The sequence below is a fragment of the Quercus lobata genome, chromosome 6, assembly GCF_001633185.2.
Source record: "Quercus lobata isolate SW786 chromosome 6, ValleyOak3.0 Primary Assembly, whole genome shotgun sequence".
Taxonomy (NCBI): Eukaryota; Viridiplantae; Streptophyta; class Magnoliopsida; order Fagales; family Fagaceae; genus Quercus; species Quercus lobata.
Genome location: NC_044909.1, coordinates 41,006,830 through 41,078,918, shown reverse-complemented (window position 1 = coordinate 41,078,918; position 72,089 = coordinate 41,006,830). Strand labels below are relative to the sequence as shown.

Sequence of the window (72,089 nt, the reverse complement as noted above, 5' to 3'; positions counted from 1 at the left end):
AAAATTTAAAAGAGACCGCTTGAAAATTCCCTTAAATAGGTGCTTCATTTTGGTCTTTTTCCCTATGGTGAACTGTTTTAGTTTTCTATGCTGCATAATTGGTTTTCTTTTTTTTATCAGTATGCCGCATGATTGTTGAAACATTCTAGAAATGGGTCCAGTCTTGTGATATAGATGTACATTTTTTTTTCTCATAATTACATACAGATTTAGTGGGTCTTGAACTCACAAATTCACTCCCAACCTTGCTCTTACGAGGGAAGGGGGTGTCATTTGAGCTAGAGGCATAATTTATTTTTTTTTTGAATTTCAAAGTTGAGTTGTAGGTTTTTGAGTCATTGTTTCTTTAAATTATAAACTTCCTGGTTGACTTACATTTTGTTAGAATTATGGTCAAATGATTAAATTCACCATTTCTTAGCAGCTTAAACTTTTGGGAGAATTTGTAATTTAAATTCACTCTACCTCCCATTTAATATGTGAAAAATCACACATGTTGGGCTCCACTTATTAAGGGGAAGGCTGGGCCCATGCGTGAGAGGGAGTGTTTAGAATTATGTTCAAGTTAAATTCACCATTTTTTAATCGCTTTAGTTTCTAGGAGAATCGGTAATTTAACACATTTTCTTTCAATTCAGGGAAAACTAAAAGGGGGGAGCTAAGTATTTTTCCAAGATCGTTTATAGTCTTAACCCCTTGTCTCCGTATGATACCAAGGCAAAAGCCTAAGGCTGGTTCTGTGTCTAACAATGCCAATTTGAAGGTGAACATGGTTTCTCCCTGAATGATTTAATGCTGGTTACAGTCTCATCCTGACTTCATTACTTTCTTATTGTTGCAGGAAGAGGAGGCTTGGGTCCCAGGACGTGCCAGGAATCCTGAAACATATATTTTGAAAGACCAGGTATTGATTAATATCCTAAAATTCCACTGAATTCCTATTGCACTGTTTTAAACTATATTCTTTAGCACACCCAAAATAAAAATTTAAGTACATATGATCTGGTACTGATTAATATCCTGAAGTTCAGTGAAAATGAATTGCAAACATTCATTTTTGGGCTTGTGATAATATGTTCGGAATACTTGTGTGGTAATCTTTGGTTGTTTTTATTTTATATAATTTATTTCTTTGTATTATAAGGACCCATTCAGAGAAATACATCAGTTTAATTGTCAGCCGGAAATAGTTTCTGTTCCCTTTCGCTTGAACCTGAATGGTAAATGAATTAATTTTTTGGGTAAATGTGATTCTTTGAACAAGGTTTCTTTAGGCTTAATAAACTGAATCTTGCAAACCATTTCTTTGAAAGTAATTTGAAGCTTATATCCTGGGGCTCATACTATCTTAAAGGGGCTGGAGTTTTGTAACAAAGCTCTCGTTACACAATTTCTAAAAGCTGATTATGTTTTGAATTATTCCGCTTAGTGCTTTTTTGGTTTTGATTTTTTTTCTTTTATTAGAAATTATCCTTTTCTACATAGTTGTGGTGTTGCATTATTTTGAATTCAAGTAGCTAGGAGACTTACATGACCTGTATTGCTGAGGAATATTTTTCTAGTTTCTTTTATTTTTGATAGGTAAGAAAAAATATTATTGAAAAATGAATAGCATGAAAAATACACAAGGTTCACGACAGTGAACTAAGAGAAAAAAGAGGAAAAAGAAACAAATAGACACTAAGCTATTCTAAGAGACAAAAGAAAATCCATTAGTGTAGAACAATCCGAGAGACCCCAACATCGAGACCAATCAAAGAGGGTTCGTTGGCATAAATCTAACAACTAAGCCAATGATTTCCCAGTATCCTCAAAAGAACAGAGATTCCACATTAAACAGCCCGGAACCAGATTCCAAATATTAGAATTATGTTTCCCAAGCCAATGATATCAACAAAACAAAAGCCAATGATACCAACAAAACAATAAGTCTGCAGCGAAACGCATGACCCAATCAATCCCAAACAACCGAAGCATATACATCCACAAAGAATGAGCAACTGGACAAGAAATCAGTAGGTGATCCACAGATTCCTCATTACAACAACGATATGCCAAAGTGCGACCATGGAGTATTAGATTATCCAAAGTTAGGATTTGGCCATGAGCAGTTGTCCACATAAAGAATGCTACCCCTTTAGGAACCTTTACTTTCCAAATGCCTTTCCAAGGGAAAGTAGAAAGAGTTACATTTCGAATCTTATGATAAAAAGACGGAACGTCAAACTTCCCACTTCCATTGAGATGCCAACAAAGTCTTTCACTACCTCCACCCTTAGGAACCCGAGTTTGAATGAAGTGAAGAAGGGAATAGGAAGCTGCTAACTCCCAATCATTAAATTTCCTATAAAATCTTGAACTCCATACTCTATCATCATCACCAACTGGAGGACTTAACACTTCAGAAATACAAGCTTTCTTGTTGGCTGAACACAAATAACTGAGGATAAAGAGTTTTAAGAGAATTATCCGCTGTCCACTTATCATGCCAAAGAAGAATACTAGAACCATCCCCCACCACAAAAGACAAATGCTTAGAAAAACCTTCCCACCTTTCACTAATATTTTTCTAGTTTCTTACCCTTTAATGCAAACATTTTCTCTTCACAAGTTTGTGTGATGGGCGGTTGTCATCCTACTTAATAATGGGCTAAGGACCTAAGCTTTTCTGCCCACCAGTATGGGTCATTTAATCCTAGATGGCTTAGTAAAGAAATTTGCTAGTTTCATTCACATGCTTTTGGATGGTTGCAGATTTGGGTTGGAATATAACTAGGAGCAGGAAGAGAGAGAATAAGCTCTTCACAATGCATTTTTAGACCATTAACCCGGAATACAGTTACACATTTTACTTTCTATGCTAATTGTGAATGACATTTCTAGTCCTTTAGGAGCTCTTCGATAGTGTATTTTCAACAACAGTTTATTTTCAACAACAGTTTTCATTGTTTAAAAAACATTACACGTATTTTCACACTTTTTCACGCACACGTATTTTTAAAAAATACAAACAACGTTACTATAATAACATTACCAAACGGGCCCTAATTTCTATCTTGGGTTTGTGATGTGGTAGAAGTGGCAAGTCCTTGAATTGAAAGGGGGAAACTATGGAAGACATCAGAATAATAGATAGCTATCCAAAATATTTTATTGAAGAAAGTGAGTTCTTGTTTCACATGTACTATTCACAGCCTATTTATAAGCTCAATAAAACTAAAACCGCTAATAGTTCCATCTTAAAATTGATTCTGAACCCCAGTTTCCTTTCAGGACCTAATTTTGACAAACAAAATCCTAAAAATTACTTAAGGATAGAAATAAAAGCTCCCTAGACCACTGAACCTTTTTTGGTAGTCCTTGGGTTGTAGGCCCTGCATTCACCATGAGTGGATGGCTAGAAAACTGCATGCAACACTTTTGTGTTGGAGTCTTTGACGACCTTCATGGATACCAGGCAAGAGAAGTGGCTTCAAGATTGGTACTTATTACCAACTTCTAGGTGCCCCTTCAAGTACCATTATTCTTTCCCTTGGGAAATCATTTGGAGATCAAAGGCCCTGATGAGAGTAGCCTTTTTTGTATGGACTGTTGCTTTGGGTTAAATCTTGACAATTGACAACTTAAGGTCGAGGAAGGTAAGGATTACAGATTGGTGTTATATGTGCAAATGCAATGGTGAATCTGTTGATCACCTTTTGCTACATTGCTCTATTGCTTCAGACTTATGGTCCATGATATTGGGTTTGTTTGGAGAGTTGTTGAGCTTTTAGCCTGCTGGCAAGGGCAGTTTGGTAATCATCAGAATAGTCATATTTGGATAGTTATCCCCCATTGCCTGATGGGTTGCTTTTGGAGGGAAAAGAATAGCAGGAGTTTTGAAGACACTGAAAGTTCTATGCCTGATCTAAAGTTGTTCTTTTTCAGAACTTTATTGGATTGGTTATCAGCCATGAGGAACCTTTCTTTATTTTCTATTGTTGATTTATTAGATTTATGTAACTTTTGTAAATGATAGTTTACCCTAGTATACTTCCTGTATACTTGAGTGATTCATTTTTTATGATTTATATAATATTATTACTTTATAAAAAAAACTTAAATATAAGAAACTAATAAAAAAAAACTAAATTGAATAAAAATACAAAAATATGCGACAAAACTTTCAGACAATAATGGTTGATATCTTGTTTCACATCAGTTTGGGTAGGTTTATGGTTGAACTATGCACAAGTGAATCATACTACGAGAAGATTTTGTTGCAGCACAGATGCTATGTTTTATTTATAAACCCAGTTAGTTAATTCAAATGCGCCACTATACTCCCGTCATTGTCCACAAGAAATTTTGGAGATTGTAGTCATAAGTCTGCCCTTGTGATCCATATAAATGTTAGGTTCATCTTTTGAATTGGGAACACTTTGATCCTTTTTTTTAATTAAATGATTCCTTTAATCTACGTCTTATTGGTTGCTATTGATGTTGTGGGGGGTGATTTGAACATGATGAATTGGATTATTTTTTCCTGATGCAAATAAAAGTGAGATGGGTCCATTTATTTTATTTTCTTTCAGTTTGGACTGTGTTTTCACTTCTCCTCTTCTGGTGTTTTATTTTATTGTCTTTAATGCTAGGAAACTCGTTATCGACAACGCTATTTAGATTTGATGTTGAATATGGAGGTTCGACAAATTTTTAAGACAAGAACTAGGATCATTAAATATATTGAGCGCTTTCTTGACAATCGTGATTTCTGGGAGGTTAGTTGTTTGTCTTGATTTTTTATTTATTCAATTCATTCAGGTGGTTTCTACATATGGCACTTGACTTTACTTTCTTTTCATTACCTTCAATGTTCTTTTCACTGTCAGGTTGAAACACCAATGATGAATACGATTGCTGGTGGAGCAGCTGCCCGTCCATTTGTGACCCATCACAATGACCTGAACACGAATCTATTCATGCGCATTGCGCCTGAGCTCTCTCTGAAGCAGCTTCTTGTTGGTGAATTTGGCCGTGTTTATGAGATTGGAAAGCAGTTCAGAAATGAGGGCATCGATTTGACACATAATCCTGAGTTCACCACCTGTGAGTTCTATATGGCTTATGCTGACTACAATGACTTGATGGAACTCACCGAGACAATGTTGAGTGGTAAGGGTCATTTGGATCATGTTGCAAACAACTGCTTCATTCCACTTGGGTAGTGAAGATATTTTTATCCTCCAAAATACTTGGATTTTTCCTGACACAGTAATGTGTAACAGGGATGGTAAAGGAACTTACAGGTGGATATAAAATTAAATATCATGCAAATGGGCTGGATGAGGATCCGATTGAGATTGACTTCACTCCACCTTTCAGGTTTGTCATCGATATAGTATCTCTCACAAATTGTATAACATTAACATGAATATGAAAATCTATGAAATTGGTTGTTTTAACTCTGGCAGAAGGATTGACATGATAGAAGAATTAGAGAAGATGGCGAACCTCAATATTCCCAAGGACTTTTCCAGTGATGAGGCCAACAAATATTTGAAAGATGCATGCACAAAGTATGAGATCAAATGTGCCCCTCCTGAAACAACAGCGCGTTTGTTGGACAAAGTCAGTTCTCTGCTTTTTCCTTTTTTTTTTTAATTTTTTTTATTACTTTATTGAACATAAATTAGGTAGTTACTGGCATTGTGATCCTGTGTTATGTACTAAGTAGATACAATATCTGTCATGAAGGTTCTGAGCTTTATGCTTAAGGAGGTGAATGAGAGGCCAGGTACCGTATGAGCAAGGGCTTAGGTTTTTTATTTGTGAGAGAGGGGGGGGGGGGGTGCGTGTTGTGGAGGAAAAGCAATGGATTGGATAGCTCTTGCTGGAATACTGGTTTTTCCTTAGATGGCTCTCTGCTATTTGGAGTAATGGTTCAATAAGATTGCTTACACTGATAAGCTGTAGCAGTTGGATAAAGTAGAAATTGTAGCATTTATCAGTGGGAGAGATAATTGGAGGTTGGGAACAGTGAAAAGTGGTTGATTGGAAATGCCATTAAAAGAACAATATGATGGGGTCCCCAATATTTTACAATAATTAAGTAATTCTGCATTGGAAAAAGTGTATAGTTTCTTTTGTTCTGACAATGATGTTTTCTGACTTGATCTGATTTTGTTCCTTACCTTTTAGTTCTATTGTTTGCTTGGTGGGTTGTGAACCAGCAAGGTCTAGTAGAATGTTTCAACTGAATTCTTTTATGTAATATTTTAGATTTAAATTGTTTCATCATTAGTGTTGAGGTAGACTATTCTTGCTTGCATGCTCAGACAATTTATGAGAATTGGTTATATATATATATATATATATATTTCTGTTACTGCAGCTTGTAGGACACTTCTTGGAAGAGACTTGTACAGATCCTGCTTTCATCATTAACCACCCTGAGTTAATGAGTCCTTTGGCAAAGTGGCATAGAACGAAGAAAGGCCTAACCGAGCGTTTTGAGTTATTTATTAACAAGCATGAAGTATGCTTTTCAGGATATCTTGTTTTCTTTTTCATTCTATGTTTCATTTAATTTTCAGCTTTATAATTCATGATTCTGACTTAATTTTTCTGTAACCGCTCAGCTCTGCAATGCATACACTGAATTGAATGACCCTGTGGTACAACGCCAGCAATTTGCTGAGCAGCTCAAGGTTCACGCATCAGTTTTTAAGTGTGCAATGGATTTATCCTTAAATAAATTCCTCTGGAACTTTTCTGAATGATATGTGGTCTGCATGCAGGATCGGCAATCTGGTGATGATGAAGCAATGGCTTTGGATGAAACCTTCTGTATGGCTCTTGAGTATGGGTTGCCTCCAACAGGTGGTTGGGGATTGGGAATTGATCGGCTAACAATGTTGTTAACTGATTCACAAAACATTAAGGTTCTCTTCTCTTCTCTCTCTCTCTCTCTCTCTCTCTCTCTCTCATGTCTGTGCCTGTTTGCATTTGTCTCATTTATACATATATGTGTACACTCTCTGTTCTCAATGGGCTCTCAACATATGCTATTTGGTAACAGGAGGTTATTCTCTTCCCTGCCATGAAACCTCAAGATGAGCCATCTGCTAAAGGTACTCTTCCCAGCCATGAAAGTGATAATGGTTACTCTTTTCATAACTATAAACAAAAATTATGATCTTGTTTTATAATCTGTGTGTCTTGCCTTTGATAATGGGGCCTTTAAATTAACGGGTTTTTGTATTGGTGAATTTTAGTGAAGTTTGGCCTTCAATGGCCTAGATGTTATGAGGGTTTTGTTTTGAGTCTGAAGCTTAAGCCCTCTGTTTTTGTTATATAGTGTGTTTGTGCAAAAAAAAATTTGGCTTACGACTCAAAAATGTGGTTTATGGCTAGAGATTTGGCTTGAAAATGTGATTTATTCTGTGTAGAGGGCGATGCTGGAACCAGCAATGCAAGGGCCGTGATACGAACTTGCAAATTGCTTCTGAAGATTTGTATGGTACTTTGGTTACTTACAGATTGTTACAGATTTCTCCGTAAACATTTTTGATGTGTTTGGTTCGTAGAAAAGTAAAGAAATTGTGATCTTGATATTAAAATTTTTCTTTTCAAAATTCATATTTCAGATTTTATTTGGGTTTTTTTGAGAAACCGAGAGAGAAAGATCTAGATTTTTTTTTTTGATGGGAAGATCTGGATGTTTTGTTCATGTTTAGATCAGAGTTTTAATTTAATTAATTTAATTTCTTTTTAAATAATTTGTTTTTAATTTTTTTATTAAGTTAAAATTAATAAATTAATTTTTTTTAATGATGTGGCTTTTTTTAATATTAAAATGCTGATGTGGCATTACTTAAATGCAAAATTAAAATTTTTTATTATTATTTTAATAGCCATGTAAGCATTATAGCATTCTCATCAGCTCTCTCATAAAAAATGTCATTTTAACACACCAAAAGCCTACTTTAATATTTTACCACATCATTTTACAATACATCATTTATCAGATATTCTATTATTTCATTCTAAACATTAAAATAATATATACAACAAATTAAAATAATATATTTACTCAAAACCTAATAATATACAAACACACAACCCCGACAGTCACCACCAACCAAGAACCACCACTACAACCATCGCCACAAACTACAACCACAATCACCGATCCTCCAACAAATTTCAAATCCAAAAACCTCATCAAAAGAGAGAAAAAAAATTCAAAACCTTCAACAAAATCCCACCATACACAGCACAGTTCGCCACCACCATACCCAAGCACAGCCCGCCACCACCACCCACAGGTAAAACCTGCCACCACCAACAAAAATCCACCAGCCGCCACCCAGTACTACTTTTAAAAAAATCCCCAAAATCAACACAAAACTATCCCCAAAAAAAGAGCTTGAAAAAGAACCAATTCACCCATAATCACAATCACATGGAATCCACAACCGAAAAAAAAAAAAAAAAAAAAAAAAAAAAAAAGAGGGAGATCAGAATCAGTGATCTCCATGGCGACGGCCTCATTGACGAGGTTGAACTCCACGACGAGGCCAAACTCCACAGTGATGACCGATCTCAATGGCAACGGCCTAGGCGGAGGGAAAAAAAAAAAGGCAGAGAGGGAGAGTGACAGGGAAAAAAAAAAGATAAAGAAGGCGCAGAGAAAGTGACAACAAAGAAAAAAAGCAAGAAAAAGGGAGAGGTGGAGGTTCTAGAGAAAGAAAGAAGAAGAAGAAGATAAAAAAAAAGGAAGAGAGGTGAGATCTGAGAAGATGAAGTGAGGCGGAGAAAGAAAGAAGAAAAAGAAAGAGAGAGAAGAAAGAGTCATAAATGAAGAGAGAGAAATGGAATAAAAAAGTAATTTTTTTTATAGCACATCTGTCCATATCTTTCCAAAAATAGAACGGTACTGTTCACGTGTCAAAATTTATAGGATATAGAACACCTCATGAGAAGGGTTTTTTGATGTTTGGTGTGCCAAATGCCAAATATTTGGCATTTGGCACACCTGATGAGCATGCTCTTATGAGTGCAAACTGTGTATTCCATTTGCCACATAGGTAATTTCTGTTAAGTGAGTAATAGTAGGGACCAAAATGGAATGCGTTAATTGATTTAGGGACTAAAAGTAATGAAATGAAAATGTAGAAACCAAAATGGAAAAGATGCGAAATGTAAGGACTAAAAGTGCATTTACGCCTATGCTATATTATATGACAAAATTATGTTCTACAATTTAAGTTTTATAGTGCGGGTATATGTGTGAAATACTTAGGGGGTGTTTGATTCATCAATTTCCATAACTCATATCTCTGTTTCCATAACTCATAACTAAAAAATGGTGGGACCCATAGCTAAAAGTCCGTTTGGCACCACTATCATTCTGTTTCCATCACTCAATTCTCTGATTTTTGAGTGATGAGTTATGGAAACTGAAAACATAGTTTAGCTGTTTTCAGTTTCCATAACTCATAACTCAATGGCATTTCCGTAAATAACAATACATACCTAGTCCCATAGTCAGAACAATTCACGTGAAGCGCTCCTTTTAATGCTCTCTTCAACGGCTCTCTTCAGCTCTCTCATCTCGGACTTCTCTCTTCAGTAAAGCAAAGCTCTCTCGTCTCAAACTTCTCTCTTTAGCGTTTTTCGGTACCACCACAAGCTAAAAGAAGCTCTCACTGCCCTCACCTCCTCACACATTATTTCACCGATCCGGGCTCAGCCAACCTGCGCCGTTGTGTCTCGGTAATGCAGTGCTTCATGCGCCAACCACTAACCTCTTTCTCAACTTTTTCCACAGAAATCTGAAGGTATTCTTTACATTTGAGTTATTTATATATCTGATTTGTTAGTAATAGCAAGGTATTTCGCATCTTTTACATTGAATCAAAGATTGGTGATAAGAAGTTTGCTTCTCTGCTTTTTTTTCTTTGTTTGATGTTTGGGTTTTCGCATCTAATTTAACTGTATCAACCCGTGGTGATGAAAGTTTGCTTCTCTGCTCTTTTTTTCTTTGTTTGATGTTTGGGTAAGCATCTGATTTGATTTATTGACAAAATAAAGTATGGGTTTTCAACCCATGGTGAACCTGTGCTTCTCTATTTTTCTTTTTTTTCTTTGTTTGATGTTTGGGTAAAGCATCTGATTTGATCTACTGGATTCTCGTGGTTATGGTTTTTTTTTTTCAAATAATTTATGGAACCAAGGTCTTCACAGTGTAAGAAATGTGTGATAAATGCTTCGACTTTTCTGGAATAATTGAAACTTGCCTCTACTCCACTTGTTCAGCAATGATATATCTCAATTAAGTAAAATATTTTGTAGTGTTTAGGTGGTATGAAAAGCTCTTTCCTTTTTTTGCATATAAAGTTTACAATTTGTCATATTGCCTGGCACAATGTTTTAATGCTTTCATCAGTTTGGCATATTTTAAGTATCGTTTTATTTTTTTGCTGGCACACTCTTTTTTGTTAATTCAAAATTTGTTTATTATGTTCTGTTTGATAAGAAGTTATGAGGTTGGTTCTTTTCATTTTTGTGATCATGGTATTTCTTTTTTACGATAATGGTTTCTAGTTTTGTTAGGGGTCGTATGTTTTTCTTTTGTTTTTGAACAGTGTGCATGGGGGGCTTTTGTGTTCTGTTTGTTGCATGCAATGTTGATCAGGGTTTGAACTTTTAAGAACTGAGCTTTGGAAAATTTGCATAAAAATTTTATGTTTTACTGATAAGTTTGATTAATGATATCGGTAAATTTGTCTTGTAAGTCATGCTATGATCAATGTTTTTCTTTGATATGTGAACTTATAAGCTAATCGGTGCTCTGTTTGCTACTTGTTTTTATGAAATTATGCATTTGCTAGCCAAGTGATCAATGGGTGAAGATTGTGGTTTATGTTTAAATTTGAGTGATTAATAGCAAGGACTTATTTTGTTGCTTATTGCTGATTGCAGTTATAGTGATAATTTCAGGTATATTTTAATAATTTGAGAAGTAAGGGTTAATGTATTTATCATTATTGATCAATCAGTGAGTCCTATTTATGATGTGTCTGTTAATGTTTGATCAATTTAGGAGGGAACTTGTTTGTTGGTGATGCGGAATGGTAGTTCTCTTTTGTCTTATTGATATTGTGAGTTTCATTAGTTCACATTCTTCTTTTGTATATTGTTTTTTTGCATTCATTGGATTTGGACCACCATGACAAATTGACAATGACAAGCACACATATGCACCTACTTCATTCCTCTCCGTTGATCTCTCTTGGATTTGTATACCACGGTATAAACCATGAAATGATATGATGATGCTCTTTATTAACAAATGAGTATAAGATGAAAAATTTTAGCACCATTAAACTTTTTAATTTTGTCATAACTCTTACACAATTCTGATGTAGAAAATTATAAATAGTAAAGAAAATCTAGCACCATGATATGATGATGCTCTTTATTAAAAAATGAGTATAAGATAAGAAAATCTAGCACCGTGTTTTTGTCGTAATTTTGGCACGAAGCAAGCTGTGAATATTAAAAAAATAATAATGAATTAATGTTACCGGCTGCTACATTAAAGTTGTGGCAAAAAAAAATTGTGATCAAAAGACCTCTTAGGACATGAAAGGGATAGGACCCACCAACTGTTTTCGAAAGTTGTTTCACTTGTTTGTAACTGCCATGCTTGGGTCCTCCACGTGACAGAATTGCAGCATACTGGCATTTTTCATCTTATTTATAGCCCAAGCATTACTACCCTTCCTTACACCTACACAGAAACACTTTTGGTGAAAGTGTGAAACAATGAAGCCACAAAATGTTCATGTCCCTATCATCTTTCCTTTTCTATTTTGCTCTTTCTTAGCATCTGCTCGTATCCTACCACCAAAACAAGGTAGCTAAAGCTTCTTTTCTAACTTGGCTTTCCTCTCTATTAGTTATATATACATCTTTTGATTTTTATTTTTGGCCTAATAGGTTATGAGGAGGTGAAGGCTAATATAAAAAAAAGTTGATAGTGTTTTGTTGGTCTTTTGAGATGTCTAACTTTAGTAAGTTCAGGCTTATTCATTTAATTTTATTTCAAACTTAATCCTTAAATTTTAAATAGAAGATTGAGAAGACAAATTGATAAGGGATGAAAAACGGCTACTTAAATTTCTAACAAATTTTCCTCTCCATTTTTTTCTCCAATATGAGATAGTAAAGTTTTGGTGTACCATAGAAAACACCCACATCCGCATTCACCATTTTCTATACACCCAAATTTGCATCCAACCAATCGATCAAGGACCAATAATAATATAAGATATCCCAAATTATGACAATTAGGACTATAAATAGTAACAGGAACTATGTGAATATCGGGGGGTCCACCTATAAATTTTGTACAAGAGTAAGCTAAAATGGAGGACAAAAACCATACACCTTTAGATGATATAGGGGACACCTCTCTAGTCTTGTATATCTAGTACTTCCCCTGGTTAAGGGAAGCAACTTTGAGGCAATCAAATCAAATTAGCTTTGTTTGAAAAATTAGAAGACTTGAAAGTTAGACATTTAATTTATTTCCTTTCCTCTTAGAAATTTGAATCTTCTGTAATTCATTTGTCATATTTAAAATAGTTTTTGGTTGCTATCTTTAGCTTCTGCATTCAGTTTCTATATAAATCAAGCTCATGTTAATAGAGGATGATATGATCGTGATGTGATTGTATATGAGATGTGTGTGTTGTTCTTTAAGATGGCTGCGGAGTTGATAACATGGGATGCCAATTGCGAGGATGTGTTGTGTGACTCCGTACTTGGACACTATGTTTGTGTGAATTCGCGTCCTTATCATGCCAATGCGCTAGTGTGGGAGGAGATCACAGACAATCTTAATGGCCGCATGGGGAAGGCCTTTACTGTGAGACGGGTACCTAGGAGATGGAAGCGTATTCATACAAATTATCGCAAAGCAATGGGGGTCCATACCAGATCTCTTTGGCCCAACGTTTCCCCCATGGCCTCTCTAAACCGATTGTCTGATGACCCGCCTCAGTAAGAGGCGGATGCGTAGTCGAAGCAATTTATTGCATGTCCCTTTTGATATACTGCTGACATATTTTGTTCCCACTATGTTCAGTAGCGTATTTTCTTATGGGTTACCATGTACTAACCTAGTTGAATTTGTGACCACTTATTCAGTTTACTAACTCATTGCTTCGATCTTCCATCTTTTGTATATCTGATCACATTGTATATGTGGTAAACCTCGATGAAGGATCTATATATTACCACTGTTTCTTATATATTACCACTGTTTCTTACATTCCGTTCATTCTTTTTCTTATCCGTGTTGATTTAACTGTGGAATATTTTTCATTTTTTGGACCCCTTAAACCTACCTACGTGGCACATGAATCCTATAGTCCTATTAATCAATTCATTTATTTATTATCTATGATGAGCTTACCATGTGAGATATTTCAAATAGATGGCACATGAATCACAAGAGACGAATGAGAAAAAATGGCCTCCCCATGTAGAATATATTTTTATTGAGATCATGTTGGAGGAACAACTTAAGGGTAACATGCCAAACAGTGTGTTCAAGGGTCCTACGTGGGCATCAATTACAGCTGAGCTTAACCAAAGGATCAGGAAAGACTTTCTCTCTAAGCAAGTTCAACAAAAGCACAATAGACTCCGACTCAAACAACGCAAGTGAAGCCAGTTACTAAGACACACAAGGTTGGGGTGGGACGAGCAGACCCAAACAGTGACTTGTCCTAACGAGGTGTGGCAGAATGTGATTGCGGTATGTTTACTGTTGTTTATTAATTATATAACTTATTGCAATTATTTATTTATGCAATTTGCCTCCAAGTTGGTAATATATGAATTGCTGCGTTTAGTCTGCTAATGTTTCCAAGGGCATTGCAGGGCAATTGTGGTGCAGCTAACTTAAGGAAACAGGGATGCCCAGACTACCCATCATTGCAGCAGTTGTTTGCCCTAGTACTGCTATTGGGAACCTGCAGATCTCCTGAAACACTCCTCCCCTGAATAGTGACGAGGAGCATGCCCTAGAGGAAGAGCTTGCCAATGCCAATGCCAATTCAAGTGCACCCACCCATCTGGACGATGACTGTTACACCCCTAACTTTGAGAGTTTCCCACAAACTGTGGAGGATGATAAGGTTGAGGAGGTAACCCAACATGCGTGAAAACATCCTATGCAAGATGCAAGTGGCAAGGGTAAGAAGGTCTCAAAGAAAGGGGATAGGGTAAGTGAAATGACTGTAGCCCTAAAAGAGTACACCGCAATGACGAAGGATAGATTCAGTGATAAACTCGGTAGGTCTAGCGATTCATCCAACCAATTCGCTCAATCCGCCGTAGGTGATGATCCTTGTTCACTTGGCAAGCCAATAGAGGTGCTGAATTCGTATGCGGATCTAAGTAACAAGGCCTATATCAAGATGTCAAAGGTTTTGCAACAAAAGGATAATAGGGTAGTGTTTATGTGTATGCCGGAGCATAGGAGGAAGTCTTGGATTGAGGACTTTCTAAACCCGGAGGAGAATTGAGGAATAGCAGTATTGCATTAAGTCTAAAGTATTTGGTTTTTATGTACTATGGATTCGAGTTGTTCTATTTACTTTCCACTATTTTTTTTTCGTATGGATAATATTCGGGTTTGTGTTATTTATGAACTTGGGATGTCTATATGGTTTGTGTTATATTATGTGACAGATTTGGATTTTGGGTTTGTTGATTTTTATACGTTTATTATGTTGACTATTGAATTAGGTGTTTATATTATACATTTATATTATGCGATGTACTTGTTTTAATTATTTTTTATAACAATTATAATCTATGGTTGATGTTATTAGTAGGACTATTTGATAGGTTTCTATTTCCTATGTTGATGGTCTCATCACTTTGTTGGATTACAGGCTGAGGTGTAGACTGTTAAGAATAACATATTTACTTTTATATCTCTCTTTACATAACCTACCTGAATATTGTGTTTGTGCTAATGTGTAGGTCACCTATGGCATCCAAAAATGACTGGTGGCGGGCGATCCAAGAGTATGACTTCAATGATGCATACTTCAACGACGTTAGTTTTAGCAATGACTGTAAAGATAATGATGATGACTAGACCGATTCAAAGTCCAAACGTGAAGAAGAAGCAGAGTTTAATTTAGTGAATCCTATAGTCGGGGAGATGTTTGCATACATGCAGTGGCATTATGATAAATAGCCAATGCAAACAAGTACGTTGACTGGCAAGGCGTATATGGATGAAGTCACTAAAGGTAATCCAATTAAGTGTTACGAGATGTTCCGCATGACACCTGAATTACTGTTACATTTAGTGGATGAGTTGGCTCAACATGGTTACTTGAGGGACGAACATGGTGAGGTGAATGCCACTCAGGCCGTCGCCAAGTTATTGTACATACTTGGACACAACACCCGCTTTAGACCTATTGCAGACAGGTTTCAACACTCAACAAAAACCGTGTGTCGGCATTTTTGTAAGGCATTGCGAGCTGTCCACTACTACACGAAGCATTTAATTAAACCTAATCAGAATGTCATAGGCCTTCCCAAACATCTTCAAGTGAACAAGTACTGGTCATGGTTTGAGATACAAAACATTCCCTTACTTAACTAACTTCGTATAACAGTAAAATAATATGATATTTGATATATGCTTGCTAAGATTAATAAAAACTTTCATGTGTAGAGATGTATAGGAGCAATTGATGGAACGCACATGAGTGCCCGACCTCCTACAAATGCGACTCAAGCACACAAGGACCGCAAGAGCCTTATAACAACTAATGTGTTGTGTGTGTGTAACATAGATTCCCATGGCCACCAACAGGTACTATACATTACTGTGACTTTAACTAAAGTTATTTTATCCCCCACGTCTAAGTAGTATGTTTATGAATAACTTAATTACGTGCTGGTTAGTTGTGTGTGTGTGTGTGTAGGGTCGTACTACTTGGTGGAATCAGGTCTACCAATTGGCACTAGTTTTCTCCCCCCCTCACAAGTCAACTAGGTACCATGCGTAGGAATTCCACTCAAGCAGTAGACGGATAACATCAAAGAAAGAGTTGTACAACTACAGGCACTCATCCTTGCAGAAGGTTATTGAGCGGTCTTTTAGAGTGCTGAAGGCCCATTTCCCCATTTTGAATTTAATGCCAAACTTCAAGCAAATTAGGCAGCATTACGTGGTTATTGTGTATTGTGCTCTACACAATTTCATACGTATGAACAATCGGAGTGATGAATTGTTCGGAACAATAGGGGAAAGTGTTGGCAAAGCTAGTGCGACCAATAGCGAAGGCAGTGGCAATGCTGGAGCATCAACAAGCTCAGCGACCCAAAGGCATATACTAGAAATGTCAAGTGCATCGAAGAGAGCAATGGGCCAATTTAGGAAAAATATCACTGACACAATGTGGGATGATTATGTTACCCGTGGCAATGTGAGATGATTATATGTTGAAAATGGTAATTGACCATTTACTTTGCTACATAAAAATGCTATGGCTTTGCAGCGTAATTGTTTTGGCACTATAATATGTGATGGAAATATTAATTTACGTAGGTGGATGTATAACTTAGTTTAACTTGTAACATTACTACATTATTTTGGAATGACATGACAACATGTAGATATGGTCTCGGCATAATTATGTAGCGTAATTCGAATGTATCAATTATTATAAGATATATTTTTGGAGCATGGTATACCCATAGCATGTGTTCACAAATATTTGATATGTGGTATGAGAAATATTGTGGACCATCAAACATAAAAATATATTGCCACTACTATAAGATGATATTGTATGGTGCTACGGAATTTGAAGAGTGTAAAAGGGGGATAGATGAGGTCTACAATGAGGCTCTTGCAATATATCACGTCACTTATGATTATGCTAATCACCGAAGAGATGCAAAATATTGTTTCTTTGTTTGGAGGATTGCAGGTTCAGCCCTCCTTAAATTTATGGGAGATGGATAATTAGTTGACGGAATATTGTACAATTCATCGTAGTTCATCATAGAGAAAATAAAGTCTTCGAGTGTAACATATTATTTAAAAGAGGTAGAGACTAGAGAACATATGTATAGTATATTTTTTGGTACATCGCCCAAAGAAAACTAGAACTGGTTAAAATTGTCTAGGTTCCACATAGTGGAAATGACAAATGCATAACATGTGAACATATGTATAGTATATTATGAAGAAGTACATATTATGTTATATCTAGCTCCTCAAACTACCGAAAAAAGAAATAAAGTAGTTCACCATAAAAAATAATAATAATAAATAAATAAATGCATAACACGTGACCAGTAATGTATATAACAGACAAATGCGTGTGTTACATCATCCTGCAAAATATATAGGAACTCAAAACAGGGCATGTGATCAGTAATGTACATTACACACGTGACCGTCAATGGGTCATGGCAACCGCAGTTGCGAATGGCCATGGCCCCCAAAACCAATAGAGAATACAAAATAAACCCCAAGTACAGTCCAAGACAAAAATAAAGCTAGCCTATACTTGTAGACCTTGCCTTCAACAATCCGAGGTGCAAGCTTAGGTTTTTCAGCCTTGCACTTTGCCATCCTTAGGAGCTCCCATGATTCTGCTTCCCTTGCATGAGCCTTATCCCTTTCATTTCTTGCAGCTACAGCCTCGGCCTTATATCTCATAAACCTTTCATGGACAAGCGGTGCTGTTGCACGGCCACGTGGGCATGTGTTCTTGTCCAACCATTTGCAGAACTTACATGCTTGATTGGAGTCCTGTATACAACATTGAAGGTATATATAAGATGGTCAGCAAAGATAGTAAGAAAATGACAAGTCAAATATGTAACGACAATAAAATCATGTAATACTAACCGATGACCACTGCTGACATCCATAGAACCTCCTACCGAAATTACCGATAGATAGGGAGGTCTTTTCCACACACCGATCTATATCGCACATATGTCCGCTAGAAGTGGACTCAAAAGTAGTGTTTGAAGACATTCCACTGCTAAGTAAATGAAACCGATGCAATAAGTCAAATAAGTAAAATGGAACTCATCCAAAAAGCAACCTAATATATCAAGAAAATCCAACTACTGAGAAATTTATAAACTCATTATGTAATACCCGGAAAAAAAAAATGAGTAAGGTTATTTAAGTAAATTTGTTTATGGGGTCAAATTTATAATTAATATTTTTAAGGGGTTTCTAGAAAATAAGGTTGAAACTCTAGCTATATATATAAGCTTATTATGTCAACGTATATGAAGAGATGTTTTGAGAGAGGAGACTACCGAAATTACTCTAGAAGAGAAGGTTTAACTGCACAATTGAGGTAAGAGCTTAAGAATTTCTTTCTTGTCAAATCTAAGTTTTATTTAGAACTAGCCGCAAACCCGCGCATTGCGCGTGATAATTAACTTTGTTTGATAGTGAAATGAAGGTTAGTTGGAACTTGGACTCACTTGGAGATTTTGTAATTATGAGGAGCAATGGGCAACCTGTTTACAATTTTTGTGTCACAGTTGATGATGCTACCATAGCTATATCACATGTTATAAGGTATTATGTCTAACCTCCTTAACATTAAGGGAAATTTGCTATTTACTTGTCTATAAACGTAGCAAGTTTACCATCTATAATTTTTAATTTTTCTTTACCCTGGTCGTGGTCCATGTTATGTTAAGACATCATATTCTTTCAAAACTTGCATTTTCTGGGTAGATGAACATTTACCAAATACTTTAAGGCAAGCACTAACATATAAGGTACTATTAAAAATCTAAACCTTTTTCCTGCTTTTCCTTGCTTTTGGGTATTTTTTTTAACAACAAAGAGAAAGTGATTGTGGTCTTTATACATTATTCTACTACAAGCTCTAGGATTCTCGATGCCTTCTTTTGCAGCAAAGTAAATTACATCAAGTGGGGCTTTAGCATCATTTAAGATAGGATGCAATTTACTCCGTAACTGATAAAAGAATTAAAATTTAGCTTTCATCTGAAAATTATAAAAAGATAATAGAACACTAAAAATTATACATCCTTATTCCCACTCGAAAATTGAACGACTTTTTCCCACTACTTTAGATTGAGTAGTTTTGCTAGTAAAGCAGGTGGATCTTTCAAAAGTGGTAGATGGACAATGCCATTAGAACAACATAGACTAAATTTTGGATTTTTAGTCTTCCTTGATTTTATAGTCCTCTCTTCATACCAAACTCATGCTCCACAATGTTCACATATATGAGTAGGAGGGCCAAAGTTCCAAGCTTCGGTGAATTTATCTAAAACAAACAAATATATTGAATGAAATAAAATTGATTTAAAATGAGAAATCCATTAAAACAAATAAAGCATGTTACCCATGTCATATATAACTTATGATGAGTTCCTCTAGATTCCCCTAAAGTGGCTTCACTTGATTGCATTACTGAGCTCCCACCATTAGTCATGCATGAACTTCCTGAAATTATAATTGAATAATAAGTTAATATTGCAATGTGGAATAATTTGGCATCCTAACAATTTTTTTATATATATAAATGCAACATGTCAGTATGACGTTTTATGTTTAATATGTTATTACTAAAATGACTATTACCTAGAGGAATTCAGTCTTCAGATACATTTGTGGTGACATCACCATTTTCATTTAAAGTAGTGTATATATAGATATTAGAATTTTTGTTCGCAATCTCACTATTATAATCATGTCGTCTCTATCGAGTGCTCCTCACAAATGGATCATCCTCCATATCTCTTGAATGGCCTAAAGAATAATCAAATATAAGTAAATCCATAATTTACACACACATATAATCAAATATTAGCACGTCTCAAATCAATCCTAATTCGACTGCTTAATTTTACTTCAGCTCAAGTGAGTCTGATTTTGTAACTTTGGATTTTTTTTTTCCCCTCCTCTCTAAAGCTAATGTAAGTTGCTGGGTATTCATATCTCCACAATGATTATAAAATAAAATAGTTTTTTTGGCTGCCAAGGATTATGCAGTAAAATTATGTAGAATTATGCAGAAAGCTTACCACAAAAATTGAAACACCAAAAACAATTTGCTTTGATTCTAATATCAATTTGCTTTGGCTGGTAAAGTGGGTCTTTATTCAAATATTGAGGAGCTTTATTTGCTCAATTCTAGAGCTCTCCTTCCTTGCTTTGTGGTAATATGCAAACCTTGAAGAAAGATAAAAGATGCTTTACATTATCACATTGAAGTTATGTGAATCTGTTTTGGTTATTCTAGAAATTTTGTCTAGAGGTTTTCCCCCTTCTTTGTTGTGGAAGGAATTTGATTTTTCTTTCTATCCTCTATTCAATTTCAAATATATTAAAGATTTGTACTTTTCTGCGTTAATTATATCAGCCTCTTCCTAAGTTTGCAGTTATCATGCTATTGTACACTACCATTCTTCCTCTTTATTCAATGCATGTTGTTGTTAATGCAGAAATCAATACCAAGCTGTACATATTCTTGATCATGTTTGAAGTCAAATACTGCACAAACAAAACATTTTGTAGCCACTTCTAGATATGCCTAAGGGTAGTTAAGTTAGCATTGGGTTGTTGAGAAAGGAAGTTTAAATGAAAAGGTCTATCACGTACTGAAACATTCAAGAATGAAAAATTTTATATTTTAGTATTGGTGAAAGCATGGCATAATATAATGAAAGATGCCTTCTTTGAAAATCATTTGAAATCATTTATTAATTTCATGAAACAATTCAGTCTTTTGATTATGATATTTATTGAATTATTCAGATGCACATGGCAGTGTCAAGTAGCTCAAACTAACATAGTTTTTTTTTAATTTTTATATTCATGTCATAATGAATAAGCATCCAAATCTCAGGTGTAAGCTTGAAAATCAGTGCTAATGGTGATTAAATCTATAATGTTGGAATAATATAAAAGTAATATAAGGCAAAGACTTAATGAGTTTTGAAAAAAGATGCCAGCTTGAATTTTGTGCATCAAAATGCAAAACTAAACAAAATCTATTTTTGGAACGACACTCAGACAATCTCACAAACACATCAATGGCATGCCAAGGATTATGCAGTAAAATTATGCAGAATTATGCAGAAAACTTACCGCAAAAATTGAAACACCCAAAACAATTTTCTTTGATTTGAGACGTGCCACCAACACTTTATACTTCACTACTTCAGAGTCTTACATTCTTCCAATAAGGCACAACACATTAAAAAAATGAGGCCTGAGATATTTCCAAATAAACAAAGGTAAAATAAAATAGTTTCCTTGGCAGTAAAATTATAGCACTATTGAAACGACATTCAAGCAATCTCACAAACACATCAATGGCATGCCAAGGATGCTCATCTAATATAAACACAAACACAAACAAACAAAAAAAAAAAGGTCTCATATTAATATAAATAGAGCATAAAAGTTAAGGACCCCAAAAAAAGGATTTTTTCTTGGTTGTAAAATTATAGCACTGATGATGTAGTATACAATGGACGCATTAATGAAAAGTACAATCTGATCAATTCAAGAAACAAAATCTTACATGTTGAAATACTTTAGAAGGTGATTTGAGACGTGCCACCAATACTTTATACTTCACTACTTCAGAGTCTTACATTCTTCCAATAAGCCACAACACATTAAAAAAATGAGACCTGAGATATTTCCAAATAAACCAAGGTAAAATAAAATAGTTTTTTTGGCTATAAAATTATAGCACTATTGAAACGACATTCAGGCAATGGGAACATTCAATTAGTTTGTGTGACAAAATAGTAAACATACACAACCTGCCTCAAGTTGATATACAAACCTTGTAGCTATCAACGCTCGGCATCTAACAACTCCTCACCATTAAAGTTGACGGTGGCCTTGAACCTAAAAAAAAAATGTGTACCTCCGTTTCTGGAAAACCAAAAAAAAAAAAAAAAATCTGGAATATTATCAAACTACTTCCGTTAGTCATGGAATATAAGCAATCAAGAGAGATGAAAACTCACCTTTAAATCCCCTTGGAATGGATGAGACATGCCACCAACACTTTATACGTCACTACTTTAGAGTCTTACATTCTTCCAATAAGCCACAACGCATTTAAAAAATGACACCTGAGATATTTCCAAATAAACCAAGGTAAAATAAAATACTTTTTTGGGCAGTAAAATTATAGCACTATTGAAACGACATTCAGGCAATCTCACAAACACATCAATGGCATGCCAAGGATGCTCAAATAATATAAACACAAACACAAACAAACGAAAAATAAAATAAAATAAAATAAAAGCGTCTCATATTAATATAAATAGAGCATAAAAGTTTTGCACCCAAAAAAAAGAATTGAAACAGAGAATAAAAGTTTTGCACCCAAAAAAAGAATTGAGATGTAGAGATACCTCAAACAAAGCAGGGAGGTTTTGTCAGCATTTATAAATCGTGTGGAAAGGAATAAAGGGAGGAAGGAAATCAGATAGGCAACCGTTACTAAGAAACAGTAGAGCAGGAAGGTGGGTAGCTTTCAAACTCTCTGTTTTCTCAAGCAATACTTGAAGGCTTCAATGTTTTGTTTTGTTTTTTGTTTTTTTTTTTTTTTTTCCCCTTTAAGCTTCCCTCTACGTTACATATTTCAAAACCCTGAACACAATATTTCAAAACCCTGAACTCAAATCCCTGAACGCTTCCCTTTTCTTTTATTATTATTTTTTCTTTCTTTCTTCCAAACCGGCTTGAATGTATGGTTTTTTTTTTCCCCCTTTAATCTCCCCTCTACGTTATATTACATATTTAAAACCTTGAACGCAATATTATCCCAAAACCCTGAACGCTTCCCTTTTCTTTTATTTATTTTTTTTTTCTTTCTTCCAAACCGGCTTGAACATACTTTTTTTTTTTCCCTTTAATCTCCCCTCTACGTTACATATTTAAAACCCACGCAATATTATCCTCACTTTAAGCTTCCCTTGTTTTCTTCAAAACCCTGAACGTAATATTATCCTCCCTTTAAGCCTCCCTTTTTTTTTCCTTTAAGCTGAACTGAAAAGGTTTTGGGTTGGGCTTCATAGTGGAACTAAATAAATAAAAGGTGGGCTGGATTAATTATACAAATTTATTATAGGATGATAGTGGAAGTAAATAAATAAGTAGTGGGCTGGGATTTCTAGGACTATAAATTATAAAAACCATTTAAAAATTGAAGAAAAAATCATTTTTTTTAAAGAAAATAACGTGGCAGCTGATGTGGCGCAACAATGGACGCATTAATGAAAATTACAATCTGATCAATTCAGGAAACAAAATCTTACATGTTGAAATACTTTGGAAGGTGATTTGAGACGTGCCACCAATACTTTATACTTCACTACTTCAGAGTCTTACATTCTTCCAATAAGCCACAACACATTAAAAAAATGAGACCTGAGATATTTCCAAATAAACCAAGGTAAAATAAAATAGTTTTTTTGGCTATAAAATTATAGCACTATTGAAACGACATTCAGGCAATGGGAACATTCAATTAGTTTGTGTGACAAAATAGTAAACATACACAACCTGCCTCAAGTTGATATACAAACCTTGTAGCTATCAACGCTCGGCATCTAACAACTCCTCACCATTAAAGTTGACGGTGGCCTTGAACCTAAAAAAAAAATGTGTACCTCCGTTTCTGGAAAACCAAAAAAAAAAAAAAAAATCTGGAATATTATCAAACTACTTCCGTTAGTCATGGAATATAAGCAATCAAGAGAGATGAAAACTCACCTTTAAATCCCCTTGGAATGGATGAGACATGCCACCAACACTTTATACGTCACTACTTTAGAGTCTTACATTCTTCCAATAAGCCACAACGCATTTAAACAATGACACCTGAGATATTTCCAAATAAACCAAGGTAAAATAAAATACTTTTTTGGGCAGTAAAATTATAGCACTATTGAAACGACATTCAGGCAATCTCACAAACACATCAATGGCATGCCAAGGATACTCAAATAATATAAACACAAACACAAACAAACGAAAAATAAAATAAAATAAAATAAAAGCGTCTCATATTAATATAAATAGAGCATAAAAGTTTTGCACCCAAAAAAAAGAATTGAAACAGAGAATAAAAGTTTTGCACCCAAAAAAAGAATTGAGATGTAGAGATACCTCAAACAAAGCAGGGAGGTTTTGTCAGCATTTATAAATCGTGTGGAAAGGAATAAAGGGAGGAAGGAAATCAGATAGGCAACCGTTACTAAGAAACAGTAGAGCAGGAAGGTGGGTAGCTTTCAAACTCTCTGTTTTCTCAAGCAATACTTGAAGGCTTCAATGTTTTGTTTTGTTTTTTGTTTTTTTTTTTTTTTTTCCCCTTTAAGCTTCCCTCTACGTTACATATTTCAAAACCCTGAACACAATATTTCAAAACCCTGAACTCAAATCCCTGAACGCTTCCCTTTTCTTTTATTATTATTTTTTCTTTCTTTCTTCCAAACCGGCTTGAATGTATGGTTTTTTTTTTCCCCCCCTTTAATCTCCCCTCTACGTTACATTACATATTTAAAACCTTGAACGCAATATTATCCCAAAACCCTGAACGCTTCCCTTTTCTTTTATTTTTTTTTTTTTTTCTTTCTTCCAAACCGGCTTGAACATACTTTTTTTTTTCCCCTTTAATCTCCCCTCTACGTTACATATTTAAAACCCACGCAATATTATCCTCACTTTAAGCTTCCCTTGTTTTCTTCAAAACCCTGAACATAATATTATCCTCCCTTTAAGCCTCCCTTTTTTTTTTCCTTTAAGCTGAACTGAAAAGGTTTTGGGTTGGGCTTCATAGTAGAACTAAATAAATAAAAGGTGGGCTGGATTAATTATACAAATTTATTATAAGATGATAGTGGAAGTAAATAAATAAGTAGTGGGCTGGGATTTCTAGGATTGTAAATTATAAAAACCATTTAAAAATTAAAGAAAAAATAATTTTTTTTAAAGAAAATAACGTGGCAGCTGATGTGGCGCAACGTGAGAGTAGCAGAATTAAACGCTACGCTTCAGCTTTTAGTAATATATTGATTGATTGATTGATTGATTGATTAGAGTATTTTTTATGTGGGTATTTTGGCTAATAGTGAGACTTAATAAAATAAAATAAAATAAATCCAATGAAATATGATGATGTAAACGAAGAAGGAATTAGATCTATTTTTTCCCTGCCGGTGTTGCGTTAACCATAAGTGCTGCATAGGTTTTCCGAATTGAGTTTTGGTGAATAGCAAAAAGTTATGGTGTAGGCCGGTAGTCTGATAATTACGGAGGTAAAATATATGTGTCAAATAGTATTTTTCTGTAAAAGCATGTCAGGAGCTTGATTCTGGTTTGATATAGTGCTTTTCTTAGTTTTGTCCTCATGCCGAAAGAGAACTATGGTCGGCGGCACTGGCAGGAAAGAAAAAAATATACATTTATATATATATATATATATATATATATGTATATATTATAAATGGAATTACCACCTTGAGAAAGCAACGCCAGCTCCTTTTCTTTATTGTTATTATTATTATTATATTTGTTTATTTGGTTGGTTGAGGCGTAAAAGGGAAATCAGTAGGTCTAACATAAGTGATTATATATATATATCAACTCCCAAATATAATAATGGGTGATGTACTTTTGGCCCTTTATGCCTGTAGGTATGGTGTAACTATAGACTTGATTCCTAGGACCTATTAGTGGTAGAAACAAAGAGAGCAAAAATATTGTAAATTACGTGGGATTTTGGTGCGAGTGGATAATGGGAAATTATTGGTTATTTTGAATAGCCTCTCTTCTGGCGGATACTGCTATAAGTTTTCTTGAATAATTTGATTATTGAGTATAGCGTTTGAAAATTGTTCTAGGTGATATCTAAAGATTTTAGAAGAATTGTTAAGGAAAAGTTTCTTTTAGAATAGCTTTTGAAGATAAATAATCTTATCCTAATTGGTTTTATTTTGCATAATTCTAACTACTGAAAATTGTTTACAGTTGTTATAATTTTATTTCCATTGTATTATTGATTTCAAGTAAAGAATTATCACAAATATATCTAACTACTAAATATATGATGTATTTTATTTAATTGTTTTTTTACTATATTGATTTTAAGTAAAGAATATAGAAATATCACAAATATATTTGAATATTGAATATATGATTATATATACGTATTTGAATAAGATATATTTTTGTTAGAAACTATGATTTGATATATATGATTATGGACAATCTGACTATGAATTGATTCTGATACCCAAACCAATGGGAGTTATTCACTCGTACTCTGATACCTGGTCAATGGGGGTTATTCATTGGTATTCTGATACCCAAACCAATGGGGGTTATTCATTGGTACTCTGATACCCAGCCAATGGGGGTTATTCATTAGTATTCTGATATCCAAACCAATGGAGGTTATTCATCGGTACTCTGATATCCCCGCAATGGGGGTTATTCATTAGTACTCTGATGCCTAGTCACAGGGATATAGCATGACCATAGTCATAAGATTGTTAAGAATATGAATTTTGTTTGAATATTTGAACTATTTTGAATCATTAAAACTACATATGTGATTTTGGAAATGTTTGAGTATTTAACTATTTTGAGTCACTTAAATTGCTTATGTATTTTTTGGAACCTATTGTAAGTTATAGCTTTTGATACATGGAAAACTAACTCTCTTCTAAACCATCTATGATATAGTTGTAAGATTAAAGTATGTGATTTATGTGCAACTTATTATTTTGAGACTACGAAACCTCTTCAGAATTTTGAAAACACATAGAATATTAGAACTTTGAAAACACATATTACATCTTATACTTTACAGATCTATTACTTGATAAAACTTATTAGGATTTTGGTTACTTATTGAGTTGTCAACTCACCCCCCCCCCCCCCTTTTTCCCCTCCAGTTTCAGATTGTGAAGAATAACAAGTTTTGGGAGTTTTGATGTTGTGTTGTGAGCAGGAAAAGAAGCTTAGTGATTTTGGAATTGAATGGTCTTCTAATTGTTTTATATTTATTGGCCAATTGGCATTATGTACATGAGATTTGGATTTTGTTCATATTAAATTATTGGAGATCTATTTTATAAAGAAATTGTTGAGGTATTTTGGATTTATTTGATTTAATTTTTGATGATAAATTTTAGTTGTTAAGAAGGCCTTGCACACTTATAAGGTGCTTACTTTATAAGGGTGCGGCAGTTGTCATGTACCTATCTTTATACTTGGGTTCAAGGCATGACACATTAGTTGCTCAAGATGGATGAACTACTGTGAAATTTAATGAGTATGCTTTTTATTAGTATTTCAAACAACATAGGTTCTTTCAATTCCAATGATATCAAGTTTAATATTTTGAAGATAACGTAGCTCCAATCTTATTATATTAGCCGTGAGTCCATCTCCTTAAAGATTGCAAGAGGAAATGTAATAAACTCATTTTACTAAAGTTGACATCAGAATTTATGTTGCAGAATTGTGATACATGAGTAATTGTCACCAAACTCACCACATTTAGATAAGCAATGGCCTTAAAAACAATAAACAACAAGTAATCACAGCATATTGCACTCTGTCACCATACTAAACCACATCTATTAATTAGTAATCAAATAGATTAAAACTCCTTTGCCAAAAAAAAAAAAAGAAGAAACCTGGAACAAGAAAGACTCTGTGTGCGTGTGTAGTGTGGACCAATTTACATATAATCAAAAAATGGTTGATGAACTTGTACTGATGGGAATTTATATACAAGTTAAAACAGCCAAAACATGTTAGAACATATTGAGATTTTAGTCTAGATGAAACAAATGAGTTACTTCCCCTGGTTTAGCTACTAAAATGAAATTAATACTTATACCGTTCCAACAAGAAAGAAATTAAAATATTAACAATGGATCAACCACTTTGATGCAAAAAGACCTGAAGTCCAAAACCCTCATGACCCTAATCTATACAACCAAAGTCAGCTCAACCCATATCAGGACAGCACACACAGGCCACCAATCATCAACAATACAAAACCCATCCTCATGATAAGAGGAAGAAATAGAAGTTAGTGAACAATAAGGGGGGAAGAGGGCCAAACATGGACCAAAGATGAGGAATATTTGCTATTCAGTGCATACATAACAGCAATAGAAGCAAAGGTGGGGGTTTGAAATTCTCTAACTACAAGGAAGAAGGATGTAGAATAGCAATTTTATATTCTACTCCTCTATTTTAATTTGTTGTTGTTCCAGTTCTATATCAGACTCTGTGTGCATGTGTAGTGTGCATTGTGCATTTAGAAATTGAAAAAAAAAAAAATTTAGTTTAAAAACCATATCTCCTGCCATGAAATCATAATCAGCTACATAACATATAATTAGTGTCACTATACTATTATGAATATTAATTAACACTCATGTGATAGGTAGAAAAGATGGGAAGGGGAGGGGGCAAGCAGTAGAAGAAGAGGAGAAAAGAATCTATAGATGGGGAAAAAAAAGTAGATACAAGATCAAAGTAATCATATAAAATTTAACTAAAGACATGATTAAAATGTATTTATTAATATCCAGAGTCATCTAAATCTAATTAGAGAAGAAGAGGAACATGTCCTCTGCAAATCAAGTCTTTAAAAATCATGAAATACAAAATTTCAAAATACAAGAAGCCTATGCATTGCTTAAGGCGCAAAAATCCAAATGGACTGATCCAAGCAGCATCTTGAATGCTACACAAAGTATATGTTCTCAAGAAAAGTTTACTCATGTTTTTCATTTGGGAAAGCACCTAATGAAAAGGGGGATGAAAAAAAAATAGAAGTTTTACAATAAACCAGAAATTCATATTAAAGAAAAAAGATAACAAAAAACACATAGCTGAAACATATATCTAATAAAAGAAACAAAATATATTTGTTTCTTATATGGTCACACAATCGTACCACCATGCTACAAAAGAGAAAGCACCAACTTGAGGAGAAAAAGTAACTTCAACAGGATCCCAAATTGAAGAAAAGAAACTACTACCAGAAGATCACAAGGGCCATGATGGCACTTAATCAGAATAATTGGTATATGAGGTTAAGGACGATGCATAGGTATTACCATATTAGATAAACATTTCTTAAGTGTTTCATACCAAATGCAAACAGACATGCATAAGTGTGCTTTCCCTTTAGAATTGTAACTCCAAGACTCCATCACATAACATAATCAAAAGTCTCAGAATTTAATGCTATACAAAATATCTAAAGGCTGGAAAAATATACAAAACATCAGAATTAAATGCCTACAAAAAACATTCAGGAAAAAAAAAACACATACATTACCCTTCTACACTTCAACCTAGAAGCCAAATTCCATTCTTTTATGTAAAAATCATAAGGCTGAAAAAATAAACACACACAACCAAAAACAATTATTATATGGTGCATACAATATAAACATCAACACATTAGAGAGACATAAACAGACACATCCACATATCATTCAAAAGAAGCATTGCAGAACAAAAATAAAAGTTAACAAGCATATAACTTTAAAAGTATCCCAGAACTAAAACTAAAATACAAAGAACAACATTGATCATGCACAATCTCAATTCATAGAAAAAACACAAATCCCACTTCTGGGCAGTCCAAACCCAAAGGAAATGAAAGAAAAGAGCAAACAGAGTACACGGTCACTAAGAAAATTGTAGAAAGAATTATCAAGTTCAAATTTTTATTTAAACTTTTCCTATAGTTTTTCAGGAACCAAGCAAAAAGGAGAGAGAGAGAGAGAGCAGAAAAGAAAGACAGTGGGAAAATGGGTTATTTCGAGTAAAACCCTTTTGCATACTTCAAACCATTGAAGCAAACCAGCAATGGGTAAGCACAATAATATCATATAAACAAAAAAAAAACCAAAAAAACTTCTCCTTTATTATTTTCTCACCAACCAAACAACAGGGAAAAACAAAGGCAAACAATGTTCAAGCTAAAACCTAACATTTTTCTCAAAACCCAAATGCGAAACACACAAATTAGATAAACAAACAAGGTGAGAGAGTACAAAAAGGGATGAGGTAGCACAGTCTTGGGTCGGAGGAGATTGTCCGTGACAAAATGGGGAAATGGGTCACGTTTCTTTATGCTCGTTGGCGCTGTTGGGTCATGACAGAGGAGTGCTGCCGTACACGTTGGAGAGATGGGTGTAGCAATGACTGGTGACGGTCTTGACAAGGCGAGGGAGCTTGAGAAATTTTTATGGGTTCGGGTTTGCGCTTTGGGAGAGTGATAGGGCTGAAGGGGGAAGGGGAAATGAGAAAAGAGAAGGCTAATGGGGATGAAAAACTTCTGCAGGTAACAAAATAGTTTTGCTCTGACCAAGTGATAGATATGGGGCCCACAAATAGTGTGAAAAATATTGAGTGATGGTAACTAAGTGATGGTGCCAAACATGTGTAGTATTTTAAAGTGATGAGTGATGAGTGACGGAAATTGAATGATGAAAATTATGCATCCAAACATGACCTAAATTCACTCATTTCAATCATATAATGCATGCACACTATAATGTCTAATTATTATTATTAAACAAAAAATAGTTTATTGTATTAAAATAATACAAAAAATAATAAACAAATTTGTAAATTTCTGGAAACCTTAAAACCATTTTGAGACTTTAGTAATAAACTTTTGCTTAAAGCAATTTTGTTAGTTTTTGTAACATATTCAAAGAATGTTACATGATATAAGGATAATAAAATGAAAAGAAAACAATTTTTTTAATTAAAAAATTGGTGTAGCTTCCCAATTTTGCAAACTTTAGTGTCTAAACAATTTTTAAAAGTAAAAGGCCTTTAAAAAAAAAAAGATGTAAATGCACTTTTAGTCCTTACATTTTACATCTTTTTCATTTTAGTCTCTACATTTTCATTTCACCACTTTTAGTCCCTAAACTAATTAACGCGTTCCATTTTGGTCCTTACAGTTACTCATTTAACAGAAATTGTTGATGTGGCAAATGGAGTGCACTGTTGGCACATTAAATGTTGACGTGGCCAATAAAATAATATTAAAAAATGCCACATCATCATAAAATAATGATTAAAAAAGACACATAAGCATCCACATCAACTTTTGATTTTGAAAATTAATTTATCTATTTTAACAAAATGAAAAAAAAAAAAAAAAAAAAAAAAAAAAAAAAACAAACAAACAAACAAACAAACAAAATTAGAACCTAAAATACACATGAATTCAGATCTGGCCTCATCTTAAACATGAACAAGAAAAAGAACACAAAACCAAAATATTCAATCACATAAACACGACCCCAGAAAAAATAAATTTACCGACAAAAACATAAATTTCCCATCTCAAATCTGTAACTGGTTGCCTTATCTTGTTTCCCTAGATCTCTCCAGCAATGCTCTCGCTAGACCGATCCCGCCGGAGATCGCAGACTATAAGTTCTTGAATAGCTTGATTTTGAGTAATAAATGCCTCTCTAGTTCAATTCCGGAGCACAAACCTAGAACCAAACACAAAAAACACAAACTCAAATTTAAACATTAACATAAAATCACAAACACAAATAACCTATGGCTGTGGACGTCAGATTCATCGAGTTTTCCCATTTTTTGAGAGGAACTCATGACTTCCATACTGAAGGGTGCGTTAGTCTTTGCCCCTACAATTGATATAATTGTTGTTAACTTTTTCCGTAGCTTTATTGTTGAAACTATCTAACGTGGTCAAATATTTTTGGTTCCAAAAGCATGTAACATCTTTGATAGTCTGTTTCTCCCTCTCTCTCTCTCTCTCTCTCTCTCATATATATATATATATATATATATATATATATTTTTTTTTTCCTAAAAAAAATTGACTGTTAAATATAAAACTAAAAGATTTTTTTTTCCCTTTTTTCACTATTATATAATGATAAAAGTTGACTGTCAAGCTTTATGTTTAACATATGCTTCTAAATGACTCATAAGGATATTTGTAACTACAAAAATGGTAGTTTATTTTTTAACCAATTTTTTAATAAAGGCTGAAATACACTGTTGATTCCTAAAGTTTAGGTATTGAACACTTTTAATATTTGAAATTCCAAATGAACACTATTAGTCTCCAAAGTATAGAAAATTAACAATATATCAGCCCTTCCATCAACTTCCATTTGTTTCCATGCCTACATATTTAACGGGGCAGCAATCTTATATTTTTTTTAATGACATGACAAATTATGGATTACATAATCTAATTATTATATCCAAAATGGATCAAACTATCTATCTCATTCACTTAGATCTTTGATATTCACGTTAGGGCCCACATTACATGGTAGAAACCTTGAGCCACGTAAGGTTTTCAATTTGGGTCTAAAGACTAAAACCATTTGTTACAACTTGAGGGAGCATAAGTCGCATCTGAGAATTTCTTGTGATCACTTATTTAGCCCAAATCTACCTAGTAGACTCATACCTACCCGTCACACACTCGTACTCCAACGTGCCAATCCTATCTATCATGCCCATAGACTCAAAGAACTACTTCTACACCTTCAAATTAATAGAACATTTCAAGAACACAAAAGGATGCAAAGACCTAATCATTTCTAAACAAATACAAGGCCGAAAGTAAAACCATTACTTTGTTGGATAATTTAAGGATAATTTTAAAGTAATATTCCAATTAAAGAAAGTAAAATCTTAATTCAATATTGAAAATGTTTTTGTAAATGTCCACGCAATATTTTTTGTGTTCTTTCTTGGTCTCTTACTAAAATAGTTACAACTTTCGTCAATATAATTTCAGTGAAATATATTAGTTAATATATTTATAACTAAAAAAATAATATTTATGAAATTATTAGTAGTCTATGGAGAATTTTTTTTTTTTTTTTTTTATTCAGAAGTTGAATATTGGACATATAATACAAACTTAATAGAAATGATTGTGTGATAATGGTGATTAAACCTACAAACTTTTGAAGGAAAGTTCAATAGTTTATTTTGTGATAATGCCATTATTTTTTATTAATTTATAAATAATTCCACGATTGAAACAATATATTAGTAAAATATTGGACATGATTTTTATTTTCCTAATGTAAGAAGTGTAAGCTCAATTAAACATTTGGGGTCCCATTTCAACTCGAAGCTCTCACTGACGTAACATTTGGGGTCCAACCCAACGTGTTTGAGTGCGGTGCAATTGGTAATGGAGCTTGCATAAAGGACTTATCTGGATATGTTCCTGATTTAGGTATCACAAAGGAGAATATAATAACAAAGAGGAATGTGTTTGATGCTTCCATGATAGAAACTCTTAGAGCAAAAGATGCTGACAATAAAGGCCTTGAGAATCAGAAACAACCTTCAAGCGTTGAAACCTTACCAACCTTCATGGACACGCTTTGTTGCTGTAAGTTCACAGTGCCACATACTCTTGGACTGTTATGTGCTAAACCACAATTTTATGATTTAAGAACGAGTGAGTGATCGAGCTAGGTACCAAATTCCGCAATTAGAGATCCGTTCATGAAAACAAGCAGTCATTGAGTCAGAAATAAGAACCCAAGTCTTTGTTTCAGTTTAGAGTGAAACTAGTCACGGCCCACACTGGTTTTATTATTATTAATATTTGTCATGTTATTACGACTCAAGTTGTGTTATGATAGGGACATATACCAAATGTTAAGAATCCATTAGTAAAACTCACCCTTGAAAACTAACTACTTGCAAGGGGAGAGTATCCAAAAGCTTATAAACACATGTTAAGCTTATACTTAATTCATGTGAAACAATAGAATCATAACAAATAAATTGGAAAAAAAAAAAAAGTTAAGAGACTAAAATAAAAATAAATAATATTTTAAGACTTAAATTGATAAACTAGTCAAAATTAAAGAGTGTAATTTATGATTTAGCAAAAAGGTTAATAATAATACTATAACACAAGTATAAATGCTTGTGGAATGTGGGGGGTAAGGGCAGAGATTTAAGTCTCCAGAAAGGAGTTTCACACAGATATATACTTAGATTAAACTAAAGTAGAAATTCTATATTTTATAAAATAAAAAACAAATACTATAACACATTCTTGGAATGTTTTGCCCATCTCTATTTCTTGCAATTTTTATACTCCAAAAGTTATCTTGAGCAATGTTGTCAATACCGTACCGTACCGGCTGGTACGGCCGGAATATACCGTACCGGCCGGTGATCCGATACGGTTAACCCCTACGTTTCGTACCGGTAAAAATACCGGCTGTACCGGCCAATACCGACTGTACCGGCCAATACCGACTGTACCGGCCGGTATTTGAATACCGGACTGAAACGTTAAAAAAACCTGTTTTGTTAATTCTGACATTTTCAAGGGCAAGATTGTAATTTTATTAAATCCTAATTCTAAAACCCTAAGTTCCTAACACTACCCAGTTCCCGCACAGCCCTCTTTCTTTCTTTCTCTCTCTCACGCTCTCTCTCAGCTGCTATGTTCTCTCACTCTCTCGGCCAATCTTTCTCTCACTCTCGGTAGCTCCGCTACTCTGTTTCTCAGTTGCCGACTCGCCGCTGCTCTGTTTCTCAGTCACCGACTCGCCGCTGCTCTGTTTCTCAGTCGCCGACTCGTCGCTACTCTGTTTCTTAGTCGCCGCTGCTCTGTCTCTCACTCGCCGCCGCTGCTCCGTCTCTCACTCACCGCTACTCCGTCTCTCACTCGCCGCTGCTCTGTCTCTCACTCTCTCGGCCACTCTCAGGTAACGTTTTGTCTTAATTTTTTATGTGTGGAATTATATTTAATGTGGAATATGATAAATAAAAACTTGATTACTGTGTTTATGAATTGATAGCAAAATTGGTTATTGTGTTGGTTTTGCGTTCATGAATTGATATATATTGTTGTTTCATTCTTGATTTTGGTCTTAGGTAACATTTTGTCTTAATTTTTTCTGTGTGGAATTATACTTCATGTGGAATATGATAAATAAAAACTTGATTACTGTGTTTATGAATTGATAGCAAAATTGATTATTGTGTTGGTTTTGTGTTCCTGAATTGATATATATTGTTGTTTCATTCTTGATTTTGGTTAGCTTCAAATATTGGGTTAGTAATTTACAACTTAGTATGACTATTAATAAAAAGGTAACTAGAGTTATTAACAAATAATTGATGGTATATATGCAGTGTAAATTATGACTGAAAATCAGTCAAGTGTAGCATCTGGACCAGCTGTAAGGTCCGAGGATCCAGCATGGGCTTATGGCCGTGCTGTGCCGGATGCAAGAAATAACACCCAGTGTACTTTTTGTTGTAAAATGATAAGGGGGGGGAGGAATTACTAGGCTCAAGTATCATTTAGCTGGGATTTCGGGTGATGTTGAAGCATGTAAAAAAGTATCTGAAGATGTAAAATGGCAAATGAAACAGTTGATTGAAGATTTAAAGAAAATTAAACAGAAAAAAAGAAGAATGAATAAAGAAATTGCAAATCCCTATGATGTAGAGGAGGAGGAGGAGGAGGATGATCATCATCATGATGAAGGTAATAATGATAATGAGAGAGGGGGTTCAAAGAGTCATTCATCAATTAGTAATTATAACACTAAGGGGAAAGAAAAAGTTGGAGAAAAGTCAAACATTAAATCCTATTTTGCTCCAAGAACAAAACCTGGTTCTCAACCATCCATAAGGTCTTCTTTGGCCTCAAAGCAAATGGTTGAGAAGGCAAGAATGAATTTTGCAAGATGGTGGTACCATGCTAATATACCTTTCCATGCCGCTCACTCTGTGTATTATCAAGAAGCTTTAGATAGTGTAGCAGCTATTGGGCCTGGTTTTAAGGGACCTTCTTATCATGACTTGAGGAGGCCTTTATTACAAAAACATGTGGGTGAAATAAATGATTATCTCTTAGATGTGAAAAATGATTGGAAAGTTTATGGGTGTTCAATTATGTTAGATGGGTGGACAAATCAAAAGAGAGCTCCAATCATTAATTTTTTAGTGTATTGTCCTAGAGGTACCATGTTTCTTAAATCCCTTGATGTGTCAAGCCTAACAAAGGATGCAGATACATTGTTTAAGTTGTTTGATAAAGTTGTTCAAGAAGTTGGGCCTAAGAACGTTGTGCAGTTCATTACAGATAATGATGCTTCTTACAAGTCTGCAGGAAAGAAGCTAATGCAGAAATATGGGACATTCTATTGGTCTCCTTGTGCAGCCCATTGCATTGATTTAATGTTGGAAAATTTTTCTGATAAAAGATATTTTCCTATCATTGATGAAACCATTCAAAAGGCTCAAAAGATTACCAAATTCATATACAACCATAGCAAGATTTTAGCTTTGATGAGAAGCGACTTCACTAATGGTAGGGATTTGATTCGTCCAGCCATCACAAGGTTTGCAACTGAGTTTTTAAGTCTTCAATGCTTGACTAAGTTCAAAAAAGAACTTAGGCAAATGTTTACTTGTGATCAATGGGTCGAATCTCGATATGCTAGAGATGTCATGGGAAAGGAGGTGGTTGCAATTGTTTTGGAAGATAGAAAGTTTTGGTTACAATGTCAACAAATAGTGAAGATTAGTGAGCCTTTGGTTAGAGTACTACGTCTTGTAGATGGGGATGAAAAACCATCAATGGGATACTTGTATGAGGCAATGGATAAAGCAAAGGAGAATATAAAAGCAAGGTTGAAGAATAAAATTTCTACATATATACCATTTACTAGTGTCATTGATGCTAGATGGGATAAACAACTCCATAGTCCATTGCATGCAGCAGGTTGTTATCTTAACCCTAGAATCTTCTTTAGGCCATCATTTAAGAAGCAAAAAGATGTTACAAAAGGCCTACTTAGTACCATTACAAGGCTGGTTTCTGATCCTGATGAGCAAGATATTCTTAGTTCTCAAATTGAATCATACAAAAAGTCTTTAGGTGACTTTGGAATGCCTATGACAATTCGCCAACGTGAAAAACTAAGTCTAGGTATGCTATATGTATCTATACATACATATATATATACACATTTCATTTGAAAGTTTGTTATTTGCTTTGTACTAAATTAATAATTTCTTTTATTTTTGAAAGTTGCTTGGTGGGAGCAATTTGGAAATGACACTCCGGAATTACAAAAGTTTGCAATTCGAGTGCTAAGTCAATGTTGTAGTGCAACTGGTTGTGAAAGAGCTTGGAGCACATTTGAGTTTGTCCACTCCAAGAGGAGAAATAGGCTTGAGCATAAACGTTTGAATGACTTGGTGTATGTTCGGTATAATCTGTTGTTACAAGAAAGGTATGTTTTTAAATATATTCAATTTTTATTTTGAATGATTAGAAAATGTCACCAATGTATGATATTGATTTTGATAGGAACATTAGAAGGACAAAGGATTACTTGGATCCTATAAGTCTTGATAATATTGATTTAATGGAGGATTGGGTAGCTGAGGAATCTGAATTTTTGTTACTAATTGAGGAAGATGTGAATTGGGATAGCATTGAAGAACCATTAGCAACAATGACTTTAGAAGATGATAATGATGATGATGATGATGGTGTTGTTCTTGATGAGGAAGATGGTGAAAATGATGTTGTGTTGACAGATGCTAATACTCATGTGTATTATGGTCCTGATGTAAATCCTTTTGAAGGATGGGAGTAGATCTTGTGTAATTTGTGTTTATTTGTTTTCTTTGTGTGTAATGAACAATCCTATATAATTTGTGTTTATTTGTTTTCTTTGTGTGTAATGAACAATTTTATATTGTGTTTTTTTTTTTAGTTGATGTTAAAGTTTCAAACAATGAATTATTTGTTCTTAATTGAAGTAATGTTTATGATAAACATGAATTTTTGAGGTATTGTTTTATGGTAAATAGAGATTTTGTGTATGTATGTGTGTGTGTGTGTGTATATATATATATTAAATATATAAAATAACGGTAAACCCGAAACGGTACACCGGTATTAACCGGTATCCGAAATATACCGTACCGGTAGCCAAACCGGTACGGCCTCCGATACGGTATTGACAACCTTGATCTTGAGTCCACCAAATACCCTAAATTTTACTTGCCCATATATATATATATATATATATATATATATATATATATGTATATATATTTCTTTTTCTTTTTCTTTTTCTTTCGTGATACATGTTAATGTTCCCGTGACTTATTAAAAGAGATATAATACTTGTCTCGAATTCAGCAACAAAAATCTCGATTTCGGAACATAAGGTGAAAAAAAAAAAAAAAAACCTTCTTTATTCTTTAGTTGTAGTACTCTTGAGTCTTGAGTACAGTGAAAGAGGATATCAAAGCTTACACAGCTTGGTGTACATGCAATCAAACAACATAACAAGTATCTTGGTCTGCCCTCGTAGATCAAAAGAAGATGACATTTTCAGGCTTTGAACTATCAAAATCCAAGAAGTGAAATAAAGTTGAGTAACGTTGTGGCTTAATCCCTCCCAACATTCACTACTAGTTGCTTTAGGCTTTTGGATTCCTTGTATGACGAACTATATGGATTGATTAGAAAGTTTTGGTGGGTTTAAAGGGCCAATGAGCATAAGAGCAGCTGGATATCGTGGGAAAAGATGTGTTTGTCTAGGTTTTATGGTGGGATGGGCTTCAAAGACTTAAAAAGGTGTATATAACAAGGCCCTATTGGTTAAATAAGGATGGACTTTTATTCATGATACTAGCTCATTGGTCTATAGGGTATTCGAAGTAAAGTACTTTGCAAATTTTTCTTTTTTGGATGCCACTTTGAGGCCAAATTATTTGTATGCACAGAAAATTATTGAGGGCTCCAGAGAATTAATTGTGCAAGGATTGAAAATGCAGGGTGGGTAATGGTTACATCATTTATTTTTGGAAGATTAGATGGTTACCTCAAGCTAGCTGTCCCAAGGTGATTTCTCCTCATCAAAGGCTACCTAAAGATCGATGCAGGTGTGACTTCCTTAATTGATTCTAATAAGTAGGGTATATGGAACACTGCATTGGTACATAAATACTTTTCTCCCATTTAAAGCGAAAATGATAACAAGAATTCCATATAGTCCCATACTTTTCGAGGGAAAATTAATTTTGGTGGGCAGTAACACAATGAATTTTCCCTTCTTCTTTTTTCCCTTAAGTAGCTTGTAAATTCTACTCAAATCATAAAACTATACACTATATTTTAATAATCTTCACCCTTCAATTACAACAAACACAGGGACAAAGGAAAGCTAAAGGTTTATTATTTGTTGCTTCCTTTACAAAAGAGTGTGTAACTATTTATAACAAAAGTTGTCTTATAAGAAGAAAATATAAAATATAAGAATGAAAGTTCACAATCCGAATGGGAATAACAATATTCTTGCTGATTGTAGAGAAGGAATGACCAGAACCCCAAGAGTACACATTCAACATTGTTATAGGGAGACAAACAAATGTGCGGATGCACTAGTTAGGAGGGGAGGTTTGCTTCCTGGTGATTTTTTTGTATTTGATTCCCCACCAGCAGACGTTGCTTTGCTATTGAGCTTAGATGCTGCTGGAACGCTGTATGAGCGTAGCATAGCTTCTGTATCTGGTTCTTAGTTTATAAAATATTTCCTTTTCACCAAAAAAAAAAAAAAAAAAGGAAAGAAAGTTACATGTCCTTGTTTACAAAGTAGTCATCTTACCAAAGATACAATATCATAAATGGAAAGTTGTTATTAATTTTTTTTTTTTTTTTTTTTTGAGAACCTTTATTAATTCTAATTTGAATCTTCCATTTAAATTACTTTTGGCCTATCCATAAAAACCAATAACAACCTATCACTTAAAATTTGTTGTGAAAATATTATGAGTATAATGTTTCTCTAAGTTTTATGCCAACCCCATTTTGGAATCTGGCGCAAGAGAAACAAAATAACATCAAAATTGCCGAGGAAAGCTTGACCGGATATCAGTGATAATGGAGTGACACCCTATTCAGCATTATTTAAAGAGTCAATTACTCTACTATAATGCAAAGTGATGGCAACTATTTGTTATCTGTACTATTTTTGTGATTATTAATGCTTAATTACTTTTACAGGAAACAATACCTCCAAATGTATTGGTTCCTCACTTACTTTCTAGTAAAACAACAGCAGTGCTACAGTGCTTCCTGAGTTACAATCCACCTCAAACACAATGAATCATAGTTTTTTATTTATTTTTTTAACCTAGTTGAACTTCATGATAGCCGCAGTTCTTGTAATTGATGATGTTGGTATTAATTTAAAATTTCCTAAATTGTTAGAGGCATGAAAAGTGGCACAATAAGGGAATTACATTGGTAAGAATTCTAAAAAGACATGGGGGCAAAGATGAGAATTCCCATGATATTTATCGGTGCATGTAAAGAAGACCAGTGTCAACAAGGTAGTTTACAAGTAGTAGTATATCACTTTGCGACTAGTGTCATTCAAGCCCAACAAGAGAGAGATACGTGGAATGAACAATTGCAAATAACCATTGAGCCTCAAGTTTAAATAGAGGAGTCATTCTCAAGAAAAATACAAACGCACATCTAAAAAACTTACTCTACATAGAGATCATTGTAACTTTAGTTCCTTAGGAAATTCTCTTATAATTCATAAGGCTTTATGATTTGTACATACTTTGCAACCTTGTAACTTATAGTTTAATCCAATTTATATAAGTTTATCTCAATTTGATCAATAATGCACCTTCAATCTAGTTTGAAATTTAGCTTTAGGCTTGTATCTGTTTATTATGCACCTTTAATTTAATTGAATTCTTAGTTTGATTATTTAGGCTTCAGATTGCTAGATTTGGGGTGATCATGAATGACTAAGTTTCTAAAAGTCCCCCTAAAAAAAAAAGTTTCTAAATTCTAAAAGTATGCTGGCATTAGACTTCACTTAGAAATTAGCTTGATATCTTAAGGCTTAATTACTTGCTTTCCATATTCTATTGTTATTTGCATCTTTTCCATTAAACCTCAAAAGGGCTCTTAATTGAGAGGACATTTGAACCACATCCTTTTAACCACAAAGTTAGATTTTACTGTGAAACTTTAAAAAACGGATCAAATCATAACACATGGGATAGCTAAAAATTAAAATACTCTCAAACATATTAGGTGGTTTTAAGCAATCATGGTTTAGATATTGTGTGCATTTGATATCAATTTATTTAACTTTTTTGTTAATTATTTTTAGTTGAAAGTGTGCTAAAATATAATTGTATCTTAAAAAAGTGGAAAAAAAAAAAAGTTAAGAAAAAATGCTGGACCCAAACGAAGACATCTTTTTCAATATTTAGACAAACAAGTTATGAAGTTGGTTGACCTTTCCCCTCTCCCCACGGGCCAACCCAAAACAAAAAAGCACAGCCCATCTTGATTGTACTTTTTGTTATTGTGTTTTTTTTTCCCGCCAAGACTGTACATAATTGTTCTTAAAACCACTTTTGCTGACTCATTTATGTCATGGATTGCTCTTTCACATGCATGTCTTGATGCACTTTTATATTATCTATGATAATGGGCACATAATAATTGCTATTCGGCTAATCATGACAGCCTCCATATGTCTCGATGAAACAATAAAGTGGAAATAATAAAAGCTATTATGAAATAATAAAAGCTATTACACTCCGATTAAAAAACAATTGAAACAATTTTGATGAAAATTATGATTTCAAGTCATAGTCTTAGTTGTTTTTTAACTTGTATAATAAACACTACTTTAATAAAAATAATATGCAAGGATTGAAGAATCTTGTTTTGCCATCACAAATTATTGAAAATTTTGTACAAAGTGATGGTGACACAATTAGTCTCATCGGTAATGTTTAAATAAAAAATGTGTCATCAAAACTTTTATTACAGTAACATGTAAAGTGACTCTTCTTGTCTTAGCAACAGTATGAGATTTTTATTTTTTATTTATATATATTTATATATATTTGATAGTTATAATGGGTGGGAGGGATTTGAACACTAGACAGTTCCTTTGGCAACACCAAAAATTACTAATTGAGTTACAAAACTCTTAACTTAGCAATAATATGAGCTATTTGATTTGTAATGGTTATATGAATGGCTATTAATTCAGAGACAATGATACTCAGCTTTGACACATTGATTCAAGATTCATGAAACAAAAGGGTAATTGGCGTGAAGATAAATTTCCGCCACAGAGAGATTACGTTCAATAATTGTAACGCCATTTGCAAGACATGTATGATTCCATAACATTAAATTTTGCAGCAACACCACGCACCTTCTCAAACAAAAGGGTCCTTCAATAATGATCCAACAAAATCATCCCTCTTTATATATATATATATATATATATATATATATATATATTCAAAATTAGCAATGGTAGCTGGATCATCATGTAAAGAAGCCCTGTCTATGCCAATTGATAACGAAATGACACCTACATCATCTATGATATGTTTGGTCTATTGCATCAAGAATATCTGGCTTGTAGCCATTTGCACCCTGAGTGACCCCTAGTGTCTTGTAATTGAGAAGGGAAAAAGGAACTAAAAAGTCTAGAGTCACGAAAAGAGTTGTAAACGATAAATAATAAAGTGATGTCAGTGTATATGAAAACCACTAAACAACTAAAGCATTACGGAATTTATTTTGAAAAATGTTGTGTACTCGAAAAGGAAGGAACTAGGAAAGATTAAAAAAATACAGAGTAAAGGAGCTTTAGAATTGCCCAGTAGTACTCACTACTCATAGCTATGCCCTTAAAAGAGATTCCGGGACAAGACTAGTCACCACTATAGGACTCCTCACTACATATTTACCATCATCATTCACCCAACTAAGAGAGCCATGGACCACCACCTCTTTCAAAGGCTTTGGTCCCTCTAAACTAAGCTTGTAGCTTTGTTTCTCATACTTCTGCTTGAATACCAGCTTCTCTGGCTCCACCTTCACCTTAATTAAACCATTCATTCCTGTTACATTTGCAGTATAAGTCCACCTTCCCTCTCTCACATTAGTCACTGTCCTCCGAAATTCATGCACAACCTTTGCCTTGGAATTGGAATCATATTCATTAAAAAAAACTATAAAAGATGGGTAGTTAAGATCCAAAGACCGGTTCTCACAATTGTATGTAGACTTTGTAATGATTCTGATTTGTGCTGCCGTGTAATTCATTGCACAAAGAAGCTTTACATAGTCCTCTGCTGTTGCATCATAGACAAGTCCAGGATCAAGTGCCTTGTTGGGATTAATGTGGCCAGCTCCTATGTCTAGAGGGCTGGCTTGCCTCTTGTTATATGCTCTATCCTTTATGGGGCTCAAAGTGTTGTCTAGTGAACTTGCTGTTGTCATAAGGGCAGACCTAATGGCTGCAGGGCTCCAATCTGGGTGCACTTCTTTAATAAGTGCAGCTACACCAGCCACATGAGGGGCAGACATTGATGTACCTGACTCAAGATTGAATTTGCTAAACAAAGGGTGTGATCGAACCTCAGCAACTGGACTAGTTGGGCACCATGATGCGAGGATTGATGACCCAGGTGCCAAAAGGTCTGGCTTTAGGACAGATGGGCAACTTGGAAATGGTCCCCTTGAGCTATAGATGTCCACCATTGGTGCTGGCTTTGTACCAATAACTGTCTTATGATATATCAAGCTTCCTCTTGGAATACTGTTATTCCTCTTTATGTAATCTATTACAGTTTGGCCTTCATGCAGACCAAGAAATGCTGTTGGAAATGAGCTTTTAGTGGCGAATTCCGGTAATGAATAATTGGAAATGAATATAGCTCCATAAACTCTTGCGGACTTGGCATTGTAAACTTGAGTGCTTAAACTAAGATTGTCTTTGCACACAACAATCTTGTTTTTGTTTTTCTTCATTTCCTCTACACTCTTGCAGCCATTCAAGAAAACAAGGGACACCTGGGTTAGAGAAGAATTCCCTGGATACATGGACACAAATGTGATTTGCATACCATTTCCCAAAGTTAAAATTCCGTGAAATTCACGATCAATAGTACCCGCACCAACTGTTAGCACCCATGGAGCTCCATTGCCTAAGGTACCATACAAAGGCCCCTCATTTCCTGCTGAAGCAACAACCATTACACCCTTTTCCATGGCTGCAAAACTGGCTATTGCAATAGGATCATCTTGTAAGACATTCGCATCCAAGCTAAAACCCAAGGACAAGGACAATATATCAATCCCATCTTGAATTGCCTGGTCTATTGCGGCGAGAACATCAGATGAATAGACCCCATATCTCCAACCTGCTTTGTACATGGCTATTCTAGCCCGTGGTGCCATGCCTTTAGAAGTACCAGTGGCATAGCCAAAATAAGTTGCGCCTTTTACAAAGTTGCCTGCAGCTGTGGATGAAGTATGTGTTCCATGCCCACTTGTATCGCGAGGAGAGTTCATTGTAATATTTACCTTAGGATTCTTAGCGAGTAGACCCTTGTTGAAATAGCGAGCACCGATAAGTTTCTTGTTGCACAAGGAAGAATTAAATTGGGTGCCAGACTCACATTTTCCTTTCCATCTAGATGGAATTTGAGTCATTCCATCATCTTTAAAACTCTCGCTCTCAGGCCAAATTCCAGTGTCAACTAAACCAATTATGACATCATGACCATGACTAGATGCTGACCATGCACCAGAGGCAGAACTTAGACCAAGGAATTGAGAAGTGTGGGTTGTGTGCATGGTAAGAGGACGATCTGGGGTAAAGGAAATATAGCCAGGGGTCTTTTGTAGGGTCTCAAGCTCGGAAGGAGTGAGAGATGCACTAAAGCCATGTATAGAACCTGTGTAAGCATAAATAAGACTAGAGGTGGCTGCTTTAGAATTGTCTGATACAGAAGAAAGGGTGGCTGAGTACCAGCTATGGTGGTCAGAGAAGGCTTTGGGTATGGCTGATGAATCCATGTGAATGATATATGTGTCATGTTGTGCCAAATTGGAGGAGAGGTAGGAGAAAGTGAATAGAATTGAACATAGAACTTGCAGGGTTAGAGTGGCCATGGGTGAAAAATTAATGGATCGATCACATTCACATGTGGAACATAAATACTCAAAAATATTCACTTTGTTGTATCTGGACCACCAGGTTAAAGTGACAAGACTATGATTGTTTGCCAGTTGCAAAAAAAAAATTCCACCTTCATTGTCTTATCCTTTTGCCTTTTTTCGATTTTATCTCTTTTTGTCAGGTAAAATGGGAAGAGAATCAAAGATGGCATTGTTCCTACTTTTAAGATGGAAGATAGCCTAAAATGAGCACCTCTAGGCTCCAGCTCCAGGCGCTAAGATATTTTATTAGTATATACCTGTGGCATACCACTCTCCCTTCTCTCCTTTCCTACTTTTCCTTAAAATATATATATCATTTGTCCTTTGCCACAAATTTAATATCAAATTGTTAGCAGTGCCTTACTGAGTTGAGTTAAAAATTTGGAAAATTCTTAATTTACATTGTATACAGGCAAATGTGATAAATATCGTACACATTTGCAAAAAAATGTACAATATTGTGTCTACAATGTAAGTTTACATGGCTAGTATTATGTAAACCTATAAAAATCCTATAAATTTTTATATATTAGCCTTTTATCAGCACCAATTATTTATTTAAATTAAATTAATTTAAAAGATGGATAAATAGTACCTACGGGGCGCAACACATAAAAATGTTTTAAAGGAAAAATACTTCAACATCTCATTAAGCATCTCATTAAGCATGTCCCGAATGACGTGGCAGCTATTTAATGGCCAACGTGACAGCCAATGTGACACTCACAAATTATGGAAACTAGTCATAAACTCACTCATGCGAATTAGGGATGGCAATTTTTCCCCGCCTTGCTTAACCCGCCCCTCCCCGCTTCACCCCGCGCGGGTTTTCCCCATCCCGCAAAGGTGGTGGGGCGGGGATGGGACAAGATTTTAGCCCTGCACCACGGGGTGGGGTAGGGATGGGTTTAGACTTTTTAGACCCGCCCCGCCCCGCGTTACTAAAGGTTATAATTGTAAATTTTTTATACCCTAAAACCCTACTATTTAAACAAACATATCAATATTAGCTTATTTTATTCTATCTAATGTAGTTCTCTGCCTTTATTTTATTATGTGTTATACTATGAGATTTTTTTTTATGATTGTCTTATTAAACACTTAGATATGTTATTCAATTTTTTCTAAAAATTGATTTGATTTGATAGGATAAATTTAGTTGTAATTTCAAGTATATTTTTATCAATGAAATAGGTTTTATTAAAAGAATTGTACTAATTGTAAGGCAAATTAACAAAAAGTAAAGTTTTACGGGGTGGGGCGAGGCTTCGCAGGGCCCCAAGGGACAGGGATGGGGCAAGACAAAACCATGCGGGGCGGGGACGAAGACTCCATCCTTTGGCCCCACCCCGCCCCATTGTCATCCCTAGTGCGAATAAATAATATTTTGTATTGTAATATAATGTATAATTTTTTCTCCAAATTTTTTTAAGATAATTTGTTCTCCCTAAAAATCAAACAATTTGTATTCGGTCCAATTTGTTCTACTCAGTCTAATTCAATCCACTCGATTAATTTCAATCCCAGTTGATCAGTCCATTTTAGACTAATTGGGCTTTAAATTGATTATTTTTGTAGGTTTTCTTTTCAAGTTTAGCTCTCTCTTTTTTTCATTTTGGGTTGAAAAGTATGAAATTTCATTATATTTGGGCTAAACTCTATAGTTTTGAGTTAAAAAATACAAGGAAATTACTAAAATAGACATTAGACATTAGAAATATGAGCCCTAAAAATGCAATAAAAATGATAAATATTCAAAAGTCTTATTCGGTCCACATTGGTACTATTCAGTCCAATTTGGTCCTCTTCTGTCCTATTTTGTTTATTTTGTCCACTAAAGTTCTATTCAGTCCAATTCTGTCCATTCGGTCCACAGTGGTCCTATTCTGTCCACTTCAGTCCATTCTGTCCACTTTAGTCCTATTCGGTCCATTCTATCTACTTTGGTTCTATTTGGTCCTATCCGGTCCACATTGGTCCTATTCGGTCCATTCTGTCCACTTTGATCTACTTCAGTCATATTTGGGCTATTCAGTCCACTTAGGTCCCATTCGGTCCATTTTTTCCACTTTGATTCTATTCGGTCCATGTCAGTCCAGTTTGTCCACTTCGGTCCTATTTGGTCCATTACGGTCCACTTAGGTCCTATTCGGTCCATTCATTCTTATTCGGTCCATTTCGTCCTATTCTGTCAACTTTGTTCCATTTGGTCCAATTCGATCCACTTTTTTCTATTTGGTCCAATTCGGTCCATTTGGTCCTATCTGTTCACTTTGTTCCATTTTTACATCTATAGAGCAAGATTAAGCCTCAATTGTAGTCAGCATGTTACTCTAATGCAAGTGAATTTTTCTTTCAATGCAAGTTACTATTGGTAGTCTTTAGTCTCCAAGTTATTTTGTTGCAATTCCATTACCTCGAAGTTGCTTAATTTCAATTCAATTTAGCCTCTAGATAACTTAGTTTTGATTCGCCTAGCTTCAAAACTCTTAGTCATGGTAATTTAGTTCTTAATCATTTTGTATCAAGAAATTTATTTTACTTCCCATGAATTTGACAAAAACAAATTTGTTTTGACAAAGACCTCTTAGTTGAGGTGATTCCAAACCCAAAACCCTTAAGACAAAAAGAAAAATCCCAATCTTACTACTTAGAGTGTAATTTTAAAAAGAAACAAATTTAGTGGCAACCGTAGTTGGAGAGGCCAAGGAAAACAAGAAGTAAAGAAAATGTTGAGATTACAAGAACTGAAGTAATTTTAGGTACTTTCGAAGCATGGAGAATGATGTTCCATTCTCTCATATTCATAGGGAATTTAATCATTAAAATTATGATAAGGTCCACTACGAATGTGAGAGAATGGAACACAATTTCTCTATACTTCAAGGTACCTAAGAATATTTTTCGCAAGAAATGAGGCTCCAAATTAACTAAGAGGAAGGATAGTATGACCTCCTACATCGGATGTCACACTTAAATGTGTTAGCAGACAATTAGTTTGTATAAAAATAAAATTTAAAAGATGGACAAATTGCATTAGAGGGAGCAACACAAATAAAGTCTTTTAAAGGATCCTAATATTAAAATTAAAAAAAAAAAAAAATCTATTAAAGGAAAAGGCCACAACAAATTAAACAATTGACAAATGATGTGACGGTTAACGGCCAGCACCAATGGCAGTTCAAAATTATGAAATTGGAATAAAAAGGAGTAAGTGCCTGATTATGGATCAAGGCTAGGTGACATGTTGTTTAGAGCAATAACCGTTGAAGCATTTAATAAGTGTGTATGATCTAATGCACGTTATGATGATGAGACATTAAAATTTTTGATTTATTTTATTTTTTCTAACATTAATATAATTTAAAATTACAAAATATATCACATCACTTTAATTTTATCACATTTTTAAATAATATAATATTATATTTTTGTATTGAGATTATATTAATATAATATTACGATGTAATGTGAAATCACAGTGAAGCAAACACTCCTAAGTATAAATAATTCTTTTACATTCCGGGCATCCAATACTCAATTGTATTTCAACCTACTTATCCTTATAGTTTTCCTTTTGTATGTTAGGATTAAGTCTCCATTGTAATTTCCTCTCCAAAAATTTTAAAAATAAAAAATAAAAAATAAAAGTTCTCCACTTCAATTCTTCTATAAAAAATTAAAATTTTTAGAAAAGAAACCCTCTATTGTAATTAGCTAGCTGTGATTGAAGAGGAAGGTTGCACACCCTTCTTCTAATGCATCTCTAAAGTGTTGTTATATTAATTCCTGCCTTAATCTAGATCATGTCTGATGATATTCTAAAGGGTTTATATTGACTTAAAAACATTTTTTCATGGTAGTTTAGTTTATAATCATTTCATTTTGCAAAATTTATTTTGCTGCTTTCAAATTTGCCAAACCCAAAAGAAGATGACTGTCACTGAAGTACTGTAATACTATTTGGATTCAATTCTAGTGTACCTTTATTTTAAAATTAATCACATTCTCTATCCTTATGTGTGTGCGCACTTTTTTTTATCAAAATAAATAAATAAACTTAGGCATAATGGAAACCTAGAAAAATACAACTTGGTTTTCATAGCGACAACCGATTTTAAATTTAAACACAAAAGGCAAGCCATATGTCATAACATAAACAACAGGGAAAAAAAAAAAAAAAAAAATTAGAACCACCACAGGTCCACATGCATATAAGTCTCCTTAATCAATTTTTTTAAAATCTTTCATGTCACTTTTTTTTTTTTTCCATTTTCTACAGCTCCAGTCTTTGTCATTGTATCATGCAATTGAATACTCCGATTTGTCATAATACGATTAATTGCAGTCAAGCTTAAAATAAAATTAAAAAATTTATTAATTGCAGTCCTACTAATTAAACTTGGTTGCAGTTGGCTCCTAAAAAGAAAAGAAAAATAATGATTAATCTTATTTTATCTAAGAAGTTGGTATATATTCTAGAAACTGTCTATAATTAATCCCAGATACCCTAGTTTACATGGAACCTAAGAGAAGTTTTGTTTTCTTTGACTAAGATATGAAGAAGAATAGGTAAAATTAAAATGAAACAATAAAATCAAAGAGAGACAGCCTTTTTTTTTTTAGTTTAAGCAACTCGGTCATAGGAGACTGCAAATACAATGTTGTATAATTTGGTCGTAGTATTTACGTAAGGGAAAGTTTCTCCTTGTTTGTGATGGGCTGAAAATATCGAAGATCATTTGGATTTGAAAATTATTCTTATAAGACGAATAGTCGACTCCTTTGGAAGTTTCTTTGCGCCTGTTTTTAGTCTTTCTAGAAGGTGGATTTAGTTAATTTTGGAATGGGTTAAACAAAAAATTATGCATGTTTATAGAGTCACAATCTATAATGCAATTTAATAGTAAATTTGTCAAAATTTATGTTTAATTAAAAAATATAGGGAAAATTTGTAGCCATTGCTACTAACTAGTTTGTAGGCAAACTTTATTAAGTATTTGTTACTCAGTATATGTTTTATTGGGAGATCTTTCAACTCTTTTTTTTTTTTTTTTATGAACAAAAAATGAGTAAATGATGACTTGAGTTGGCGTCTTCCATCTGAGTACATCCATAATAACACTCTATTTGCTGGCCGGACATGTACGTTTTGTTTTGTTTTTTTTTTTTTTTTTTTTTTTTTTTTTTTTTTTAAGTATCAAGATTTGCTGATTGAGCTAAGAAGCTCTTTAAAATATATTTTGTTTCAATATTTTTCATAATTATTCCTTTACTTTTTTTTTTTCTTTTTTTTTTTATATAGAATCTCGTAAAGAAAAATCTTTGGCCAAAATGAAAATTTATAAAAGCCAATTAATTAAATAGTGTGAAAAATAAAGATAAATAATAGTTGTAATACAAAAGACAAAGAAAAGATGGATTTCAATTAGTTTAACCAGTAAAATTTTTAATAGTTGAATAAAAATTTTAAAGGACCAATTCCACCTAAACCAAAAATCAATTGTCATTAATAAAGGGTTATTATCGAGATCGACACTCCAATAAGAAAAAGAAGAGTAGAGGACACGGTTCCCTCTCTCTATATTATGAACCAAACGCATACGTTCTCATTCACTTTTCTTTAAACAGAGCCAAAGTCAATTCTTAAACCACTCCTGGGGCCCTCGCAACCTTAGATTTAAAAAGCTTAAAAACTCCAGAGAAAGATAGACATAACCATCACCCTCTCTCTCTCTCAAATCCCCAGATGAAGGCATGCAATTACAATCTCCTTAATCACATTTTTCTTATCCATTTTTCTTTCTTGGGTTATCATAAGCTCTAATACACAATTTTGTTTTTGTTTTTGGATTAATTCAGAGAACAAACTTCATCATCATGAACATCAAAATCCAAGTTGTGTTCATCTTCATCACAGTTTGTCTCTTCGCCTGTTCCTCCAGTCTCCAGGTACACACGCATGTTTCCCTTTTATTAGTTTTTCCCTTCAAATTCCCATTTTCAAGATTCATTCTTTTTATAAACCAAACATGGCAATACCAAGATAGAGTAAGTTGTGATGACGATGATGATGATGATGATTTTGATTTCCTTGCTGTACGTACTGGTTCTCAAAACAGATTGGAGAGACTTGTTCAGCCAACACTCAATGTGACGCCGGCTTACTCTGCGAAACCTGCGCTGCAAATGGGAACACCCGCTCCAGATGTGTTCGGATCCAACCACTCAGCCCCACATCAAAAGTTGGCTCTTTTTCTCTCTCTTTTTTTAATGATTAAAAAATAGTACTGATATTACAGTTTTTTTTTCTTAATTTTTTATGTTTTATGTTTTATTTTGCATGTGGCATGTGGGTTTTGGTTTTTTTTAGAGAATGGGTTTTTGGTTTATGAATTAAGAATTTTATGATGAATATGAATAGGTGAAAGGTTTGGCATTTAACAACTATACCTGGCTGACCACACATAACTCGTACGCTCTCAATAGTGCAAAGTCGGCCACGGGTTCGCCTCTAGTCACTGAATTCAACCAGGAAGACACGGTTACCAATCAACTCAAAGTGAGTTTAGTTTCTCTATATATTAGTTCATGTAATTTTCTAGCTCTGCATTTAGCCCACTTATTTTGATTGTTTTGTTTTTCCCAAACTCTAAATAAAATAGTTTCAAAGAAGGTTTTTTTTTTTTTTTTTTTTTTAAATGCTGTTTTCTATTTTTATAAATTTAAATATAAAAAACTGTTTTTATAAAAAGGCAACTTAACAGCCTTTTCCCAATAAAAGATACCATCCATACTTAACTGATTGAAAATTTGTTTTGTTTTCTGACGTGGCACATGGTTATTGGCTGGAAGCCCAGACTTTTTCGCTGTTCTGGCCGGCTTGGTCAAAAATAGAACAGAAAGACTACACTGCCCTCTGTTATAGTTTAGATTTAATTATGTCAGTAAATAGTAACATTACATTACACATTGTTTTGCTCTTGTGGTAAAAATTATTTGTCTCATTTTTAGCGTTTTCCTTTATACTTTACAATGCTACTTTCTTATTTTGTGAACCAAAATTGCTCGAGGAATAAGATTGTGATCTGGTGTGTGTTGTTGTGTGAGTTATACCAAGTTACCAACTAGTTGATTAAAAAATAAACACACCAACTACCCCGCCAAAATCATGTAACTGCTTTCATTTAATTATGCTTGGTATCTAGTTCAAAAAAAATTATGCTTGCTAAGAACTAAGAACCTACCACGTTATTTTAATGTTTATGTTTGTGCTACAATTTATTTTGTTGTTTAGGTGAATTTTCAACTAACACGTGTGTACACACTCTAATCCCCTTGTAGAATGGCGTTCGAGGGCTCATGCTAGATATGTATGACTTCGAGAATGACATCTGGTTATGTCACTCTTTTGGCGGCAAATGTCTCAATGTTACTGCATTTGTAAGTACGTCTTGTAATGGTACTTAAATTACATTGTTCTTGCATTTGTATACTTAATATTTGATACTTTGCGAAGGTTAATTTATCCTCCTCTAATTGATTAATTGTGCACTTTATTGATTTCCAGCAACCTGCCATTAACGTCCTCAAAGAGATCCAAGTGTTTTTGGAGGCAAACCCATCAGAGATTGTCACCATTTTTATTGAGGATTATGTGACATCTACACAGGGCTTGACAAAGATATTTAATGCCTCTAGCCTGAGTAATTACTTGTTCCCAGTGTCCCGGATGCCCAAAAATGGCGGAGATTGGCCAACAGTGGATGATATGGTCCAGAAGAATCAGAGGTTGGTGGTATTCACTTCAAAATCATCCAAGGAGGCCACTGAGGGCATTGCTTATCAGTGGAGATATGTTGTTGAAAATCAGTGTGAGTTTTATCGTTTCTTAATGAAACCTGTTGAAGTTGTTTACAAATGCTTACTGAAAAGAATGGTTAATGTCACTTAGTTTTGGACCCTAAGCATTAGTTAGAATTTGAGCAATAGTGCTTAGTCAGGTAGATTAAGTTCTAAAAATCAAACATTCAGTAAGAGTATAATTTAATCTAGCTTAAGGAGAAAAGAAACATCTTGTAAATTGCATATGGCAAAAAATCAGATGGTCCAAAATCATATATTTGTCTCTCTTTTTTTCCTTTGGTTGATAGTTGATACTTGAGTTTGTTGCCAGGGTTTAAGTTTTAACTTGCAACCTAAATTAACATAGAATAAATATGTGCTTGCAAAGGTTTCCCTCTTAATAAAAATTTCTTGTTTACTAAAGGGTAAGAATCAATTTTGATGGTGTACTTGAATTGCAGATGGAAATGATGGCATGAAAGCTGGTTCATGTCCAAACCGTGATGAATCGCCACCCATGAACACATTAAATATATCCCTGGTTCTTCAGAATTATTTTCCTACCAATCCCAATGAATCCCAGTCTTGTGCAGACAATTCAGCTCCATTAATTAGCATGATGGAAACTTGTTATCAAGCAGATGGCAAACGATGGCCAAACTTCATTGCTGTAGATTTTTACCAGGTATTGGCTTATGTGAGGGTATACATGCTTTCAATAATAAACTAGCTTAGGAAAAAGTACACATTTGAGGAATATTTGATAAATATATTGACTTGTTGTGGCAGAGGAGTGATGGTGGAGGAGCCCCTGAAGCTGTAGATGAAGCAAATGGTCATTTGACTTGTGGGTGTGACAACATTGCCTACTGCAAGGTTTGCAACCATTACTTTTTTCCTTGGTTTTCTCTCTTTTACCTTATACCATTACATGACTAGATAGATTGAATTTTAAGGGGAGGCTAAATTGAAAGTGTTACTAGTAATTTGACCCTTGTTACATATGAGCAGGCAAATGCTACATTTGGAACGTGTGATGTACCTCCCATTTCTCCCCCTCCGCCTGCTTCTGCGGGATCCGGAACACCAGGAACCACACAAAATCCAACTTCCAACGCTGCTTTCTTGGGTGGTAGACCATTGCAACTGCGGTGGTTGTTGGGGGCAATCTTGGCCTTATGGTTGTAAATTTCAATTTAGAGCATCTTGCTTGTTAACTTTCCTCTCCTATTTTTTTGAACCGCATGTGGGTAATTTTTGGATGAGATTGATGGCTCTTTCATTTGGGATTTAGACTGAAAATGACATTAGAACTATATACGCACGACACTACTTGTTCCCATTGTAATATACGTTGCTCAATTGAGTTATTTTTTTTATATGCAGAACTCCATGTTCTTTTTTCTTTTTCTTTTTCTTTTTCTTCTTTTTAATCTAATCCTTTTTGTTGCGTATTTGACCCTCAAAAGCTAATCTCATGCGCAAAGTTGTCAAATATAAAGAATGGAGGAAAGTGGAGACATACTTTTATCCCCCCAACGCACCTTTCTAAATTTTTCTTACACTTAGCCCATTTTGGTTTGGAACGCATCACAAGTTTCTTGTCTTCACTTCTTTTACCATGATAATTTTCTCGGCAACCATAAGAGGATTTATAAAACCAAAATTATGCTTTTTCTTTTTATTTTTTCTGGGATAAGATTCCTTCCATTTGAATACTTAAATTCCCTCCAATTTTTATTAACATGTAAGACGTGTTGCATTTAAGAAGCAAATAAATACTATATTTTATATATCCTGCTAAAAATTAGAGAGAATTATAGTGTATTAAGTGCATGTTTGGATCCAACTTTTCACGGCTGCGTTTTCTTCTCCTACGTTTTCTCTTTTTTTTTTTTCTTTAGCAGCTTATGTTGACTTTTCTTTCATGAACAGTACATGGATGTACTGTTCATAGACTCACAAACTTCACTTTTCATGAACTTTTTCATTAAAAATGGTTCCCACAGTACTATTTACACATTTAAAAATTATTTTGTTACAGTCTTTTCAGTTTTCAGTTTTCAGTTTCAGCAAAATAAGTTCTATCCAAACACACCCTAAGTTGAAGTGGATCATTTATTGTCTAATAATAGTTTTAATTAATACTAAATTCTACACATTTCTTGACCACATTGGTACTTTTAAGGTGAGAACTTTCTAAATTGTTTTTCTTATAAGCTAAGTACTTAAAGTATTCACATTGGGTGATAAAACTCTAGAGAAAATGCAAAATGCATAACACCATTCACACAAATGCACTCCATCCCGTGAGGCATTTTGTAATTTGCTACAGTGTCATGTATAATTACATGATCACTTAAGGAACATGCAAATCGTTTTCAATTTTTTTATTCTCCATCATCCACTCTCTGTCTCTGCCCCTCTCTCTCCTTTCTTGCACTCTCTCTCCTCTTTAAATACTTTGTGAAACGCCAGCATTTCAGTTGTTGTGGTGGTCCTTGGCATCAATATGTACTGTGCAGTAGATCTAGGTTCTTTTGATATGGTGTTGCATGTTGTTGGCTTGGATGTGGATTGTTGTTGGGTTGGGGTGGGTTTGGTTTTGGGTTTTGGTGCATAAACGAACCTAGGATTTCAAGCTAAGGAATTGAAGTATAAGTAAAAAATATATAAATAACTCCAAACAAGTATTCATATAATACTAACTACTAAGTAATAACAAACTATCAACCAAGACAAATACACGACTAACTCTCTTAGTCCCTCTCTAATTTTTCTTTTTTCTTTCTTTTTTTAGTTTGGTTTTTATTTTGTTTTGTTTTTAAATAAAATTTGTTATGTTTTGAACTGAGGATTTACATGGGTTTGGATTGGACTGGGTTGGGCACTTGGGCTAATGATATTGGAGAGGATGGGGCCAAGCTACTTGGAAAAAGTGGCCTAAATTTTATTTTATTTTATTATTTTTTTTTTTTTTTTTTTGCTGAAAATATACCTACCATTTTTTTTTCATAAGGCCAAGGGGTCCCAAGCTCATTTGGCCCACTCCTAGGTCTGTACCTGTTTTGGTGATAGCAGTGGTGACTGATTTTGCAATGAGGCATGAGTTATTATTGGTGTGGGTAGAAAATGTATTAATCTAATGTGAGGGAATGCAAAATAAAGAATATGATGTAAGGTGTGTAGTAAAGGTGATCATGTAATATAGACAAATTCGCTTTTTGATAGGGTTTTTTTTTTTTTTTGGGGGGGGGGGGGGTGGGGGGAATGCTTTTATTATTTATGATTTTAATTGTGGGTTCCAGTTAACTCAACTAATAAACCTGATGGGTGAATAAGTGATCTGAGGTTCAATCCTCACCTAAACCCAAAACCGATTGGTGTTTTTAAAACCAAAAAAAAAAAAAAAAAAAAACTATCATTAGGAACAGACGTCATAGGTTGAAACTCTCTCAATATATATATATATATATATATATATATATATGATTTTAGTTTATTTGACATAAACGTAGTGATTATTTGAGCCCAAATTGCTTGGCAAGTGTTTTAGAGCCAGAATTTTTAGTCTAGCATGAATTTGAAATAATCCTATTCTATGATTCAAGCACTTGCATAGATTAATTATATCCGGGATCCATTCCAGATGAGAATTAGCATATTTGATAGGCCAAGAATGTATTGACCCTTTTGGTAACTTAATTAATTAATTTAGCAAAGTGAAATTAATTAGATTCAATTACATGCAATAAGTATGGTAGCACAAACAAATCACCAAGTAAGTTAAATGCAGCAGAAAATAAATTTCACATAGGTGATTTGTTTACGAATGTTGAAAACCACTGAGGCAAAACTCTATCGGGTGAATTTAGGTCACTACTCTCGAGAATCCACTATTATCAAAACAAGCAGTTACAAGTAAAATGAATCTCAATACCTAATACCAATCTGCAGTTGAACATTTACCCCAATGCCCAATTGGACTTGTAATGTAGTGACAATCTCTCCTTTCAATGCATGGCTCCCAGTACGTGACTAACCAATTAATGCACGAATCCGAGTACGTGACTAACACACCAACTTGACAAAAACGTTGGCTGTAAAGTTCTTCAGTTCATCCAATAATGAAAATCAAGAAATTCATTAGTTACAAAACCCTTGGCGCAAAGACGCAGCAGCTTCTACTAGGAATATGATGAACTAAGGCAAATTTTGTCTCCAGTCACAATTTGCATTGAGTTGCATCACTTTGCATCTTTTTTACGGCCCTTAAAATAATCCTTATATATGTTTAGGATTGTGAGAAAAGAAACTCTACACAAATACACATGAATATGCTTGAAATCAGATCTAAAAATCTGAATTTCGTAATTTTCGATAGATACAACTTCTGTCGAGCTGCTGTCAAGCATCAGCATTAAACCTCGATAGATATGGATCTGTCGAGCTATCTGTCAATCTTTAATGAACAGCACTTCTTTACTTGTTTCTTGGACAGATTTGCATGGTTTCAATAAACTCATCCTAGATCCACCCAATTACAAGTAAAGTACGTTTTGTCAAAAGATTAGCCAATTTACATAACATATGTCTCTGACATTATCCACCTATGTCCTAACAATATCTACTATTGTGTGTCGGGAAACTTGGGTCAGTATATAGATCAAAATTGCATCAATGAACATGTGCATGTGACCGGTGGCCCAAACCCAATGAGAGAGGAAATCCTAGTTTCTTTCTTAGCATGTACGCTGTCCAGCGAATAACCTCTTTTCTCAATAACTTTCTTTTTTTTTCCTTTCTTTAGGTTCCACGAGATTTCACCAAAAAAAAAAATGTCATCATCATTGATATATCACTTACTAGATTGATTCACAAGAAAACCCTATTGATTTCAGTATCAGAGCAATTAGGACAGTGCCACATCAGTGCCCCTGCAAGCTCTTTTTTGTGTTTGCAAGTATTCACTCGATTAGTCAACCATTCAATCAAATGATTCATCGCAAGTAGCTTCACCTTGTAGCTCTTGACAAGAATACTACTGATTGGGACATTTCATTTATTCTCGTTTGTGGGTATGATAGGAATGAATGAAATGACTATGAGAGAATGTCCATTCCACTTTATTCATAAGTAAGCATTTCTCTCAAAAGTGGAAGACGCGCTTCCTTTAATAACGTAGAGATGAAATATCAATTATATTTATATTTTTTTTTTTTGAGAAAATTATATTATATTTATATTTGAGTGGGAAAAAATCTCAACAATAAAGAAAAGGAACATACACATCAATATCAATTCTTCTTTGCAGTCATGATCATTACATAGACCTATAGAAATTGAGGGCAAGCATTATACTATTATCACATTTATGATATTCAAACGGTGGAAAATTTCCAAAGGGCCCATCTAGCTCTATGTTTGGGGTGTTAAAAGAGCTTTAAGACTCCTTGAAGTTTTTTAATCTATAAAATAATTCTAATCTAAATTTATATATGCTTTAGCATTAAAGCTCTTCTTTTTTTTTCTTTTTCTTTTTCTTTTTATACAAGATAAAAATTATACTCTAACTTAATTTAAATGTATATGTGTGTAAAGTTCCCTCCTGGAGACTTTAATCTTGGTCGTTGCTTCCCCACACTCCACAAGCACTTATACTTGTAGAGTGACCATCGCACCAAAGATGTACAATGGTAGGATTAAAGTTCTTTAGTGTACTGCTACAATTTTTAATAGAATTAATAAATTACAAAATTGTCCATGTTTATTTTTCAAAACGAGTCCTGATGCCCACACATTGAAAGAGATGGAGAGAGTGTCCAATAAGTGCTTATAGAGTAATACTAATAATAATTAAATAAACATTGTCATTTACTTAAAATAATTGGATTTAATTATGAAAATACAAACAATTTAAAAAAAAAAAATTACTCAATTTAATTACCAAATGACTGTAAATCTTTTGAAACACTTTACCACTACAATTTGCCAAACATCTAAAATGTTGAAGAGCCTTTTAATTATAACTCTTTATTACAAAATCTCTACAAATTAAAGTTTTACTTCCTATAGCAACCCAATGAGCCCTAAGCCTCGAGGAATAAACAAAATCTTGTGCATTGTGTAAGTATACGAGGGTGACTAAACCATACATAACTTGGTGCACCCTCATATGTACTTTATTCCACCCATAAAGAATTATTAGTTCCACAATATGGTTGTATTGTTTGGTGATGTTAGAATTAGAATTGTGACTCTATGGAAGGGTACATAGGCACATCCATTTATAAATGAATTTGGCTTACTTTCAGTATTTTTTTAACTGAAATCTTATTTTGTTTTAATGAGAAACTGTCACATCACTCACAAACAAAATAAAAAAATGGAGATTAAAACTCACTACCACTTATTATTGTGTATTTAAAACAAAAGGAGACCTCTAGTTAAAAAAGTACTAGAGGTAAGTCAAACCCTTTATAAATAAGATAAATGTGAGGTCATTATTAATTAGACTATTTTATTTGTAATAATTATTTAAAATGAGATTTTTGTTCCCTTTTTGCTTAAACATAAATAGAAGGGATCAAATCCTTGGTACAAATCCCATAAAAGAGATGACGTGTCAAAAAGCCATTCTATTTGTAAAATAAGACCCAGAATTGGTTATCGACAGTCTTATGAATACAATTAGATGTCTTCGAAGATGTTTCTCAACCAAAAAAAAAAAGAGGAGGATGTCTTGGAAGATTGTCATTATAGTTGTATAAGTATTTCTTGTGATATTAATGAATATTTACCAATATATCATATAAATAGAAGAGTTTTACAACCCACAATTTTCCTCCCTCACTTGTTGTAATTACTATCAAATAAATATATAAATAAATATTCAAATCAAGCCATTGATTTTGTAGCTTCATCGAGATAGTCCCTCATCAACACATTACTAAAATAAATCCAAATTAGTTACTCCCCCCCCCCCCCCCCGCGCGAACAAAAGAGAAATATTATATTTATAACATTTGCACAACAAATCTTAAGTGAGACTATTATGGGTTGACAAAATTCAAATTATAACTAATAATAATTTATCATTTATAATTTGTTGTGAAGGTGTTATAAAAATATTGTGAACGTAACGTTCTCTAAAATCTAAACAAAAAGCAAAGCAAAACCGTGTCCTTACATTGACCCACTGTGGGCCTGTAGCAAATGTACCCAGAGACTCATAGTCGACCATTCCTGGACCCCTAAGGGCCCCAACCACATTCAAGCCCAAGACACAAATCCAAACTGACCCATTTCCGGAATGGGATGTGAGTCCAACACCCAGAATCAAAAGACAGGAACTGCTTCCACGGTTCCACCCACGGAGGACAAGAGCATATGGGTCATGGGTGTAACCATAGGATTCGTAGCCTGAATGATTCTTCTTCACATGGAATCGAGCAGGGTTGTGGCTTTGATGCTGTTGTTCCACACTTTTGGGGGACAATACCCAGGTTACTGACAAGAATTTGTTCAATAATAGGCGCTTCTTGCTACTTTCATCTATTTATTGCTATTAAAATTCACTGTTTTTGTTTAGATATTTTGTGGTACCTTTCTTTTTTTGGCTTACAACAAGGCAGGTTTCGAACCCAACCAGGAATGCCATTGAGTCACAAGGCTCTTGGCATTTGTGGTACAATTTTTGGTGTAATAAGAATTTGAGGTTTAATTCAACTATAGACAACATGTGCAATCAATTATAAACAAGATCGGCATATCTTTACAGTTTGTCTTCTTGATGCTTCCATCTTGCCTCATTTTGATTCACTACGCTTTCGCGTTCGCTACTGTCTCCTGGTTCCATCACCTGCTTCTCTTTCAACATATCCTTTGCACTGTCACCATTTGCACGTCCTGCATCCCTTCCAGCTCTACGATCCTGAAACAAGACAACCAGAACATGATTAGCAAATATCTACATGAAAGAAGTGGTAACATCAAATTGATATGTCTACTCTATTGACTAGAAAAACAAAGAAGTTGTTATATTCTTTGATATCTCATTCTAAAATTTACTCGTTTCAAACTGACCTAACTATAAAGGGTGGAGGAGATGAAAGGGAGTGATGCTAACCAGACCGTGAGGGATGGAGAGGGGGTAGAGAGAAATGAAATGCCATGAAAGGGAAATGGTAAATTAATTGGAGTATCATAAAGACCAAACCAAGGAAATGGAAGTTGTGGTAACAGTAATGGATTACAATTTCTGGTCAAAAGACCAAAAAAATAAAAAGGTATAAAAAATATACTGCCTCAGAAGTTATACATTAGCTGAATTTTATTAAATTATTGTTGCTGTTTGATCATATGCATTAGGAGTTATTGTTTCTGTTTGAGACGTAAGAAGAGTTAACCAGCATTTAATACTTGTTTTTCAAACTTGATAATTGCTTACTAATTGTATAATTTATAGTGGTCCAAATGCCTTAAGCATCATTTCCTAATTACTCTGTTGAGATATAGATTATTTGTTGAGAGGACTAATTGATGACATATAATATGATCTGATAAATTGTTTTTGAACAAATGAGAGTACATTGAACTTGAATTTTGAGCAGGATTGCATACATACTTCTTTGAAGGGGGAGTCTTCAGCTTCCAGCATATGTATAACATGTCCCATTTTTGGCCGCTTCTGTGCATTGGGATCCACACAACGTAAACCAACAAGAAGAGCCCTCTTCAATGCCCTTGAAGTAGGCTTCTCAGGCAGCTTTGGATCCAATACTCCTTCTGCATTCCTGTTTGCGACCATCTTCTTAAGCCACTCAACTAAGTTGACCTGAAAATTCTAGGCTTTTTAGTTCAAAGCAAACATAGAAGAGGAAAGATGTAAAAGAAATCTAGAAGAAAAATGATTTGACTAATTCAAATATCTTTGAAGCAAAATTGATATCAGTAATATTGTGCAAACCTCTTCTGGAGGTCGGCTATAATCAACCGGGTTCCTCCCAGTAATTATTTCCATTACAAGAATCCCAAAGCTGTACACGTCACTTCTTTCATTAAGCATTCCCGTGCTTGCATATTCGGGAGCTACATAGCTACAAAAACAGAAACAAGATTGTCATTACCTCTTTTGCACACACAGAAACACAAACACGTACAAATATACACACACAGCCCTACATACCCAAATGTTCCCATGACACGAGTTGTAATGTAGCTACTCTCTGCACCTAGGAGCTTAGCAAGGCCAAAATCTGAAACTTTTGAATTCCACTGCTTGTCAAGTAAAATGTTGCTTGATTTTATATCTCGGTGAACAACTTTGGGTTCCAGCCCCTCATGAAGGTAAGTTAGCCTACATTATTAGTCCAGTTATGGTAAATAAGCATGCTTTATTCAAGCGACCAATAAATCAATGCCATGGATGAGATGCAGTGAAAGGAATGAATATCATAAAATAAAGCTCAAATGTGAGAGATTTGGATCATACCCTTTTGCTGTTCCAAGGATGATATTCATCCGAATCTCCCAAGTAAGAGGGCTGCAAGGCCCTACATCCCCATGAAGCCATTGTTCCAAATTCCCATTGTTTACATACTCATATACAAGCATCCTATCATTTAAGGGAACAGTCAATTATCTCTAAGGACTTAAAGATGATATATTTAACACCCTTTACAAAAGTACATAATCAACTTAAAATCGTTTTCAATTGGGCATTAATAAACTCTAGCCAGCAAATGCAATAACATAGAACAAAGTCCAAAAAAGGAAGTTGGGGTAATTAGGCAAGAACAAAGTAAGTACCTATGAGCTCCTTCAGCACAGTAACCAAGCAATCTCACCAAATTCTTATGCCGAACCCGACCAATTGCCTCAACTTCAACCTTAAACTCCTTCTCAGCTTGTCCCCTACCAAATACCAAATATCTAATTCATCAATTCTTTAACACTAACCAATTGGTTTAACAATAATCTAAACACGAATTAAACAGCAAATTGCACCACAATTAATATCTCAAGAACAGAGTAAATTCTAACGGCAAAAAATAAATAAACAAAAAGCTAGCAAGAAAGCACCTATTATTGAGCAAATTCTTGACAGCAATCTGACTATTGTCCTGCAAAACACCATGATATACAATCCCATACCCACCTTCACCAATTACATTATCGTCAGCAAAACCATTTGTGGCAGCCTCAAGCTCTCTCAAAGTATACCAATGCCCCCACCCCAAGTGTGAAACTTCAGGAACCACTATAGCTACCTGATCAACACCGCCACGAGCTTCCCCACTGCCATGCGAAGAAGAAGACCTGCAGAAACGCTCAGGGTAAGAAATCCTATGATCCTTCCCAATCTCAATGTGAATCCTTTGGTGGTACCCCACTGGGCTCTCTTCCTCTGGAGGTGGAAGTAGTGCTTGTCTTTCAACTATTGCGGAAACTGGGTCGGATTCGGGAGATGGGTCGGGTTCAAGTTGAGACCTTGTTGTTGGCTTCGGCTCTTTTTGGTGGGTGTGGTGGTTTCGACCATGGTCGACTCTGATCTCCTGGATCTCTTTGGAGACAAGTGGGATTGTGGGTCTTTGAGAGTTCTTGGATTTTGAGCGCTTTGAGACCAGCCATAGAGAAATGAGGAAGAGAAGGAGCACAAACCCAGCTCCAACACAAACACCAAGAATCACCCACAGTTTAAGCCCGAAGATTGATGTCGGTTTGGAGAGCTGGTCGTTTGCTTTGTGATCAGACATATTAAAAATGTTGTCTTTTTGTTTGTGTTTCAGTGGAAGCTAAGTTAAAGAAGGTAGCTTTAACTAATAAATGCACTGCACTGCACAATGCTCTGCACTGAGAGTGGATCAGTTGGTGCATATACAGTTAACATTAAAAAAAGGGCAAGAAAGAGTGAGAGAGATAGATAGAGAGTGAAAGAGAAAGAGAGAGCGATGGAGGGCATGGCAGCTGGCGATGATGGGACTTCTTAAGGGATCGTTTGGGAATACGTGGGACCTTTTTTTGAAGAAAAGAAAATAGTTTATGTAAAGTATTCTATAAGATTCGTCCAAAAAATTTTGTTTATTACTATTCAAAACATTTAGTTATATTATCTATTATATTTAATTAAAATATCAACTCTTTTTTAATTTTTTTAATTGTTTATTTTTCTTCACCATCAATGATTACTATCTATTTTCTTCTTTTATTCTTGCAAAAAGTAAATAAAAAATAAAAAATTAAATATAAAATAAATAGTTCAAGTAAAAATTATTATAATAACTATATATTTTTACACAATTTTATATAAACTAATGTAGGTAATTTTTATTATTTGATTAGTTAAAATGTGATACTTTTGCAATTTAATGTGAGCGCTCTAAAACAATATCTTGAATTTAAATGTAAAATTTCACTAGAAAGTATAAACAATTTACAATATCTAGATGTAAAATTTCACTATAAAGTAGAAATAATTATAAATTGTAGAGTATTTTTTTCAAGGTGGGCCTGGGGACTAAAATACCTATACTTTATCCATCCTTCTCCTTCCCTTTTCTTACTTAAAAAAAAATTATAATAAAATAATTTTCTCACAATAAATAAATAAATAAAATAATAATAAAGTATATTTTACGCATGCTATAATTCGAGAAGTTTGTCTTATAGAGCATCTTCTTTGGCATCGTTGTCAGCAGAAACAGACCCTCATAGATGCTTTATAATGTTTGTTTTTTGGACTGAGATTGAAAAAGACCACTGACCTAGTAAAACCTTCAGCTATGCATTGGGTAAGGCCGGCGTGCGATTATATAAAAAATTAAGGCTATGTTTGGTTAGTGGAAGGGAAGGGCAAGAGAAGAGAAAGGAAAAGAAAAAAGAGTAGGGAAAAAAGGTATTTCCCCAAGTGTGCTTGGATACGAGGAGGAAGATAAATAAAAGATGTAAGGTATTTTATATTTTTATCTTTTTAAATTATAAATTAATAAGGATATAAATGTCATTTCATAAAAATAGACAAGACCTTTTAAGGATATAAGAGCAATTTTAAGAGAAAAAAATAATGAATTTCATAAAAGCCGTTTCCCTTCCATTCTTCCTTCTTTTTATTTTCCTTTCTAACCAAGCAAACGAAAGTCATTCCTTTCTTTTCTTTTTCTTCATTTTCCATCAAATCAAACAAAGCCTAAAGGCCGCAAGATAGACGCATGAGGACCATGTATCAAACCAACAACCCAACTCAATTTAACTCAATTTGACATCTCGGGTCAATTTTCATGAGTTAGGTTGAAATTTTATTTTAAGGCTGTGTTTGGCAACTTGTAAAATGATTTTCCAAGTGTAAAATATTTTCAGTTGAAAATATTTTTGGTGTTTGGTTCTCCAATGTAAAACATATTCCAAAAAAAAAAAGAAGGGGGGTCAAAAAATACCTATAATACAATTAGATTTCTCAAACTACCTATACACATCACACATGCACATCCATTAATTCCAATCTCAAAATATTAATATATATATATATATATATATATCTCCAAGTTTTGTGTACATAACAATTACACAGGTATCCGCATACAAAAATCCCAACACAACACAAAATAAAATCAACTACCACAGCCTTCATGGTCATTCACCCAAATTTAGATGTGTCATTTGATTAAGTTCATTGTTCTTCTGGACTTGGGATGCCACTGCGTTTAGCATTTTGGCATTAATCTTTGCAATCTTCATTGCATGGTTCTATTGCTCAATTGCAATATCTAATTGATATTTCAATAATTCATATTTAACATCTTCTAGGCAATAGGGGATCTCTTCAATTGAAGGAGTACTAGAACTTGAGCAAGAATGAGTAGTATATTTATAGGATGAAGATCCTTCTTGTACATTCCCACCATCAATCTACCAAAATTTCATAAAAGCAACTTCCCCATCCCTTTTATTCTTGAATGCCCTGTGATCGGCTCTAGAAAATTGATGAACTTGGACACAGGCTTCTTCCCATGTGTCCTACACACCAGGCACACGGCCAATGAATACCACATGTCTAACCCTTTAGGTGGTCAATAGGATAAACAATTTAAAAACCAAAATCGCCCTTATGACATACATATTTAGCATAGGAAATTATTTGACATACCATTCAATTAAATGTGTAAGCAACAAGATGATATACAAGAAACATGCCTGCAACACAAGACAGTGTGGAAAAGTTCAGCAATCCCAACACAACACAAATACAGTATAGAACAGTTGAACATCACAACTTTACAATAATCATACAACCCAAGCAAATATATAGAACAAATATATCTCATTTGAACAAAAAATACCCAAATCCACAATTTTTGAAATGAACAAGTATATAAATTTCAACCCAAGCAAATAAAACAAGATGTTACAAATATTCATGGATATTCTTATATACTCATAGAAATTCATTTACATATTGATTGATCAAATCAATGGACCAGTTGTAATTTTCAATTTCTGACATACTAAAATAAATCAATCGCAACCCAAGTACAAATCATTTTTATTACCTCAACCAAATCATGAAAGCAAAAAATAAAAAATAAATAAATAAATAAATAAAACTACTTTATAAATGGGAACAACCCCATAAAAGCCTAGACCTCAATTAGAGGATGTGTGTCTCGAGGGAAAAGAAAGGAGGAAGATGGGTCAAGGGAGGAAGAGGGATGGGTCAGGGGAGGAAAAGGGATGGATCAGGAGAGTGAAAAGAGAGAGGAGGGATAGAGAAATGCCAAAACTACCTTCATTGGAGGTGGGGCTTGCAGACACAACAACAGGGCCATAGGTCGGGGGCTAGTTTTGGGCTTCACCGGCGGTACCTCTTTCCTTCCTTCAGCTTGGGCTTGGTGTGAGTGATGAGAGTGTGAGTAAGGAGATGATTTTTGTGAGGATTGGAAATGCTTTGAAGGTAAACACCATCAATGGTATAAAACATTTTCCAAATATCAATTACTACAGAATTGAACACAGCCTGAGTCTTTGGTCGAATGGGTTGATAATTTTTTCAACCTATCTTACTCAACTTGACCCATCATGAATAGAAATTTATTTTATTATTCTTGTTTTAAAATTATAGTTTAATTGATTTTGGTATTTTGATGAAGAACTTAGAAATTTTGAATATAATTTAAGCATATTATATATGTGAGGCCAAAGAGCTTGTAATCCCGGCCCACTTTGCTTTAGGGCCCAAGGCCCGAGCCGAGGAGAGGTATTGCCGAGGACATATAATGAAAGTCCAAATAGCCTCTAGACATAGCCGAGGATGATTCTGTCCTCGGCATCCCAAAGCACTCCTAAAAGAAAGGGCAAGAACGGTATAGAAACAATTTAGGGAAAAACCGAACACATCCACGTTGATAGAGAAAGGACCCCTGGACAATTTGGCGACAAAGAACAAAGGAAAGACTGCCATTACTGCAATTAAATACTCTGCATCAGACAGAGCAATGTTTTTCAGCTTTTACAACCACCTCCAACAACTTTGGGTATGGGCTAATAGGACAAGTATCAGCCTTGAAAAGTTGAACCTACACGTGGACGTGGCTAATATAAAATGAGAAGTAAGCAATCCAAAAAAAAGGGAGTTGGGAAAAAAGGCCAAGAACCAGAGCCTCCCAAGCCATGCCGAGGAGAAAGACTTCTTAAGCAAACATGATTCGTACCCTTACAAGTACCATGACCACCCACCGTTCGGTGACCAAGACCTAGCCTTCCAAGCCCACGCTCTACAAATTATATTGTTTGGGCCCTTAACGTGCGAACCCAATACAATTTTGGAGTCGTTACAAATTGAGTCCTTACAATATAAATTGAAATAATTGATTGAAAAAAGTTTTTAAATAATTGATGAATGTCCATTTTTTTACAAAGCATAAATATGTTTGCACAACCCACTGACCCAACCCAATCCAACCCGGCCAATGTAAGTTGGGTTGGGTTAAGAATTCTTTAAAAAAAAAAAAAAATATATATATATATATATATTAAGCAATTAAAGCAAATGTCAACTCCTTTTATAATTTTAATATTATTGACAAAAAAGATTATGTTTTAACATCATTTTTTTCTTCTTAGAAATATTTCATAATAATTAAAATATTATTAATATGTAGATTGCAAAATTATTATTATTATTACCACTCAAAGCAAAATTATTAAAAAGTCATTTTGTAGATTGCAAATTTGTGTGGGTGTGCAGATCTAATAATAGTGTAGCGCGCATTGGGTAAATGCGCAGCCAATATGAATTTGTTACTGTACTTTTGTTTTCCCATTCCCTTTTAAGAGGGATTTTTTTCAAATAGTTTTTTTTTTTTTTTTTTTTTTTTTTATTTTATAAATGATTTTTTCAAATAGTTGAGAGAAGGGAAATTAAACCCTATAATACTCTTGACCAGAGATTGTGTTAATTGCTCTGGATAAAGACCTTTGTACTTAATTTTGGTTTGAATGAAATGCTCTTTCAGATAGCAATAATATTAGCAATAATAAGCTGTATAAGATAGCAATAAAAATAACAACAACAACAAGTGTTATAAGCTGTATAAGGCTTCATTATTAGACAACGAATCAATAGCGAGTTTATTGAATGGTCATCTGGTAACTGCAACGAGTTGTTAAACTCGATGGTATTATTATATCTTCCCTATTAGCTGAATTTTGGCTCAAACCCACTAGGGAAAAAAAAAAACAGAATTATTAATATGTTGTGTTCAAAATGCATTGGTGTTAGATAATATATCCATGAAGGGATACACATCAAAAGGTTCATCAATTTGCACATCCATTATACCACAATATGAGAGTAAATCTAATAATCCATCCATATATAAGTAAGTCATGTGACTATGCCACTACAATTAATCATTAAACCTAACCTTGATTTTTGTCCATTTGTAATTATGATGGGCAGGGCATGAAGAGCTAGCTCTATAACAAGATAAATGAGTGGGGGATGAAAAGCTAGTAGCTGCTATTTAAGAAGAAAGTAGGGACAAAATGGGCTTCTACCCTTTTCAGGCAAATTAATTAGCCTTTTACCCTTCTTCCCAAACTAAATAGGGATATACCCACTGTTTTAAAAACCGGACCGGACCGGCCGGTCCGACCGGTTCAACCGGGAACCGGAAGCCAATCCGGTCCGGTTAAAATCCCCAAAACCGGTCAACAACCGGTCAAAAACCGGGGTTGAACCGGAAATTCTAAAAAAAACGGTTCTTTGTCCGGTTCGGTTTTTAAAACCATGGATATACCCCTCTTTTGAAAATCGAGTTTTTCAAAATCGATTTAAGTCTTATAGTGACGTTTTCAAGAACTTATAGTGACGTTTATAAAGACCTATAGTGGCGTTTTGTAACTTGATATCCATGAAATCGAGTTATAGGCAATAAAATAACCTATAACTCGATTTCATGGATATCAAGTTATAAAACGTCACTATAGGTTCTTAAAATGTCACTATAAGTCCTTGAAAACGTCATTATAGGGCTCTAGAATTTTTTTTTTTTTTTAACTCAATTTTGAGAAATTCGATTTTCAAAAGAGGGGTATTTCCCTATTTAGTTTGGGAAGAAAGGCAAAAGGCTAATTAATTTGCCTAAAAAGGGCAGAAGTCTATTTTGTCCAAGAAAGTAGCATTGACATTTTACATTTGTTAATGATCATAGATGTCTTAATTTGTTTATCGTGTGCTTTCAATGAAGGTACTCATTAAAATGCAAATCATGCAACCTAATAATTAAGAACAAACAATAAGAGGCATGAAAAAAATAGTGTAAGCCATGCGTGGTGGGGTGTACAAGCCATATCAACAGTGGTAACCAGTTGGTGTGCAACAGCTATCAAACAAATAGGCAGGCTTTAATTAGCTGCGTTTTATGAAATTCATGGTCATTAATTAATATAGGTCATTTACGTGGGTTTTAGTCAGCTCAACTGGTAAAATCTTTTATATATAAAAGATCTAGAGTTTAAACATTGCCTATATAAAAAACCAGTTAGTGTCTTGAGTTTGATGATAAAGAGAAATTATCATAATTCATACAGTAAGATATTCTATTATGTGTGTGTATATATATATTATTTATTATATTTTGCTTTTCATAGTTTCTAAATAATATCTGATTTATTTTTAATGGCCAAGGCATTTGTTGAATGTCATAGCATTTTGATATTTCATACTGCCTTGGTAGTTGGTACCGTAAAGCATAACTTGTAGTATGGTGGTGGTTAGATTTTGGAGTAATGGATTACTTCAACTTCTTTGTTGTTGTACGTCCAAAAATAAATTGCATTGTCCATAGTGTCTTGTTTGTCGATAGATCTTGGAACCATGCTTTTGTTCTATACGTTAGGTGGTAAATGAATCCAGCAAAGGGTGTTTCTATGTTCATGCTATAATATAAATTCATAGTGGAGTCAAACTGCCGCCTTTTGTATTTTTTTTCTTTGTTTATTTGAAGTGAATGTGTTTGTAATAAATAATGTCGAATGCTACCTTTTGTATTAGTATCATCATGATTTCCCATTTCAATAGGCTATATCATGATTAGTCCATATCAATTATCATATCCCTTTTATTTCCTTTTGAAAAAGTGTATATTATATTAACCCAAAAGATTAAGAGTGCGTAAACGCGCTTCCCAGACGCACGTTTACGTTTTACAATTTTTTTTTTTTTTTTTTTTTTGTCAAGCAGTAACTTTTTGACTTTTCTGGTGTGAACAGTGCTTTTATGTACTGTTCATAGGTCCCACAAAATACATTTTTCGGCAATTTTTTCATTAAAAATGGGTCCCACGATACTATTCACACATTTAAAAATTATTTTGCTGTAGTGTTTTTCAGTTTTCAGTTTCAGCTGTATCCAAACGGACCCTAAGAGTCAAGGACTTTGATGTTAAGTATGCATGTGTTGGTGAAGTCTTCTATTAAATAATAATAACAAGAGTGGCTGTAAATAACATAATAAGGTCAAAAGTCATAAGTTTAAGCTTTTTGATCAAGTGGTGTCACAACAGGGTGGCAAAGTTTACGAGGGTCTCTTTTGCAATTGGAGTGAGAACAAGACAAGCCCATAAAGCCTGCATGGAGATGATCTAGGAAAAAGATTCAATATTGTATCTCTATATGTTATATTAATTATTCAATAGGGTATGGCATGAGGTTCCTATGGATGAGCGTGCAAGGTTTAAATGCAGTACGTTCTCATAGATGGTGTACCATAGGTCATGGATGATGCATTGGTGAAGGAAAAATCTCATAGGCAAGTAGAATCTGATAAGATTTGTTTAAGGCCCACAAAGAGGCAATGACTCAACCGTGAGGGGGAAGACTTAGTGTGAAACTTCATTCACACGTGCATTCCCAACATTTGTTTTTTCATTGAATAACAAGGCTGGTTTAATTTTCATGGAGATGGAGTGCCCTCTTCCCCACCCCCATCCCTTTTCTTCAGGGCAAGGGTAGCTTATAATTGATCATTTAACAACTATTCACCGCAGGATTAATACTTAAAACTAAAACTAAATATCATATTAATATATCTTTCTCAATCTCAGCAACCAGGAGTGTGCCTAAATCAACACCCATATTTTATGATGGAGTATCCCTTAGTGGGATTTTAAAGATTAGAGCATGTAAGATATTAATTAGCCCTTTACTTTGTTGCCAGACCAATTATAGCTGCTTTATCAACCTTTATTAGATGCTTTCTTAGTGAGATTGGTACTGCTTTTGTACTAATCTTCTTTGCGAAATGGCTTGGAAGAAATTATAGGGAAAAAAGGTTCAAAATAAGCATAAAGTATTCCAAAATTCACAATTGTTTAATTGTATGAACATGGGACGTGTATTCTTGTTCAATTATGGATACAGCAGGCATTGAAAGTATTGGAATCTAATCCAGTTGTTCAAGTGAACTGTCGTATTGATTACCAGGCCAGAGGTTTGTTTGTTTGTTTGTTTTTTTGTGTTGCTAAATGCTAATACGTATTA

General features: G+C 34.2%; 6 protein-coding genes across 8 annotated transcripts in view; 4 read left to right on the top strand and 2 right to left on the bottom strand.

Annotated features, from left to right (window-relative positions):
* Positions 1 to 7,634, top strand: part of LOC115995215 (lysine--tRNA ligase-like) — a 12,072-nt gene extending 4,438 nt beyond the window's left edge. For 2 of the 3 annotated variants that reach the window (XM_031119686.1, XM_031119687.1), the window contains exons 8-18: positions 639 to 763; positions 842 to 904; positions 4,635 to 4,760; positions 4,872 to 5,154; positions 5,268 to 5,364; positions 5,454 to 5,610; positions 6,374 to 6,517; positions 6,621 to 6,689; positions 6,780 to 6,923; positions 7,061 to 7,112; positions 7,431 to 7,634. In XM_031119686.1, the coding sequence (XP_030975546.1) occupies positions 639 to 763; positions 842 to 904; positions 4,635 to 4,760; positions 4,872 to 5,154; positions 5,268 to 5,364; positions 5,454 to 5,610; positions 6,374 to 6,517; positions 6,621 to 6,689; positions 6,780 to 6,923; positions 7,061 to 7,112; positions 7,431 to 7,552 (1,382 nt within the window). In that variant the 3' untranslated portion in view covers positions 7,553 to 7,634. The remainder of the gene's footprint in view (positions 1 to 638; positions 764 to 841; positions 905 to 4,634; positions 4,761 to 4,871; positions 5,155 to 5,267; positions 5,365 to 5,453; positions 5,611 to 6,373; positions 6,518 to 6,620; positions 6,690 to 6,779; positions 6,924 to 7,060; positions 7,113 to 7,430) is intronic. The other variant, XM_031119688.1, reaches the window with a different exon arrangement.
* A 1,982-nt stretch (positions 7,635 to 9,616) lies between these two features.
* On the top strand, positions 9,617 to 16,705 carry LOC115994310. Its single transcript, XM_031118401.1, has 4 exons — positions 9,617 to 9,824; positions 15,049 to 15,658; positions 15,758 to 15,898; positions 16,011 to 16,705. Exons 2-4 carry the CDS (start codon positions 15,272 to 15,274, stop codon positions 16,092 to 16,094), a joined length of 612 nt encoding a protein of 203 aa, XP_030974261.1. The 5' UTR covers positions 9,617 to 9,824; positions 15,049 to 15,271; the 3' UTR covers positions 16,095 to 16,705.
* An 18,882-nt stretch (positions 16,706 to 35,587) lies between these two features.
* On the top strand, positions 35,588 to 37,785 carry LOC115950287. The gene is made up of 3 exons (XM_031067510.1): positions 35,588 to 37,109; positions 37,212 to 37,416; positions 37,494 to 37,785. Exons 1-3 carry the CDS (start codon positions 35,588 to 35,590, stop codon positions 37,783 to 37,785), a joined length of 2,019 nt encoding a protein of 672 aa, XP_030923370.1.
* Positions 37,786 to 42,756: 4,971 nt separating this feature from the next.
* On the bottom strand, positions 42,757 to 45,158 carry LOC115995292 (subtilisin-like protease SBT1.9). The gene has a single exon (XM_031119798.1). The coding sequence runs from the start codon at positions 45,156 to 45,158 to the stop codon at positions 42,879 to 42,881; it is 2,280 nt and encodes a 759-aa protein (XP_030975658.1). The 3' UTR covers positions 42,757 to 42,878.
* A 5,662-nt stretch (positions 45,159 to 50,820) lies between these two features.
* On the top strand, positions 50,821 to 54,461 carry LOC115995164 (PI-PLC X domain-containing protein At5g67130). Its single transcript, XM_031119618.1, has 9 exons — positions 50,821 to 50,961; positions 51,069 to 51,158; positions 51,329 to 51,451; positions 51,631 to 51,768; positions 52,551 to 52,649; positions 52,777 to 53,080; positions 53,513 to 53,736; positions 53,841 to 53,927; positions 54,063 to 54,461. The coding sequence occupies exons 1-9, from the start codon at positions 50,956 to 50,958 to the stop codon at positions 54,237 to 54,239; spliced, it is 1,248 nt and encodes a 415-aa protein (XP_030975478.1). The 5' UTR covers positions 50,821 to 50,955; the 3' UTR covers positions 54,240 to 54,461.
* A 6,109-nt stretch (positions 54,462 to 60,570) lies between these two features.
* LOC115995096 (probable serine/threonine-protein kinase At1g01540) lies at positions 60,571 to 64,011 on the bottom strand. Its single transcript, XM_031119527.1, has 7 exons — positions 63,135 to 64,011; positions 62,862 to 62,966; positions 62,545 to 62,667; positions 62,239 to 62,409; positions 62,020 to 62,149; positions 61,678 to 61,887; positions 60,571 to 60,984 (listed from the first exon to the last, which is right to left on the bottom strand). Exons 1-7 carry the CDS (start codon positions 63,806 to 63,808, stop codon positions 60,826 to 60,828), a joined length of 1,572 nt encoding a protein of 523 aa, XP_030975387.1. The 5' UTR covers positions 63,809 to 64,011; the 3' UTR covers positions 60,571 to 60,825.
* Positions 64,012 to 72,089: the final 8,078 nt, after the last annotated feature.

Coding starts and splice junctions, on each gene's coding strand:
- LOC115994310 (XM_031118401.1), top strand. CDS start 15,272: ATGCAAACAAGTACGTTGACTGGCAAGGCGTATATGGATGAAGTCACT. Junction 15,659..15,757: donor AGTACTGGTCATGGTTTGAG/ATACAAAACATT, acceptor TTTCATGTGTAG/AGATGTATAGGAGCAATTGA. Junction 15,899..16,010: donor ATTCCCATGGCCACCAACAG/GTACTATACATT, acceptor GTGTGTGTGTAG/GGTCGTACTACTTGGTGGAA.
- LOC115995164 (XM_031119618.1), top strand. Junction 53,081..53,512: donor ATATGTTGTTGAAAATCAGT/GTGAGTTTTATC, acceptor CTTGAATTGCAG/ATGGAAATGATGGCATGAAA. Junction 53,737..53,840: donor TTGCTGTAGATTTTTACCAG/GTATTGGCTTAT, acceptor TTGTTGTGGCAG/AGGAGTGATGGTGGAGGAGC.
- LOC115995292 (XM_031119798.1), bottom strand. CDS start 45,158: ATGGCCACTCTAACCCTGCAAGTTCTATGTTCAATTCTATTCACTTTC.
- LOC115950287 (XM_031067510.1), top strand. CDS start 35,588: ATGAATAAAGAAATTGCAAATCCCTATGATGTAGAGGAGGAGGAGGAG. Junction 37,110..37,211: donor ACGTGAAAAACTAAGTCTAG/GTATGCTATATG, acceptor TATTTTTGAAAG/TTGCTTGGTGGGAGCAATTT. Junction 37,417..37,493: donor AATCTGTTGTTACAAGAAAG/GTATGTTTTTAA, acceptor TGATTTTGATAG/GAACATTAGAAGGACAAAGG.
- LOC115995096 (XM_031119527.1), bottom strand. CDS start 63,808: ATGTCTGATCACAAAGCAAACGACCAGCTCTCCAAACCGACATCAATC. Junction 62,967..63,134: donor AAGAATTTGCTCAATAATAG/GTGCTTTCTTGC, acceptor GGTATTTGGTAG/GGGACAAGCTGAGAAGGAGT. Junction 60,985..61,677: donor AAGACTCCCCCTTCAAAGAA/GTATGTATGCAA, acceptor GTCTTGTTTCAG/GATCGTAGAGCTGGAAGGGA.